This window comes from Vulpes vulpes, chromosome X, assembly GCF_048418805.1.
Source record: "Vulpes vulpes isolate BD-2025 chromosome X, VulVul3, whole genome shotgun sequence".
NCBI classification, from domain to species: domain Eukaryota; kingdom Metazoa; phylum Chordata; class Mammalia; order Carnivora; family Canidae; genus Vulpes; species Vulpes vulpes.
The window spans coordinates 29,626,885-29,698,973 of NC_132796.1; the positions used below are offsets into that span (position 1 = coordinate 29,626,885).

The window sequence follows — 72,089 nt, forward strand, 5'->3', positions numbered from 1 at the left end:
CCAGAGAAAGTTCCACCATATCCCTGAAGTCTTCTATCACTTACGACCTAAGGGATACTTTTCTCAGCAGTACCTTTTGTCAGAACCACTCCTTTGTTTCATGCTGTGTGTGCATGTGGCTTCTCTGGACAATTTGACAATATTGTTCACAGAAAGAAGGGATCATGTATTATATCACTGGTGATGAATCAGTTTGTCTTAAGGGCATGAGGCCATCTGCTGTCATCCAGAGTCACAGAAAAATGTCCATCAAAGCTGAAATTCACATCAAACAATAGAACTTTATTTTGAAATTAAATAGAAAAAAAAACACCAAAAAACTTCTTCAAGTGGATGACTTAGCCCCTGGATGAAAGCTGTGGAGATGACGGATAATTTAACTGCCTGTAATAGTTTGCACCAAGAACTAAAAAATTCATCCTAGTAGGTCTTGTGAAGACCTAAATATTTTTGGTCTCATTGCAAGAAAGATCAATCCTCCTCTTGAAGTTGTTATTATATATATCATAGTGCATCTAATATTGAAATACATATTTTATCAGTGGATTTTCATGAACAAGTAATGTTCTTTTTAAAAATATTTTGTTTATTTATTTGAGAGAGAATAAGCAGGGCAGAGGGAGAGGGAGAAGCAGACTCCCTGCTGAGCTGGGAACCTGATGTGGGGCTCGATCCAAGGCCCCCCGAGATCATGATCTGAGCTGAAGGCAGATGCTTAACCGACTGAGCCACCCAGGCACTCTAGTAACATTCTTTTCTTAAAACACACACACACACACACACACACACACACACACACACGTGTTTAGGAGGACACAATAGCAAGAATGGGGGAGGTTGTACTTCCCATTCCTTGTTTAATCCTTGGTTGAGTTAGGAAAACAAGTTCTGGGGAGATTAAGCTTTTGGCCTTGGGTTTAGTTGTCTTTGTTTGTATATCAATACTTTTTCATGTGTTGGAGCCGCTGTGTAGCCAAAGGATGATCTTTTGAATAACTGTAACCATTTGGTTGACCTGCGAAGGCAGCCATGCAGATCAGATCTCCAGAGAAATTGAATGAGTAGACTCTTTTACCACATGCAGTTAATGGGTTTGTTCCAACATGCTTGATTATACTTGAGCTTGATTTACCTGAGTCCAAAGCAGCACTAGAGTGAACATAATGGAAACTTTGGTTGATAGTATTGTGTATGTGAAGGGCGCCTGGGTGGCTCAGTTGGATAAGTGTCTGCTTTGGCTCAGATCATAATCTCTGGGTCTTGGAAGTCTTGGGATGGAGCCCTACTTCGGGCTCCCCACTCAGCAGAGAGTTTGCTTCTCTCTCTCTCTCTCTCTCTCTCTCTCTCTCTCTCTCTGTGTGTGTGTCTGTCTGTCTCTCTGTCTCTCTCTCTCTCTCCCTCTGCCCTTCCACCCTGCTTGTTCTCTCTCTCTCAAGTAGATAAACAAAATCTTCTTTAAAAAATATTGTGTATGTGATATATTGCTCTGATATCCTCAAAATAAGCCATAAATTCAAAGAATAAGTGAAATCAGCAAGACTGGCACTCTTAGAGAACACATATGTATGGTGTTCTCTGGAGTTGTGCACAGTACAACAGCTCTTATGGGCTAATGTAGATTGCCAGCGCATTCTAGATGTAAGATGGGGGAGAAATGACTGTGAGTGGCTTCAGAGATTCCCGGGCAGCTTTTGTGCCATCTGATAATTACTGATCTCTCACCTTTAGAATATGACTTGTATCCTGGAAAAAATATACTCAGAGAAGGGAGAGTTTACATTAAAATATTTTTGCTGAGCTACATTGTACTGTGAATGAGGCATTGTAATATGAATGAGACAAGTGGGACAAATTTTGACAGGGAAGTGGAATGTTGGGCAACTTGGGTTGGGATGGGAAATGTGTCAAGAAATTTTCATGTACTTCCCAATTCTTTTTTTGGACATTTAGCACAACCTGAATATTGAACTCTCAAATGAAGAGTGCTTTGTCTAACAAAAGGTTCCCTTGGTTCCAACTAAAACTGGTTTAATCAAAACAGGAAATTATTGGAAGGACATGGGAGTATTTCATGGAACACAAGCAGCTTGACCTTATACTAGGAACTGGTACTCTTTCACACTCTCTGGGTCTTACATGATCTTTCTTAACTGCTTCTCTCTGCATATCTATTTCATTCCTGTATTCTCTGCAGTTTTTCTTTGCATCCCTGCACACACCCCCAAAACCCCATGGTTTATGCATTTTATTACTAGCTACATGCAGAGACCAATTCCAAATTAATGGGCAAGAGAAACAGAGAGGCTAGCTTAAGGCAGGAACCATCTCTGCTGTAATTACCTCTGACCAGGGGTGCAGGGTCATGTGGTGCAAATATGGCTGCCTGCCAAGTCCTCTACTGTTTTCAGAAAAATCATGGTGGGTGGAGCATAGACTCCAAAGCTAATTAATTACACCAGCCTGTCAAGTTTCTACTCTTATACCTACACAGTCTTATACCACACAGTTATGGCTAGATGGTAAAACTTGGAAGGTCCAACTGTCTGATTTCCTTTTCAGGAGATATTTTTCAGTAGATATTTTTCCCCAATCCTTACTCTGACTGTAATTTTGTATTTCCGTTAAATTGGAAATCTAAAAATGCTCCAGTTCCAAAATAGATAATATGCAAACCATTCTAAGCATATAAATGCATGAAATTTGTATATATTTATACTAATAAATCAAAAGCAGCCTTAGTTTCAGAAAATAGCATGTTACATGTGTCTTCCCTGTCCAAACAGTGCAAAAGTCAAAGAAACCTAACTGAAGCCAAACAGTGCTTTTGGTTTGAACAGGCAGGAGTAGCCTTAGTTCTTGCCTCAACTTCTAGAGCATTTCTATTTCAAAATGCTATCCAGTCATTGGCACGGGGAGGTTGGATTCTGGTGTATAGGATCATACTGGAACTTGCTAAAGTTCAATTGCCTGGCTAAATATAAAAGTTTATTTACTTTTGATACAGATAGGGAAAAAGTAATTTTATACATGCCTGAAGAAATGGGAGAGAGTAACTCAAAGTAATCCTTGTCTTGAAAATTGGATAGAAAGATGTGCTGAATATTGAGGCTTTCACAGAAATATCCCAAGAATAGATTTTTACAAAATTCTGCTTCATTAAGCAGCGTTTAAAAATATGAAGGACTTCAGAAAGTATAGCTGGAAATTTTATATGAAACATTATACCCCCATAAGGTTTTCTATATTATGTCAAATTTATGCCAACTTTTTTCCAAGAGTGAACAGCACTCAGAGGTTGGAGATGAATGAAAAATATAATTTTCATTATCATAAATGTTAAATGTTTTATTATTTTGGGGAGCAAAATTTGCCACCCCAAAATGTGTCTTTTGGCATGTGTATTACTTTAGGATGATTTTTTAAAAATTTTATTTATTTATTCATGAGAGACAGAGAGAGAGAGGCAAGAGACACAGGCAGAGGGAGAAGCAGGCTCCATGCAGGGAGCCCAATGTGGGACTTGATCCCGGGCTTCCAGGATCAGGCCCTGGACGGAAGGCAGACACTTAACCACAGAGCCACGCAGACATGCCAGGATGATTGTTTTTAAGAAACAGAAGACTCAGGGGTTTTTCTTTTTTGCCTCCTCCATAACTGCCTGAAAGTATTTAGATACAGGATCTACTCCAGGAGAGAGCTATCACCATAGATAACTATAGTATAATATGAACTAGGCATGGTAGACAGAGAGGAACCTAGCAAGTGCTGTTTGATTCAGGTCCTCTCTGTGTCCCATTGTTTCTGGATGGATCAGCAAATATTTGTTTACCAAATATTGACTTTTTCAAACCCATACCCCCTTCTCCTTAGCTACCAATGTCATATAAGCCTCAATTGCCTGACTGCCTATGGGCCTCATAATCTTACAGAGTCCCCATATGTATGTAATTAAATTGGATTTTCTCCTGTTTATCTGTCTCATGTTAATTTAATTCTTAAGACTAGAGAAAAAAAAAAAAAGCTTGAATGGTAGAGGAAAATGTTTCCTTCCTAACAATTACAATTTCTGATTTTGCTTCTTTCAGACACATCACTATGCAAATAATTAGCACAACCATAACAGCTAGATAATGTTTAAGAAGAATCACCAAAATGTTAATAATTGGAAAATTGTTCTTGTTGTAAGGAGTTGCCACGGAGCAATGATAGGGCCACTAAGGACGACTAACTCTCCAAAAACACTTTGATAGAGAAGTTGGTGTGGGAGAGGTTCCCAAGCATGAGAGCATATGTCTTTTCAGCTAACACATGGCATCAAAGACCAGCAAGGTAGTGTTTCTCCTGCATGTATCCCTGAACAATTTAATCCCTCAGTCATAATGATCTCGTCTGTTCAGACTTAAAACAATTTCTTTGAACTCTTCCTGTGAACCAAATTTTTATTTTTAAAAATAGCCTTTTATTTCTTATTTTACCTTCATAATGATAAATCAAAATCACCCAAGGAGGGTCTTCGGTACCATCATCACATATACGTCATGTGTAATTATATATAATTAGTATATATATGTTTATTAGTATATAGATGTTTAGATACTGTTTCTTCATTAATTCTTGTCACATGCAAAAATGGAAGTATTCAAGGTTTTTCTGGTTTGACGACATGATTTTCCAGTACTTGTTCCAAGTTTCTTTTATAATCATTATTCCTATGAAGTCATTCAACTTGGAAATAATTGCTTGCCAAAACTGAGTTTCTCTGGTGAACCACTCAACACAGCTTTAGTTTTATAAAGAACACCATTCTTTGTGTGCTGTTAATCTTGGCTTAGAAACACCACATATTATTCTTCCCACTTGAACAGTTCAGCTCCTGTTCTCTTAGTTATACTTTGGAACCATTAGACTTACTGCTGGAATATAAATGTATGAGTCACTCAGCTGGTGACTCTTTGAAAACAGATTTTCCAAGTATAGATATATGGACTCTTTGCTCATAGCAACATGTGGTTGTTAAAAATCTGAGGACTTCCCGAACAGTCTGAAGATCTGCCTCATATAAGAAAAATTGTTTGCATTTTAGTAGATGGCGTTTTGTTAGTCTGATTTTAACTTTGGCATTAAGAAGCTATGATACCACGTTCCAGTAGTTGACATAGAAGTTAAGTTATTCAAATAAATTAGTGCTTCCTGTGCAAATACTAAGCACATAATTGTAATTTTTTTTTGCTCTTTTAATCCCATTTAGTCCCATTTAAAGTAGTGCTTCTGAAAAGCTATTAACAGAAGGTCATGAGAATTTGATAAATCAGAAATTCAGGTATTTGGTGGATTATTCTACAGAATAGGAAATAATTTCACTACCAATTTATTTTCTAACCCAAATGATTTGAAAACCTTCAAAATGGGACACTGTGTTGATATAGGATGGACCTGACTTAATAAAAGAAACAGCTACCAGGGTATATGGCCCTTATGGCAAAGCAAATTGAAAATGCCTTTCTGTTTCATGTTCACAATGAAATCTCTGAAGGCAAAGGATTTTCCCTTGTCAAATCAGAATGAAGTTATGTCTCCATGTCTTCCAAATTCTGAGAAAGTGGGTCATGGATAATTACCAGGCAGGACATGTTTGTAAAAGTGTTTTGCTCATGAGAATTCTGTATACAAATGCAAGTACTTTATACTGAAAATGTAATACATCAAATGAATGATGCTACTCCATCAAATTAGAATAAGGCTGTTGAAAGGGAAATCCCCCAAAATGATAGAATTTATAGCTGTCAAATATACATACTTTTGGAAGTTTCATATTAAATATAGCATAGGATTGTAGATGATTTACAGTATCTTTTGGCAGAAAAAAATTGTGAACCTTTCAACATTTAAGAGTTCATATGAGACATTAAAGGATATTCTAACAAAAATATGTGCTTCGTGTTCAAACTGATTTTATCAACCCAAGAAAGTTTATTCAATTATGTGTGGTTCTATTTATACCTTCAAGAAAAATTTCTGGCAATCATAGAAGTGGATTTTATTGCTTTATTTAAATTTCTTTCTAAGTACACTCACCATCTATAGACACAAAGGTGATGAGAAATTTTGACTTTTAATTTTATGGATTTCTTCACACGCACATGTGCATGTGTACTGAAAATGTAGACTGCTTCTCTAAGAATTAGAAATAATGCAGGAAGGGCAATTTTAACATACCTTGCAAAGGCCGTAAACTAAACAAAACCCAAAATAGAGTATCAACCTTTTGCCACTCCTGTTTCTAATTGTGTCATTAGAGTAGAAAACCGATAGCCTACATTGTATCTCCCTCCTGTGCATTTCAAAACAAAGTTTAGACATTTAACATTCTTTCTTTCTTTTATTGCTTATATAACTCAACTGCAGGGGACAGAAAGAATCTTGGGAAAGAATATGAAACAAAACTAGTATTAAAAAGTTTTACATAAAATGAGCATGTCACAGTAGGTTCTGTTTACTAAGTGATATATATATCATAAAGGAGAACGGGAATTGAAGACATGTAATTTAGGAATCTGTTAATGGGTCTACACAGAAGAGAAGACACAAGTCAAACCACATCAGTGAAACCACTTTTATTTTTATTTTATCCACATAGATAACTTCATGTCAGCTACAAAAATCATGAAATGAAGAACTGATTGTGAAACTGCAAACTCAAAACCACTGGAGTGAGAAACAGGTTCCCCCCAGAGGACTGTTAAAAAAAATAACCAGAATACCATGGATTCATATTTAAGTAGTAAACATGTCATATATTTAAAAATAATAAATATAGAACAGCAGTAGAGAAACCATAGCATAAACAGCATGAAGTATAATTTTATTTCTTAAGACAGATGAAATTTCTAGGCACAGTTTTAGGCATTAAAGAGGACACAGAGGCATAGGTTAGTGTGCGCTGCTCTGTACAAAAATACAGTCTGAATAAATTACATTGCTAGCCATACAATTAGACATCACTTACCAGTCAGTTCATTGCATGTTTAATAATATACAGGTACATGCTAATCCATATATATCATTTATATTTCAAACACATAGGTCTCTCTATATTTGTCTTTAAAATTTACATGTTGAACTTACAAAAAGCTAAATAGTTGTGCAAGAAATCCAAATAACTAGCCCTGCTGAGTATTTTATGCTCTATGTGTGTACATGTATATATCTAAGATAAACAATGGATTTATAGTTAACAGTTTTGCTTGTAAGAAAACATCAAACAAACCTAAAGTGGCAAAGACATAATGTAGGTGAAAATTCACGTGTTTATTCTGATAGACGATACCGTATTTCGGATGAGCAACAACTTTCATGTTGTACTGAGCTCCTTAGTCATGAAATACTTTCAAATATTAGTGATGGTAGAAATATAACATAGGGCTCTTCACTGGGGAGGGGGAAAAAGTTATAGAAGAAATCTACTTTTCAGTGTACTGCAAATATGTTTGCCTTAGCCTATAACATATTGTCATTTTCCAGCCTGTCATATTGACAGAGAATGAAAACTTGAAAAGACTCGAGATGTGGTACTGGTCTAACAGCACACTGCATCCTCTACTAGGACTAAGAAAAGTGCCTCATTGATGTCAGCACCAAAGTACTGTTCTTCCATTATTCAGGAATAAAGAGACTCTCTCACAATAGAGAGTGGTTAGTAGCCGAAATCCCTATCCAACAAATATCGTATTTCTCATGCTGCTCTGACAATACGCAATTAACTGCAAGACAGTCTGGCCCAGATTTTACTATTTCTCAAGAAAATTGCTTCAAAAGATTCTATAATACTAATATTTTTTCTGGAAAACTTCCACCCATAGTTTCTTATGATTCTAGAGAGAATCATATACTTTCATAAAGGTTTCTCTCTAGGATGCATTTAATTACTTTTGTCTGTCATTGCTAAAATAAGATTCAGCCTGGTTCTTCATATTTACTTTGTGATCCTACAGAAAAGTCACAAGATAGGAGGGTTTTTTTTTTTCCTAAGCATTTGAATAATAAAATAGACTTTTTTTTCTGTTGTTCTGGCAAACAGTTCATAAGACATGCTGAAAGCAGAACTCTGTTCTGGGAGGTAAACCAAATTATTAAATACTATTGATGTAGTCCTGCTCTTAACGGATTTTGCAATACAACAGAACATAAGTACGTTTTAAATGATTTTTCCAATGCTTCTTTCCGCAAAAGGGCCAAAACCAGGAATACTGTTTTAGTGTCTTTGTTAACAAAAATAATTATTTATAACTTTTATATTAGAACTGTATATTTGATATAAAAATATGTTTACAACTATCCAAATTTGTATAGTAAACAGGATTAACACAAGTTTGCAGTCTGAGATTAGTGGCAAACTTATTCCCTATCATTGATATTTCCTTCCATTTGAACAGCCAACAAATGATTCCTGTAACATAAATCCATCATAATTGTGTGCACAAATCAGTTAGCCCATTAGTTCACTTCAGAGGACCAGGTGATCACCAATGAATTCTACTCCTCTACTGAGACATTAAGACATTTCTATAAATCTATCACTATTCTTTTATTTTTTTAATAAAGACATTTAAGGTACTTGAAAAAAAGCAGCCTTCTATTTTACTGAATTTTTAACAAACTGATCATTCTAATTGCTACTCTTCTTTGAACTATAGTGCTTACAGAAGAATCATGAATTTTCAGGTTAACACCATTGCAATTTTTCTTCTTTACAATTCTATTAAAACTTTCCAGTGAAACAGTAGAGAACAGAGAGCAAAAGCTTTAAAATATATGTACTTTTGTACAGTAAGTAAGTGTGAATACCAATCTAAGCCTCTTAACGTGTACAAGGTTAGTGTTCAAATCACTTCACTAGAGCAAATGTTACTTTTATGTGTAATAGGCAAATGCATGTATAGGGCTACGGAATAGTTTACTACCATGTATACTAATGGTTCACCTTCTATAAAAATATTTAAGCTTGTTACATACGCACAATTATTTGCGGTAATGTTTGGTAAATGATTTAAAGGGTACTTAGGACAAAAGCAACTCATGCATAGTTCTTTCTAGTTGCCCCAGGGAAAGTAGAGACTCTCAATTGTCCTCATTCTAGATATGGCTGAGGCACAATTTCTAACCACATAATGAAAAGCACATGTCTCCAAGTCTTGACTCCTTTCCCAGGGAGATGCTGACTGCCAAAGCATTGCCTCCCATTCAAAAAGACTATTCTTGAAGGTAGAATATATATACCTTTAACCCATTACACTCAGAACTCCCATTAGGTGCTGAAGGGCAGTTCACCTTTCACAAGCTCACTCAAGCAAATAACCAATGGCCAATTAGTCACTGAGTGGGATAAGCAGGTGATAAGGACTCTATAGCAGTGGAATCCTTGTCAGAGCAAAGGAACTTCTAAATGTTTCTTATGCCAGCTGCTCCCCTGCAGGCAATAGGAGATTCAGGCATTTCTCATTCCAACTAGTTTCTCACAATGGTTGCTGTCATACAGACCCTTTCACTTGTCAAGAAAAATGACATGAACATATTGGAAGTTTGCAGCATTTGCCTATGTCTAATCAGCTCTCTTAATTTGTGCAGGTCCCTAAAATGGATGTAAAAGCTGGTTATGATATTGACAGCCAAAAGGCAAAAGATATTAAATCAACTGAGCAAACTGCTTGATACTCCACAAGTGTTTTAGAAAACAGTGAGTTAGAAAAGATACAGACGTAATCCTTTTGTTGGATGGTTGGTTGTTTTTAAAATCTGAGACTGTTGGTTCTAGTAGTAGTCTTCGTAGTTCTTAGGGTTCAGGCAATAAAGGATGGCACCCCCAAACGAAAATATAGTTGCACCCCAGGCCAGGCCATAACCCCAGTTGAACTCATGGTAAATTTTCAAGCTCACAGTTTCAATGAACTTGATTGGGTAAAGGACCAGGCTGCAAACCTGTAAAACAACTGAAAGAAAAGTAAGTAGAAATTAGAAACATGTTATTTGCAGGAAATAAAATGATACAACATACAAATATATATGAGAATTACTTTTTAATCAAACATAACAGCCAAAAAATTTGAAGCACTGCTTATTCTAGGCGGTATACCTTAAAACATTAATAATTTTTTAACAGTTTCACAACAGAGTAAGAATTAGTCTACTAATAACTAGTAACTCACTATAACAGTATTCGATGAAATAATTAGTACAATATAATAATTTACATGAGCATACAAAGTAGTGATTCTCACTTTACAGACATGCATATGTAACCATCACTATTATGCAAGTAGCACTATAAGCTAAACTGTTCCACTGTACAAAACCTGTAAATAATTCCCCGAGAACAGTGGCCCCAAACACCCCAAACCCTTGCTATTTATGCTCTTGAGGAAGTGAGGAATTCAAATTCATTTGTACTGATGAAACTGGTCAAGCTGTGATTTAAGACAGGCTTTTCTTCCCACTGCTTCTCAAAACCACATAACTTAGCTGACTATTCCAGCAACTCCTACCATGATATCTTCGCTTAAATTCTTCTGATCAAAAACAATTTGATTCCTTTCCTCTCATCCTTAAGAAGGGGCTCAAAAGTCATCTTTGTCAAGAAGCCACATCCAACTCTACTTTTGTAATAGATATAACAGATGATGTTGATATATTTGTTCTTCACCTACTTTCAAAAATGAATTAAATCAATGAAGGCATGGGAGATAATGGTACTGAAAACATAAGCTAATGATGACTCCAACAATTGAGCACAAAACTCAGCTCTTCATTGTTAGCTAAATCTTAGTTCTTCAGTCAGTTGTCAGGGCTAACAGGAAACTGTGATGAGTCATGCCTAATGAAATAAAACAAGCCAATTAATAAGGAAAGGGTTTTTTTTTTTTTAGTATCTAAAATTAAAGTGGTATTTATCCTGTGGATATTTCTATATAGAAGACACTAGATTACATGAGATGATGTCTTCCATCCAAAATCGTAACTTCATATTGCATCAACTATTATATAATTTCTACTTTATTTAAATCAACTTAACTAGAATTTATGGGATGGATCTGCCTCATTCTCTACTATATGACAGCTTCTACCCTCAAGAAACAATCTTTAAAAATCTGGGGTACTATGTAATATGGGACAGGGACTGGCAAGCTACCAAATCTGGTCTGTTTGTTTTTGAAAAAAAGTTTTATTGGAACACGGCCAGGCTCATTTATTTATGTACTGTCTGCACTACAATAGCAAAGCTGAGTAGCTGCAATGGAAAAACCATGTGGCTCATAAAGCCAGAAGTGCTTACTATCTGGCCCTTTATATAAAAAATTTGGCCAACCCCTGGTACATAAATGTTTAGTCAAAATGATTATCATTTAACTTCTCTTTAAAATACTGTGAATTCCAAAAGTACAACAAAAAATGTAACAAGAGACAAGAATAAAATCTGATATAGTAAAAAAGATAACAGTTTATTACATTTTTAAAAAAGATTAGTAGGATGGATAGTGTGTTTAATTAAACTAGAGTTTTGTGCTTTAAAGTCTATGCTCATGTATTCTCAGTACCTATAAAAGATCCTTATTACCAATATGATTAATGTTCCTAGAAAGTCTACGTTAATGGTCCTCTCTCTAGCATAAAACTGATGAACTCCAGAAAATTCATGAGGGTGTGATTCTGCAAAATCATTATTTTCTATAAGGTTCTGACTAAGTGTCAGGTGACCTTTCTGGAGCCAGATAGAAGAATTTGAAATACCTCTGCTGTGCAGTTCAACACTGCTCCAGGCCAGCACTGGCCTACCACAGTTCCATGCTATAGAGTGGATGAATAGGTCCATATGAAAGGAGAATCTCTTGGCATCTAAAATCAACATCACACCTTGTTTGTAGTTTAAAAATCTCAGAAAAGGTTTTAAGTCATTGTTAGGATTAATACCTCATTATATAACCCACACTTCCTCTACTTCCAGCCAGTAAATGCTAAATGTGTATCAATTTTTAAAAAAATTCAGCTGGCTCTGTGACTTTGTGAGGGGAAGGGTGCTTTCATGTATTAAATGTCTTAAAACTTACAAGAAGTCAATTACTATCAACCATGAACTACAGAAAAAAATTGCAAAGTTAGTATGTATGTTTAAAAAACAACAGCATTTCTCCTCAGGTTTTTATACTTGAAGCATGACGATCCTGCTGGTATATGACTGAAATATAAATGTGAATTAGGAATAGTAATTCATTTACTCCTTCAAATTCAAATTCATTCATTCAATAAATGTTTGATACAGTTTAAGATACTGGTAATAAAAGTTGCCACTCTCCTGAGAAGGCAGGCCATTAGTGAACAAATGCAGATTGTGGCAGGAACTGCAAAGAAACATGAAAACACAAGAACCTAAGATAGAGGGATGTAGGCTACTCTTTCAGATCAAAAGCTGAGGAGGAGGAGTCATTTGAGCACAGACCTGAACAAAGTGAAGGATGCAGGTCAGTATAGTGGGGAGAGAGCCGTCTGGGTGAAGGGCACAGGCAGTGCAAAACTCTCAATTCAGGAGCATGCTAGTGTGGCAGGACTTCAGGAAGGCAGCACAGAGAACAAGGCAAGAAGCAGCATGAGATGAGGTGGCTTGAGATGAGACAGCAAAAAGAACCAGGGGGCCCATCCAGGGATGGCCCTGTGAGCCACAGGCGGGGCTCTGCATTTTATTCCAGGGGTGATGAACAGCTGTTAAAGGAGCTTGAGCAGAGAAGTAGTAACTGATCCGAATTCTATTCTAGAAGGATTATATGGGTTCTTTTGTGAAACAGCCAGTCCCTAGGGTGAGTTGTTTACCTAGACTGCTTTTAATATTCATTTCAATGTGTTTTATTTAGTAAATATTTGGCCTCCATGGTATAATACAATGACATAATTTCCCTCTAGTGGAAAAGTGGAAATACAACTCCATTAGGCTCCACTGGCATATTCTCCTGAGCAGCTTTCTTAGAGATAAAGCTTTATTGTGTTGTAGCCAGATGAAAATTACCCTAAAACGCTTTATGCCTCTGAATTATTTTACTCTCTTTAGAATCACTGAGAGAAATGCACGTAATAGCAAAACTGAGAAAAAAAGATATATAAGCCTGCATTTATAAATAACTTTTTCTATTTAATAAAAATACACAGAAGCAGGTAAAAATGCCTCCTTGCCTTGTTTAGATGCTGTGAAGGGAAAAAAACAAACAAACCTGAAGAGTCCAGAACTCAAGAAAACATTATCACACTTATATTTCTACTTTACCACCGATCAATGAAACATAATAGACATTGGCTGCAGAGGCAACATAAGTAAAGTCGTGTAGCCTTTTAGAATTTGAAGGGAATTTGAAGTTCATTTTATACCTCTCTCCACTTTTTTGAAAAGAGGCAACAAAACTACTAACCATGAAATTGCATGGATAGAGGCATGACAAGAACTTAGAGGTACTAATTTTTGTCTTATGTGTAGTTTTCTTTAGGAGGATATTTTTCAGTGCTTTCAATGTTGAAACATTGAAAACATTCAATATTGAAATATTCAATATTTTCTTTGTAGGGGATAGTTCAACATTTATTGGACGTTGACTCTGTGGTAGGTGGAAGGGATGAGACAGAACATAGCCCTTGACCTGTCATATTTCATACTCTATGGTGAAAACTGACTCGTAGATAATTACAAATGAATGTGTTCAACAGTAATAGCAGAAGCATGTTCACTGATCCATTCATTACATGTTTACTGAACTCCAATATTCCAAACACCATTTCTGCCTGGAGAAAGAAGGGAGGGCTTCAGAGAGGAAGCACCACTTGAACTGGTTCTTGAAGGATAGAAGGACTTGGTCAGAAGACAAAAATGAAAAGACCTCTGGGAAAAAGCAGCAGCTTGTAGAGAGCTTAGCAGTATTAAGAGGGTGTAACCCATAGAAAATTCACATGGTTGGAATAAAGGGTACATTCACAAGGAAATGTTTGGCTCACACTCTAAAAGGCGTAGTGTGCCATAAAAATGAGACTGGTTTCTACAGGGAGACATCTCAGAGCTTACTTTAATTGTAGATCCTGTTGGTGCCCTATCCATTTGCTTTCATCTTCATCACTCCGATATATGTCAGCCTGACTTCCAGCTGTCAGCAGCGCCTGCACTTCTTCACCTGACTTTTCCTCTGGCCACTAAAGCTACTTTGCCTGACTGTGGGGCAGGACTGGTGCTCTGGAACATTAACACTGTTGTCTCCCCAGCATTCCCTCAGCCCTCAACGATGACTCTCAGAACTCGGTTTCCAAATACCCAGTTCCCTAGTCCTTCCATTGAAATAACTTTGAGGTGTGTGTTGTAAGCTGGTTTCCAGAATTTTTCCAGGAAGTTTAAGGTCTTTATTGCCTACCTTCCCTTCTCTCACTTTCTGTATCCCTTCTTTTGACTCCCAGATTAAGTACTTGTACTGACTTCCTTGTCTTAATCTGCCTCTGGGAAAACCAAAGGGATGAGTGGCAAGACCCAATGTGTATTTGAGAGCTACACCTCATGTGTTTGTGCACAAGACAGACTATAAACAGGAAGGAGACGAGAGAAGGGAGGCCCCTAGGACACCAGTCAATGCAATGGCTACCTGTGTGCAGTGAGGACTAAGGTGACACCAGCAGGAAAGACACTGCACAGAGGATGAAAAGAGGATGCACTTCACTCAGTAGCTGAATTCTAGGAAAGGGAAAGGAAGGAGTCATGTAGATATTTTAAGTCAGATATTACCATTGAAAGAAAGTAGGGGAAGTTCAAATCTGGGAACAGAGATGTTCCACTTACAGAAGAGTTATGCCCTTGACTAAGGCAGTAATGGGGGCTCGTGAAAAGCTACAGACTGAGAAGATAATTTAGAGATAGAATTGATAGGACTTGCCAGTCAAGTCTCTAAATATGGAATTTACAAAAAGAAAATGGTAATTTGGAAAAAAAACATTTGCCCATGAAGGATTTAATGAAGCGATCTTCTTTTCCTTTTTCTTTTTGAAGATTTTATTTGAGAGAGTGAGAGAGCGAGAAAGAGCGAGAGAGAGCGAGCCCACGGGCAGGAGGAGGGGCAGAGGGAGAGGGAGAAGCAGACTCCCCACTGAATGCCAGAGCCCTGTGTGACGTGAGGCTCATGACCTGAGCGAGAGGCAGATGCTTAACCGACTCAGGCACCCAGGTGCCTCCTTTTCCTTTTTAAATTTAATCTGTAACTACCAAGAGTTATAGTACATATGAAATTATCAGTATTGATACCATAAATTGTTCTAGCCAAAGGGTAGTTCGATACTGATAAAAATCTGTGAATAGAACTCCTTTTCAAGGGACACCTGAGCAGCTCAGTGGTTGAGCGTCTGCCTTCGGCTCAGGGCATGATCCCGGGGTCCTGGAATCAAGTCCCGCATCGGGCTCCCAGAGGGGAGGCTGCTTCTCTCTCTGCCTAGGTCTCTGCCTCTCTGTGTCTCTCATGAATAAATAAAATCTTTATTAAAAAAAAAACCTCCTTTTCAGTATGAAATCTAAGTTGGACACTGGTTTTTCTGCAAAATCTAGACTCAAAATACTTCCAGCCACCTCACTGTACAACAGGATGGTGAGGAGGGCTGCAAAACGCAAGCCTCTAATCAAAGATAGCTCAGAGGTGGAGTTGCAGGATCCTGGGGAGAAAAAAAAAATCACCATTCTATGCAAACATTCATTTACAGAAAGATTTTTGCAGATAGAACACAAAGGAAATATCATTAATAAAATTAGGGGGATTCTGTTATTTAAAATCTGAATTATAAGACTGAGAATCTTCTGCAATTTTTATTAAAGGCATTTAAAAAATGGAAACAATCATCCTAAGTCCCAGTGCGGCATAAAAAAGATCTGCAAAACCAGATGATAAAAGAGGACCCAGAGAGAGGCAGCCCTTTTAATTTCATCAAGTTTTTAGGGAGAACTAGATGCCAGTTATAATCCCATCATCTATTACCTATCATTGTCAGTTACACAATAAGAAATATGCTATAGTCATGTGTATTGGAAACATGCACACTTTCATGATAGGCAATGATTCAGTCATGCTGTACTGATCAATGTGTGGTCTTCATGACATCTCAAATTGCTTACTACCTTCAAGTGTTGCCCTCAAGAGGTGGAATAACGAGCTACAGGATGGACTCCCAACCGCAGTACACAGTTGGCAGCTGAATTCAAAATTCAAGGCTGATTCTGGTCTTGTTTTTTCCGGTGTTATACACACCCAAGTAAAGAGGAGTTGAAACCCTGGCTCTGCAACTTATTAGTTGGATAACCCTAGAAAATCACTTAACCTTCCTGAACCTATTTCTTCATTGATAATATGGGGAAAATAAATACCCAATCTTAAAATTGCTATATTAGAGATAGTATATGTGAAGTGTCTAGCAGTGTTACACATGGTAGGTGCTCAACTGATTATTGTCCACATTATTACAGATAATATGTTATTCTGAAGTCCAAACTTCTATAATCAGTGAGTGAGAGAGTTGTGAGACAGTGTTTTAGATGGGCTGCAGTGATGACTCGCTCTTAACAACTAATCAGGCAGGTGACAAGCCCACACTAAATTAGGGACTTCAGAGAAAAAGGGAAGATGAAAAACCTTTAAGATACATTTGGCTGTCTTTATGACAGCCGGTTAGTCATCAGCTTTTAGTAAATACCCTTGGAGTATATAATCTAACACCAAGGCAATATAGCTACATACTAGAGGTACCCTACATGTATTCATTAAATAAGTGAAGGAAAACATGAATAAATGAAAAAAATCATTTTTGTAACTATTACTTTTATGAGCTGTTTTGGTTTGAGCTTTGTGTTCACATAAAACTTGCTGTTTTGTAAACTGCAAAAAGATAAATGATCTACGAAAAATTGAATTATAGTTATTTACATGCCTGCTTTTCCCTGTCAAATTATAAGCCATACACCTTAGTTATTTTTCCATCATTCATTCAACTATCTACTGAGCACCTCATTGTACCAGGCATAGCACATGGTACTGAATTAATTATGTAGTCCTGTGTAGAGATGTTTCCAAGTGGTAGTGCTGTGTTTGTTTTGATTTTATGTACCGTATATTTCAGCAGAAGAAAGTATTATTTATTTGCTGAGATAGATAACATTCTCTGTGTGAGCACCAAGATAAGGCTTGGTATTATTTGAAAAAAACATTTTGAGAAAAGAGGAGAAACACAGACCATTTTCAAGCAGACCGAGATGAGCAAGAAGGGGAAATGGCCCAAATACATATTTACAAAGAATCACTAAACTGAATTACAAGTGAGACAAGCCAACCAAGAGAATAAGTATGTTTACTATGAAGCAAAACAAAATAAACAGCCATGATTTTCACTAGCATTGTATCAAGTGGGCAGATTTTCCAAATTTGTTAATCTTACGCTCAAATCAATAATGGATTATTATGTGTAATGAGTATCTTTTCTAGAAATCAGCTTCAGGTAACTCTTTAATCGTTTTTCAGATGGGAGAGAGAAACCTTTTCATGACACATTTCAAATAACCAGTAAGTTTTACCTTGCTTATATGCAGTGTGAACACTAAACTAATGGTTATTTCAAAAAAAGCTTCCATAAGCACAGTGTCAAAGAGAATGAGTAAAATTAAATCACAGCACATGTACATTTTTAAAATTCAACAGTATAATGCTTGCTTTAGGTCTCAGTAGGTAAAATATGAATATATGAATATTGCTGTAGGGATTCTTTTCATTATTTTAGAATTTACTAATACTTGTAGTAGCTAGAGCTAAATCAAAATCTTTATTTTGACCAAATCCATTACCTTTAACTTATGTTCATTTACGATATGTTTTCTGTTACAACCAGTACTTATTTTCACATTTTCATAAATTTTGCTATACTTGGGAAAACATACAGAGCTTTTTAGGAAAGAACTAGAAACTCCTATCTTTCTAAGCATGTTTATAATAGCTGCAATAGAAAATGAATTTCTTTATAGATTCTGCATATGCTATTATGTGGTAAGTTAAAGTCTAAATGAGATAGTAACTAGGTAGCACAATAATATTGGATATTTATAAGAGAATGTCTTAGAGTACCTCTAACTCTCCTAAAATCAGGAATATCTGAGTCTTCTAAAATTTTTCAGAACATAATTCCAGTTTTAAAGAATGGTATGCCATTCCAAAATAATTTATCAAGAAATTCTACCACAATTATCTAATCACTATGTTAATAAATCCTAGCTGCAAAGACAAATGTATATTAAAATTAAAATATCTAAGTTATTTCATCCTAAGGATAGAAAGATACGTGATAAATCCATGAACCAAGATATAAACTAGAAAACTGTGATGGAATCTTTAGGAGAATCTTCATATTGTACTAAATGATTCACAATAGAGGTCTTTATTATACAGAAGATCAACAAAAAAATGATAGTGTGGCCACTGCTCAAGACTTCAAAATATTTTTTGTAATACGGTTCTCTACTCTATTAGAAAGTAACTGTGGTGCTATTTAGCTAGTCTTCTGGGTCTCTTAATGCAATGTTCTGTCTGTAAGAGGTACCTAATAAACAGCTGAATGAATGAATGAATGAATGAGTCAGTAGTGAATGAGCCACTAGTTCAAAAGTCAGTAGCCTCCTGGCCCCGGCTCTGCTGGTAACTACTATGCAATCTTGAGCAAGTCACTTAAGAGATCTGAATTAGATGTACTTCTAGATTCCTTCAGCCCTCTGGACCTTTGTTTTTATGACACCTACATTCTGATCAGTCTTTGTGGATATAAAAAATGAATACAAACAGCAGGGGGCAGCAGAATACTTCTGATCTTCTATTTTTAGATCAAACTATCCTTCAAACCCTGAGAAACTTCATCTGTTCCCATCTTTAAACAGCTTTAGAAAAAAATCCGTCTAACAGCCGAGATGGTTCTGTCAGTGTCTCCATTATTGACAGTCACAGGGGCTTATTTTGCAGTCTTCAAATCAGATGTAACTGACGGGAAATTGAAGGCACTACAAGAATATTTCAGTTTGAATAAAAAAGAACAATATATTCAAGGCTATTCTTATAAATGAAAATTAAAACACATAAAGTAATGTGCTGAGTTTTTAGTCTTGTAAACCCTCTTTCTAAATACTTCCCCGATTTTAGCAAAAGCTCCACCTTACCTTGCTTGATATTTTCATCCAGGCTGTGCCTTATAGAATAATGGTTGTTAAATTACTAACTATGCCGCTGACCACATGCAACTGAATTGTCTGATGCTTCGAGTTCTAGATGATCATTTTTCATTATAAGCATGTTTGTTTCCACACAGATTTACCCCTTTAAGGCTGTGTATACTGGAATTTTTTCCAGTTTCAGGTCAGAAAAAAATAACGTTGCCTTAAGAGCACCACAGGGGCAGTAAAAGGGCTGGGGGGAAGCTAAATGTAAAGAAAGACTGTTGGTAAATATACCTGCAGCAATTTGTAAGGCAATAGCCCTGTCAAGAACTATTACTTATCTATGTTTTAGTTAGAAGTTTAAAAACTGCCACTGTGCAGGGCGCCTAGGTGGCTTAGTCAGTTATGCATCTGCCTTCAGCTCGGGTCAGGGTCTCAGGTCCTGGTCTCCAGGTCCTGGAATCAAGTCCCGTATCAGGCTCCCTGCTCAGCGGGAGTGGGAGGGCTTGCTTCTCCCTCTCCCTCTGCCAGCAGCTCTGCCTACTTGTGCTCTGTCAAAAAAGTAAATAAAATCTTAAAAAAAAAAAAAAAAACTGCCACTGTGCTCCATGAAATACTTAACACACTGAAAACTAGTAATATGACAAACCCTTAGTCAATTTACCTTAAGATATAACAAAAGCCTCTCCATTTGTATATAATGCAGCAACCACATGCTGCTTTTGCATGAGAACGGAGGGATGGTAGAAAGGTTCCTGAAACTTGAATACCAGTGTGAAAATAATAAGTATATATTTACCTGCTGCAAAAAGCATGACAGCAACAGGTCTGTAGAAGCGCCTTCGAGATCCCACGCAGATAGAAATCAAACCCACCAGGAATGCAATAAGAATGATGGCAGCACCGCCCAAGAGTAAAGCCAGAGTAGCAATCTGCCAATCTGGAAGGAAAAAAAAAAAAGTATTGCTTTTAAGCAGGCAGTCTTCAAAGAATCAACAGAATGATGTTCAGCAGCCTGTGTCTAGCTGCAGCTAAATACATGTGATCTTACTGCATGCTAAGCACCGAAATTTTTTTGCAACAAAAATTTGTATAAATGTCCTTATTCAGGGAAGTCTCTTATGCTAAGCTCAGCAGCGTTTTTAGACCAGGGATTTGCCATGCTTTCCGAAGACTCTTATTAAGCCCATATGGTAAATGTGGTGTCCTTTCCATAACCTATTTTCATTATTATTTATTGCTTTTTCTATTGAGCTATGAAGTTTACAAATCTTAAATATGAAAGTCAAAAACATGATGAAATGTTATATATATTCGTACCCCCATATAATAACCACCATCCAGATTAAGATCTAGAACATTCTCTCCACCAGAGTTCCCTCATGCCCCTCCCCAGCCAATTATCATCCTCCCACCCAGGCTAGTAATGGTCAGCTATCAACATGGATTCATTTTTGCATGTTCTTAAACTTTATGTAAACGGCATGAACTCTTTTGTGTCCAGCTTTTAAGTCTGTGATATGGATTTTGTGTCTGGCTTTTAGGTCTCTGATATCCACCCATGTTGTTGTGTGGCAGTAACACATTCTTTCATCCCCACCCCCCCCACCCCCGTCCTTTCTTGTAAAGCCTTCTTTCTCCATACCAAAACAAAAAGAAAGAAAAGAAAAACCAAGTTTTTATTTGCCTGTCTCTTCCTCTCTCTTCCTCCCCTTCTCTAGAACAATTCCCCCAGCAAAGTGGCATCAGGAGAATCTGCTGCTGTTTGTCTTTCCCTCCTTTCATTTCATTCTAATCTCACTGTTGTATTTACCACAGAGATGGTTTGTGAAAGTATTCCCAGGGAGCCAGAATGTACTCTAAATAGCCACTGGGCCCCTTTCTTCATTCATACATGGAACAGCAAGCATATACTGACCACATGCTATGTACAGGTCTCTGTATGTGGATATTTTGAGTCTCCCATGTACTTAAACATAAACCTCACTGAAGTGCATGTCATTTCTTATAAAAATGTAGAAATAGGGTGACAGAAACTTGGCCCATTTCCCATTCCATAAGAAGAGTAGAATGTTCTCTAAGAAGCAGCAAAGTGAATTTATGAAAGCACTATCCAGGTTAGGAAGCATCACACACACAAAAAAATGATGCTGTGCAGAACACTCTCCTGTGGGGGTCCTTTGGAAGTCCCAGGCTGCCTCTTCTGACCTTCACTTTAATGTATGTGTAGAAAATGAAAACAGACCTTAATTCATAGTTAAATTGCAATGTAGTCTATCCAAAGTCAAGAACTCATGGTATTTTGATGCTGCACTCTGAAATTATCCCTCCAGAAAGATTCCATAGTGCACTCTTTACCACTGTAGGATAAGGGATGAATGGAAGAACCTACAAAACCCTAGGATTTTCTTCTTTTATTTATATTATGTCTCCGCCTCAAGTGTCCTCTTCCACATTCTTGCTTTCTAATAAATTCTGGATTCAGAATTTAGTTCAGACTGGTTCAGACTGAACCAGAACTCACACTGCATTCAGGAAACAAACAAGGGGAAAACAGAAAAAATCCACACTTTTTAAAATATAAAGGTGAATTGCAAGGAAATGGAGAGTATTTTTATGCCATCTACTTGTAACAAAGCCATATAACTTCAAACAAAAGTATATCTGGCTTTCAACTAGAGTTTAAAAGGATAGCCATAGTATGGGTTTTTTTTTTTTATTCCATAACAGCATGTAGCTTTGAATTAAAAAAAAAAAAACCAAAAGAATAATCCTTACATTTGGAAGTCTCTAAATTTCTTTGAAAAAGTTTATACAAAGCACAATTATTTTTCACTTTAACATAACAGAAATCCTTCTGAAAACGTTTAAGTTTGAAATTTCTGAATAAGTAAAATTTTCATTGTATCAAAGCGTTTGAGGTACAAAAAAAATACCATCCATTCATCCGTCAAATTCTTTAAGAGAGCCTATGCTGAATACTTTTTAGTTGGACCATTATTTTTATAAAATGATTACTACTTTTAGCAACTCTCTCCAAATTATTTCAATAAGAATTTTTAAAAAATCAATTTTAAGTCTAGACACAAGTAAATATTGACTTATTTAAAAAAATAACTTAAAAGATAGCTTTATTTTCTAATAAGCTCTTTCACACAGCCCAATATAAATGCATAAAATGCCACACACTTTGACTATTTCCACTAAATCCAAAATAAAAAAAGGATTTTTGATTGCTTTTCTCCATTTAAATATCCTCAAAGAATAGCTAAAATACATGTGTTTGTTTGCATTTTGTAAAAACAAACTAAGGCAGACAAACTGGGCAAAATTTCCCTATAAAGGGCCAAAGGGTATTTTCAGTTTTATGGGTCATGGTCATGGGTGCTGCAACTACTCAACCTCTGCTGTGTGGTGTGAAAACAGCCATAGACAACATGTAAATGAATGAGCATGTCTATGTCCCAAACTTTATCTACAAAAACAGGTGATGGACTGGTTTTAACCCTCCAGCTAAAATTTACTGACCCATGGTCTGTACTTTATGTACCACTTAGAAATGTTGAACTTTTTTCTAGGTAAAGGTGTCTCAGGAAATAATTATTTCATAATAAAGTCAAGTTGATAAATGAGTTATATAGGAGTACAAAGTGATGCTTATCCAGTTTGGCAATCAAAAAGTACAAAAAAAACGGGATGCCTGGGTGGCTCAGTGGTTGAGCGTCTGCCTTTGGATCAGGGCGTGATCCTGAGTCCAGGGAGCGAGGAACCTGCTTCTCCCTCTGTCTATGTCTCCGCCTCTCTCTCTCTGTCTCTCATGAATAAATAAAACCTTTTAAAAAAAAAAAAAAAGGACAAAAAACCCCAAATCTCACAAAATGTTGAACTTCCTTAAAATACTCTCTTTCATATGGAAGACCAATAAAGTGCAGTAAGAGCCACCAGAATAATACTTACTAAAAGGGACTAAAAGCTAATTAGGAAGGGAATGTCTTATGGCACAGTAAGTGGTTCTAAAAAGTAAGTGGATACAACTGATTCTGATCCCCACCCTCCCTACCCCCCCACTTTTTAAAATATTTATTTGAGAGGAGGCAAGGCAGAGGAAGAGACACTCTCAAGTGGACTCCACAATGGGCACAGAGCCTACCTTGGGGCTCCACCTCATGACCCTGAGATCACTACCTGAGCCAAAAGCAAGAGTCAGTCACTCAACCAACTGTGCCACCTGGGTGCCTCCTTATTTTCTTCTTAAGGTCCTGTATTTATTTTTAGTACTGAGGGTTGTGGCTAATGAGAAAGTCCTCCTAGACATAAAGTCAAAAAGGCATGTGACCAGTATCACACCATCCTATTGCTACCCTTCCCTTTGGTCCTGAACCATAGATAATGCCTGTTCATACACAGAAGCCATTTCATTTTACAGGAGCCTAGAACTGGGCCATGTCTGCCATTGTCCCGGCCAGAAGTTCAGGGCTTGGACTGAAGTTCGGAGCCCATATCTCCGGTAGACAGTGCCAAGTTTTGAGATTGTTGTCATTTCGTCTATTTGGAATGATTCACTCAGGCAGGTTACCCAGGACCAAAGCTTTAACATGCTGATCGGTTGATCATCAATCAGGAAGCGAGAAAAGTGGTTCGATAAGGCTACCATCGTCAGTGAGACGCAGGGCACTCTTCACAGTTCAGCACTAGGTACTCTGAAGCTGAGAACAGTCTTGTGGCATGGTGCCTCTTTCAGTTAACAAGCAGAATCCATTCCTGTCCGAATATTGGGGCCCGCCTGCCTTAGAGGTGAGCTAAAGTCAGTGACTATGTAGATTGGCCTGATACCATTTCCTCTTTCTTGCTGAACAAGACTAGAACAAGACTAGAATATGGAGAAATTTCAAAAAGTGAAAAATAGTTTTATTGATATCTAGTGATGGCCATTAAAATAATTTATGCTGGGCTTCACGTATACACACATACTTACTTACCTACCAAATGTAGATTTAACAAAATATACGTAGACAATGTTTTGTTATATACTGTAGAACTTGAACAATTTTACAGTAATATTATAATAAATGACCAAACAACTTGTCTGGCTTTTCCATCAGAAGGTTTGCATATCACAAATACTTGCTATCCCACATTCACTGTTTGCAAAACAAATTAAAATGTCATAAAATTCTCAATTTTCAGGCCCATTTCTTAAAAAAATCATCTATTTTAAGTTCCCATAATTGGTTAATTTCTACATCAATCTTAGTCCCACAATTTTATAGCCCTCACAGTATTTAGTCAGATGAAGTGTTAAGAGCCCTTAGAGATTTATTACTCTGCATTAGTTTTACACATTTCTATAAATGATAAACTGACACCGTAGTGGAGCAGTGAACATAAACCAGCTCTGCGGAACATCAAGGGCCACAGTGCTATTTTACAAATTGCAGTGCTCCGCACAATTAAAACTGGTCATTGTTCAATGTCAGGCCAGTTGATCTGAAATCTGAGTTTGGTTTCCAAGAGCTCAGAAAACAAGTGATAATCAGGTTTGATGAAAAAATGCACATCGTTGGTCCATGAACCAGTAAGGGCTCAAATGGGCAGAGAAGAATGTTTCAAATCTGGAACTCAAACCTGAAATGAGGCTGCCATAGTATCTGTCAAGTTCTGCTGAGGAGTCTAGCAGTCCTCACCTCATCTGCAGTTTCCCTTTCCATGCTTTCGCTGACCCACGGCCCAACGCAGTTCAGTCTGGAAGTAGAGGATACTCCTCCTGATGGATCATCAGAAGGTCAATAGTTGTAGCCAAAGGCTACATCCCAATGCCTGTATCATTCACCTCACTTCGTCTCATCGTACAAGCCTTTTATCTCACATCATCCCAAGAAGGATGAGTACAGCACAATACAATTTTCTGAGAGAGAGATCACATTTACCTAGCTTTTATTATAGTATATTGTTATAACTCTTCAATTTTATAATCTTAGTTATTATTGTTGCTCTCTTACTATGCCTAATTTAAAAATGAAACTTTATCACAGGTATGTGTGAATAAGAAAAAACAGTGTGTGTGTGTGTGTGTGTGTGTGTGTGTAGGGTTCAGTATTACCCACAGTTCCGGGGGTGTTGGAATGCATCCCTCACAGATAGTATGAGGGGGACAACTGTTTTGGGGCAAAACTGACACAATGACACACAGTTGGCACTGAACGTGCACCTGTGGAAGCCAAGGCTCAAGGTTTAAGTGTGTGCTTCTCTGCTAGTGCTTTCTCTAAAAAAAAAAAAAAAAAAAAAGGAAAAAGATAACAGGAATGAATATATATATAATGTTATACTTCCCCCTGCAGCTACAGAATCAAAATTGGGCAGTCCTTATGCCAGAACATCAAGTCCAGCATTAATATGCAACTCAGGAACTAAATTCAAGCCCTCTTTCAAGGTATCTTTATTAGCTGGCGCCAGAGTTTCCAATGTCTATAAATGCTTTAGTATTCTGCAGAATTGTGCTGACTGACTTTACAGTCTAATACATGAGACTGGTCTGAAATTGCCACTGCATTATGAAAATTCTATGAGCCACATTATAGTTGCCAAATTGGAGAATTCACATTCCTTTAGGGAATTCGTGGTCAAAATTTCCTTCCAATTTCCAGGAAAGGCAAAAATCTTAATGACAATACACTTTCCGCGCTTTTGAACCAAGGTGAAATGCACCACACCAGTGCCCAAAGCTTTCCTCCACCCATCTTATTTCAAAATCTTTAACTTGTCAAACACTGGGTAATTTATTTACCCCAGTAGGTATTGTTTATACTTTGAAATTAGTTCTACTGTATATAAATCCCTGAGCACACAATTGCCACTTCTAAGAAATTAGATAAAATTAAAAAGCAACAAAGAAACAGATTTTTAACCTTATAAATTCAACTATCACAGTTTGGGTAGGTAGGATTTTCCTAAACGTATTTTAATGTTTTAATACAGGAGTATCACTGTTCTAGAATTCTCATCACAAACTGAAATATTGATTTTTAAATAACTTTTATAATCACATTCAAATTTGCCACTTTTATTTTCATCTTTGAGTTCCCTAAAATACAGTTATGTTAACCAAAATGATATCTATAACTGTAATCAAAATCGTTTACTGTTCCACCTTGAAGAGATTTCCTATCATCTTGACATTACCTCACAGGTCATCCATAAATCCTCCCTAACTCACCCACGTAAGCTGGATCTTTTCACTCATCCCCAGCAAACTTTCAGTTCTTCTAAATACATTTATTCACTTGTAGGGCATATGTATACCAAAACACTTAAATTTGTTTTAATTATATTGGTGAGAACTCAGAAAGCGAACTCACTATTGCCAATTTCCTTTTATTATCAGAAATGGGAAATACTGGGGTAGTTTATATTTGTCGAGGGGAAAACGAGCTCCAGTTACAGAAAAACATTTCAAACCCAAATTCTCCAACACAGCCATCTCTTCACAAAAGACCATGTCTTTTTCCTGACTATCTCATCTTATTAGAAATTATGACATTTAATTATTTTCATCAATTGTAATTTAGATATTTGAGATGGATGCTATATACTTCCGAGTTTGGACAGTAAGTCCGTATCCTCATGTATGAAGAATGAATCAAAATAGCGTTATTTTTTTTAAAAACTGCAAAAAAAAAGTGTTATTTTTTGTAAAGGGATGGTAACTATAGACTTAACAGCCAAAATATTCCCAGAGGTATCAAATGATTCACTTCACTTTTTAAGTCTGCATGTGTCAAACGAAGTTGAAAACCTAAACCATTACTGAGGGAGTTTAAACTTTGTTTTCTTGACTAAGTTGCATTCCGACCTAAATCCGTCAGTGTTGCATTAATTTCCACTATTCCATGAGATACAGACACAAACAAAGTCAGGCAAGAGAAGAATTCCGATTCTTATTTCAATAATTAAAAGGATCATGTCTTTTCAAGCAACAAATATCAAATCTAACACTCTTCATGGGCAAAGAGTTAAGGCAAAAACTTATGTCTTTTACAAAATGACAATATAGACACTGTACGCTGTGTCGCACAAAGTGAAATGGAATATTAGAGAAGCACTTACCTTAGATATCCACGTTAGTCAAGTTGCAATGATACAACTTAGAGTCCTACTCTTCAGGCCAATTTATGGATAAAAAAAATGTGTTAAGAGTTTAGTGCCAATGTGATTTTAAGCAGATACAAGACCCTAGGTAACCATGCAAATTAGATGTGACAACTCTAATGACCAAAGTGCAGGTCAATTTTGCCAAAATTCTGGTTGTCCAAAAGTACTGGCCAGGTTGCTGATTTTTCAATCCATGACAATTTCATTTAAGACTTTTGAGTTCTTTTGTGTTGGTGTTAGGATACACATCTCTTTAACAAATCAAGGGTCATTTTAGCTGCTTCACAGAATTCTATCTCAGAAAATTTGGTGAAAATGCAATTTATCATCTAAATACCATAGCATCTGGTATCTTTCCCGCCAAATCAGACCATTATGTACAGTGCTTAGCAATGAGCCCTGCTATTAAAGCATGTTGCAGAACGTAGAGCACACACACAAAAAAGATATACCATCACTGCTAATGACTGCCGTTTCTTACCCTGTACTATGTGAGCAAGATTTCATTAGCATTTGATGGTAACTAATATTATATAACGGGTACAGGCATATCTCAGTAAGAATTTCTAATCATAGTATTTCCATAAAGTTGTAATGAGTTTGTTACACTGAACATCATCTCTTCCCTACTCTTAAGAAAAAACCTAAGGTTACAATTTAGAAAACTTGATTATCTGGAAAAGCAGGAAGAAGAAAACCTACACCAGGACTAGGAGTGGGTGACCTTCCTCTAAGCAACTAAAAATCTTCTGTGACAGGTTTACAGTTGCTAATAATAATCAAAAAGTAGATGGAATCCAGCCAGCCAGTCACCCACGATTCGTATTAAGATACCCTCTTAGTAAATATGGGAGGGATAAAACCGGTAGGACAGCAGTCCCGTTAGCAAACTTCTTTGGATATCTTTCATCCCCTGCAGAATTTAACCTTCTATTTCCTCCTTTACATTACTTTGTACATTTATATTATTTTGTTGTTTAAAAGCAGGTGTTTCATTCATCACCTTGCTGTCACCACCTAGCACAGTGCTGGCACACAAACTAACTGTCCCAAGATAAGGCCTACTCCTTGCTATGAAGTTAATGAATACGTTTTTAATGAAGTTAACTCTTTGGGTACATGTAAGAAGACAGGAAAAGGGAAAGATAATTTCTCTAAGTCACCTAGTGGTGCTAGAAATAGACACCGGGTTGCATTCAGAAAGCACTAGGGCAATATTTTGATGAACTTTTGGTTGAGGGACCTTAAAACATGAGAGCAATAAAACCCCCTTTGATGGAAATTTGAGTTCTTTTGTGGGTATGTCCTTTTACACATTGAGGATATGGCCCTCATGTGCCCCAAATTCTACGTTTTAACACCTTTTTGCTAATAAACATATATTTTGAAAAGAGAATCAATAGGTAACATTATGTGGAAACATGGCTCATTAAGCTATCATTTAAAATCTCCCAACAAGGTGCCTGGGTGGCTCAGTTGGTTAAGCATCTGCCTTCAGCTCAGGTCATGATCCCAGGGTCCTGGGATCAAGTCCGGAACTGGGCTCCCTGCTCAGCGGGGTGTCTGCTTATCCCTCTGCCCATCTCCTCCCTGCTCATGATCTCTCTCTCTCTCTCTTCCTCTCTCTCGCACGGGCTCATAGATAAAATCTTAAAAAGATTTTTTTTTAAATCTCCCAACAGTTAATATAAGCTGATAGAGACAAAAATGATCTAGGTATTTTTGTCTTTTTTTTTTTTTTTGTAGATTTGTTTTGTTTTTTAATGGGAGTCTTTGGTGGCAAAGGCAAGAAGACTACAATAGAATAGAAAATTGATGGTCTACTAGCGTCTCAAAATCCCACATAAATACATAAATAAAAAAGGGCAAGGAAAGATGTTCTTGTCTAATTTTTAAGGGAGATTATCCAATACTTTGAAAAGACTGGTAAGATTTAACTGTCAGTGTCTTTGACATAAAAGGATGAAATTCTGTTTAGGGAAAAATCAGTCTCTTTTGATAAATAAATGTATCTTTTTAAAAATAAAGCCAGGATGCAGTAATTACTCGATCTAGTGAAATTTATATTCATTTAATCAATTTAAGAAACTCACATGGCTGCCTTCCACATACTTTTGCAATTATGATTCAACCTAAAATTAAACAGATGTTTTAAAGCATCCTTTCATGGCAAAACTTGAAGAAATGTTGTTGATTTTTAAGGACTAGTCATGCCAACAATGTAAATTTGATGACAAGAAACATCTAAAATTTCACGGACTTACCGACAGAGGAGTCTATCTGAAGACCTTAAATTCTATGTGAAATCAAATTTTGGATGATTATAAAAACTAGACATCTATTTCATGTGTGGCGCTTTATCTCTGCATCCAAAGTTCCATACCTGAGAGTATTCAACAAACTTTCAAACACCAAAAGATAGTTAGTTACCTGCAATATGACAGGAAAGTCTGAAAATGCACCCTGCAAAAATACTACAGCGAAGTTCAATCCCTACTGAGTCACTACCATTGCATCTTCCTCATTCTTTCCTATCCATGTAAGAAATTGGATGGAGCACGAATACTTTTAAAATCTTTAAAATCTTTTCTACTTCAAATGCTATTATTCTGCAATTCAACACACAAATGTCAGGAAAAGAATTATGTTATTAGGGACCCCTGGGTGGCTCAGCGGTTGAGTGCCTGTCTTCTACTCAGGGCGTGATCCCGCAGTCCCGGGATCAAGTTCCACATCGGGCTCCCTGCATGGAGCCTGCTTCTCCCTCTGCCTGTGTCTCTGCCTCTCTCTGTATCTCTCACGAATAAATAAATAAAATCTTAAAAAAATAATTACGTTATTAAAACAAGGGAAAAACAAGCAAACAAGAAACAATTCTGCAACTCCAACACCTTTCTGTGCTATAAAACTTGGCTCCTGTCTGAAATTTTAACATTTTAGGGTTCGTATACAAAGCATCTATTGCATCAGACTCCTACAAAACTTTCTTTTAAAAAAAAAGACACTAAAATTTTATCAGCAACATGAAGTAGCAGATTATACTCCAGATTCTTAATCAGTTTGAGCCTTGGTCATTTGAGACTCTAAACCAAAATGGCTTAAGGTCACCTAGCTAAGAGAGAGGTAAAAGGTCTCTCTTTGTAGAGAGGTTAGTTTTTTGAGTTCATTTGATTCCAAATCCAAGGTAACCCCATACAAGTGACCAATCGTTAAAGCCATGTATCGAGGGCAGTTTTTGCCCTAGCCAAATTTTACTTTGATAATTGACTCAAAGTTTTTATTTTTTAAAAAGATTTTATGTATTTATTCATGAGATACACAGAGAAAGAAGCAGAGACACAGGCAGAGGAAGAAGCAGGCTCTTCACATGGAGTCCTGACAGGGATTCACACCCTGAGCCAACCACTGAGCCACCCAGGCATGCCTCACATTTTTTTTTTTTTTTTTATTCAAAGTTCTTAAGAAAGAAGCTGTGTGAGTTGTCTTTGTTCTTCAGAGGCAATAAAGTAAGAATGCAGATTGGCAGTTAGACTCCAGCATCAGACTATATGCCTCAAAAGTAGCCCAACAGCATCTCCCATCCTGCATGTTCTTTCCATAATGGGACCTTGCTGTTGTTCCATTAAGAGGTGGCTTCCAACTTTCCTCCCCTGGAATCTGGGCTGCCATATGGCTCCTCTGTGACTTTCCAGGCTAGTTACGACAGAGCTTGATTCTCTAAGGACCCTAATTCTGGGGAAAACCACTTATCCTGTAGTAAGTTTGACTATCCTGGAGCCACCGTGCTAGTAAGGCCAGCGGAGTCTGGTTTCCCAGCCATTTCCACCAAGGTGCCAAACCCATTGAAACTACTTGGAAGATCCTGCAGTTCCAGATGTTCCAGTCCTCAACCATTCCATTATGTCCCACCCTTAGCTGTGTCCCCAAACATCTTGGAGCATCAGATATACCATCCTCATTATGCCCTATCTGAATTCTTGACCCACAGAAGTCATGAGTATAATAACATGACTGTGGTTTTATAACAATAACTTTTGAGGTGGTCTGTTTCCCAGTATTAGTAACTGGTACTCTCTTGATTAAAATCTGTCTCTACCGCTGACTGAAAACTTGGTAAACTCACAAAAATGCCTGGTCTCTTCAATAACATATAGGGATAACGTTAGCTACCTTGCAAGTTTACTGTGACATTGGGAATAATTGAGATGTCTGCCCTGTAATAGTGCTGACAAAAAAGGTAGCTTTTGGTAATAGTTTTGTGATCATGATCTACCAAGGGCATTGTTAAATGCTTGGTGATGCATGGCAAAGTTTAAATTTGAAACCAAAAGCATATCTCATTACTCAATGCAAAGAGTTTACCTTTTAAGGAGGGTGGGGGGAGTCCTCAACTATCAAAAAACAAACCACCTCACTTTGGGCTTGTTTTTCTGAATATATAATAAGGAAGGAGCACAACCCTAAGGAGCAGATACTTTTTATATATTTAATCTTAATGCCAAACCATCTGAAGCCATTAAACTGTATGAGGTCACATGATTGGTAAGTGGCCAAGTTCAGGGCAGGTTGAATCTAAAGCCTTGTGTATTCTCCGCCACACTACTCTGCCCTCCTACAAGATTACATTACAATTTAGCATCGTCCATATAAAAAATTACTGTGGTATTTAGGTAATGTTTTCCAGGAACTTATTTTGAAGCATCTACAATCCTTTTCACTAAATATCTAGTTTTACTAGATTTACCTTTGGTTTCACTAAATGGTCTTACCATTAACAGAAACTTGAAAGAAATTCCTAAAATATATTCCTGACAGCAGGCAAAATCTATGCTTGAGATACACTTTTGTTTTGGTTTTATTGTGAAATGTTTTATGAAAGGCCAGGCTTCTCACACACCCATCAAATCCCTTTGCTGACAAAGACTGATCTAAATGGTTCCCTGGAGATTACAATCATTCTATAAATGTGAGCAAAAGAGGAATTATATCTGCCCACAAATTAAAACGTCCTTTGTAAAAGTCAATCTTGGGAGCTTGGAAATCTTAGGAGATGCTAAAAGAAAATGATCGTGAAGATTGTGAAATAAGTTATACTTGGCTTTCTCTGGTTTATTGAGAAAGTTTTGGTGCCGAGTGCTACGCTTTGTGTACTTTTTCCACCCACCTATGCTGTGTAGGTTAAATAAAACTGCATTTGTTCTACTTCTATTCTTTTTCAGGAAGCCAAAAGAGGGTCTGTCATGACCTCCAGGCTTGCAGAGCTATTTGTAAACACACATCAGTACCAACTCATTTCAAGCAACAAGCTGAACCTTCCCGGTGTAAATCACATTGTGAGGTTTCCCAGAGAAATTCTGTTTCTCAATGAAGGTATGGATTCAAAATATGCACAGAGGATATACATCTGAATTCAGAAGCACTAAACCTCAGATTTTCTAAGATTTGCAGTTGTCTTACCTAGACCAAACTACCTGTTTGGTTTATCCTAAACTAAGACCTAACGTGGGTTTTCTTATAATGCCTTTTAAAGTGGAATTTTTGGCTAGTTCTAGGAAAATAAGCTACATATAAAGCACTCTTAAGAGAACGTCTTGTCGACTGAAAATAATAATATTCACCTGTTATTAGCATACGGTGCGCACTGCCATTTCAAAACTGCCAGTGACTCATGTTACAAATGAAGCTATTTTTAGGACAGTGCACGAATGATGTTAACAAAATTCCTTGAAAAAGCCATTATTTGATCAAGTATTTCATGGATGGAAAAGATGGATAGATTTTGTGGAGGGCAAGATGGATAAATGCACTTTTTATATCCTAAAATGACTCTTAGTTAAACGTGTTCATTTGGCCATCTGCACGTCCTTGCTTTTCGCTTAGTCAATAAATCACATAGACATCAAAAAAAGGAATCTGCCTTACATGAAATAGCTACATATTGATAAACTGTAAAGAAGAAACATCAAACCACCCTAGAGGTTACACAGCATATTTGATGTCAAGTTTAGGGCATCAGCATTCTGTATCTGCTTGAGCAATCCTATTTGCACTAAGAGTTCTTTTGTAATGGCTATGAAATCCTAACAACTATATTCTAAACAAAAGTTATGAAAAGTAAGTGTGAGTAAGCAAAAGCCAAAAACATTACTACCATTAAAAAATATGATTAGAGATTTATTAAAAGGCTGCCAAAATCAGTAGTGGGGAAAACTATCCTTAGAAATTCTGTGGCCGGCAGCCATGAGTACTACCTATTCAAAACTTCCTAAGAAGCACACCTTATTATTATTTTTTGTTTCCACCGTGAATGGCAGTCTATTAGCTGTTTTGCCCATTTGTCCTTTTGGAAAACTTAGAGCTTTAGATGAATGCCTGGACAGTCCCCCTACACTGAATTGGGACACCAGAGAAAAGCATTACAGTTGACTGACACCCGGATTACTGGTTCGTACTAGAAGTGCTGACGCAACCTTCAATACACCAGGACACAAAAGGCATGGTTCTGCTTTTGCTTAAAACCACAGAACGGGCTATATGCCGCAAACGACGTATTTGATACCAAAATTAAAATGCAGCTTTAAAAATAATGGCTATGGGGAAAGTTTCCGTAGGAACTGGGCCTAAGTAGGACATATTGCCGTCAGTAGAAACATTCCTGAATTTCCCTTCTGTAAATACAAGCTTGCCTCTTCATAGCAGTTTTAATTCTAATTAAGACAAAGGTTTTTAATTAAGCCCCGAAGATCCTGGTGCAGGGCCTTCAGTAAAACTGTCCTTGGTGGTTCCTCCCAAGGTAATTCATTTCAAGAGACAAGCAAGTGGATCTCTTAAAATCTTCAGAGAAGACATTTCCCTCCCTGCTTTCTGCTCCTCCACACAGCAAACAGACTGAGAAAAGCTGCCTGCCCTCTGGAACAGGCAAGAAAAGCATTGCTCGTTTCAGTTTAAGCTTCCCTCTTCGTTTCAAAACATTTGTGGATAGAAGCTTCAAGTTCACAGAACATTTTAAGAAAGCACATTTTGTGGAGTGGGGGAGATAGAGCAATTTTCCATATTTTGTTTCCTTTCCTCCTGCACCCCCCCCCCACCCACCGCCTTGGAGAGGAAAAATGAACCACTACTACATAAAGAAAGTCAAGAACTTGTTCCAGTTAGCCTCAAACAAAACCATCTCTATGCCTCCCACATCATTTGCTCACCAACTACACTTTTTTTTTTTTTTCTGGGATGAAAACTATTTTAAGCAAAAGAAAACTGAAGCTGATTTTCAGGAACCCAAATAGAAATAAATGCTGTGGTATGAGTTCCAGCAGAAGGGTAAAACAACGGGCTGCGGTGGAGGGGGGGGGGGGGAGACAATCAGAAACCCATACCTGCCTCCAATTTCTACCTCATAGAGACCTCTTATCACTACATTTGCATTAAGCTTGAGTCTCTCTATTTCCTTGCCTGGAGAGGGGGGGGGGGGGTACTGAAATAAATGGGTATGCAGGCAATTAATGAAAGATTAGCAAACACTGCATACTGCTCAACAAACTGGGGCTGGCTTCTCCCCATTCCCCACATTCCTGGCCAAGAGAAAAGGATACGGTCTGAAAAGAAAAGAGGGGTAGAGGCTGGTTTCTCTAACCAATCTGAAAAGTCTTTATGCAATCAGGGGGCTATTATTTCAGGAGACAGGAGAAAGGGGCAAAAGATTCCCGTTGCTAAGGAGACATGCTGAAGCTGGCATTCCTACATAAATTTCCATTTCTATTGGAGAGGGGAAAGAAAAGATATTTTCTCCAAAGTTTATTTGGATCCCCTGGTTACTGAAGAAAGGCATTTTACCAATTTATTTTATCTTTAGTTGTAAACAACCAACCCTGAAAGAATTGAAAGACCTAAATGTTGACCTCCTGCTGCCAACCAGTCCTCTCCACAGTGAATTAAGCAACAAAGGCAAAGCCCCCGTCAATGGGAATTTTGAAGTAAAATCAAAGAAAAAGCCTTTTGTAAACAGAAAATCAAATTTATGGAAGAAACTTAACCAAGTGAACTAATCTTTCTTGAAACAAGAAACCAAACACAAAAGTAAATCAGATTTGTGTGGCATTTGTGCTATTTCAACTTTCTTGGAACTTGAAACGTCTCCAGTAAAGCTTCATAAATAGTCCCAGAGAAGACAAACTGTCACGAAGGAATTTAATCAGTTTCTTAGGGGGTAACGCGTGGGTAAGTGTAAAATCACGGGCAGGTCGTCTTCCTTTATTCCCCTTTCTCTGCACTGACACCAGCAGCTGAAGAATGAAGATTAGCAAGGAAAGGGGTTTTTACTGCAAGAAATCGGAAGTTGGCCGATTTCTGCTAACGGCGTTAAGTGGGGCGCAGGGCAAGGCAACTGGGGGTCAAGGAGAGAGTAAGCCCCCGGCCGGGGCTCGGCAGCCCCAGTGACTACCTTCTTCTCCACCCTCCACCCCGTCCATCTGCAGCTTCCAGTGCGAGCTGAATAAGCCACAACTTTCCCGGCGTCTGCGAGTAAGTAGCTGACGGAGGAGAGAGGAGATCTCGGGAGAGGGAGAGAAAGGGCAACTCACAACCAACGACGTGTCACCAAAAAAGGAAAGGAAATTACTCCTGTCTCTCTTCCAATTCTCCATACCCCTCAAAAATTTAAGGGCATAAAAGCCAAACCGAAACTCCCCAGGGAAACCCGAGACCAAGTGGAGTAGAGCTGCCAGAAACGTGGGCACTAAGAGGTAAAGTCAGGCAAATTGGTCCTTGAGCGAGGAGCGAGAAGAGAGCGGGGAAGCCGGAGCCAGAGAAGGCGCGCGCGGCGTCCTGGTCCTGGCGCAGCTGGGGCGGTTTCGCTTGTCCTTTTTAAGGAGAGAGAGCGTGGAAGGCGCTGCCTGTTCAACACAACCCCACGGCTCTCGCCTTAAAGGAGACCAATTACCCCAAACAGCATACGCGTTACTCCAGAGCCCACGGAACGGCCACGGGAGGACGGGGAGGGCGTGGGGCGCCCGTGGCACTGGCCGTGGCGGCCAGGGGCGGGGGGCCGGGGGGCCGGGGGGCCGGGGGGCTGGGGGGGGGGGGGCCGGGGAGCAGGGGTGCGGATCAGGGAGGCGGCCCTACGTAGCCCAGGGGCCCGCGAAGGGCCAGGACGCAGCGGGGCGGCCCCGGGCGGGTCGGGGACGCGGCAGGGGTGGGGGCGAGAGCGCGGGGCGGTCCCGGGCGGGAGGCAGGGGTCGCGCGGCGCGCCGGGCCCTCACCGCTGCTGAGCGTGGACTCGCAGTGCCAGATGTCCAAGCTGGCGGGTTTCCGGCAGGACTCCCACAGGGACAGGTAGTACTGGTGGTCGGCCGTGACCCAGGCCGGGCTCAGCACGGCCCCCAGGTCCAGGCACAGCGCCAGGAAGATGCACACCAGCCCCACCAGCTTCAGCGGCGTCAGCACCGACACGCGCACCTCCTCCATGCCGCTGCCCGCCGAAGCCATGCCCCGGGCGCCGCAGCCGCGCGCCCCGCCGCCGCCGCCGGAGGCGAGGTCGCCAGGCGGGTCCGCAGAGCCGGGAGCCCGACCTCCTCTGGAGGGGACCGCCGGGGCCGCCGCGCGCCGCGAACGTGGGTCTGCGGGAGCTCCCGGCCGCGCTGGGGGGTCTTGGGCAGCCGCAGCGACGCCGAGCCCGCCGCGGACCTTCGCCGCCAGCCCCGCGCCGCGCTCTGCCGGCGCCCGCTCCGCCCCGGCGCGGCTCAGCTAGCTCCGCCTCGGCCCCGCCCCGGGCTGCGGGAGGCGGTGCCGAGCGGGGAGGGGCGGCGGGTCCGCACCCGGGCGGCGTCGAGCTCCGGTCCCCGCTCCCAGCGCGAGAAGCTAGCGCGCGCCCCGCCCCGTGCCAGTGCGCGAAACGGGTCCCTCTTTTCTGATGGCCGTGCGCGGGGCGCTCCGACGACTTGTCTCCTCCACAGCGCCCGACAAGCGCCTCGCCCAGAGCGAGCCCTTCGCCCCGGACCGTCTGCGCGGGGCGGTTCCTTGTACCGCTTGGTCTCCGGCCCCGCCCCTGGCCCCTCGCGCTCCGGGGTCGCCTCACTTCCCACCCCCTCCCTCCGCGGTCACGTGGGCTTCCTTTTCTTAGCGAGCCTGGGTGGGTCCTTTTCTGGAAGGCGTCAGCTGTGGATTCGTAGGTTTCTTGGGCTGTGGCCGTTAAAGCCAAGAGCGGGACTCTCGCTGTGTCTCTCTGATGTAAGCCCCGCCCCCCGCCCCCCCAGCCGGTTTCTCCTCCCGGGGGATTTGGAGGAAGAAGAGTGACAAAAGGCATAGTCCCCTTTTCAAACCCAGCACACACTTCAGTCTTGGACCTTGGAACCCCGCGGTTTTTCCTATTTCCTAACTTTCCCCCAATCCTGCTATCGCTTCTGTTCTCTGGACTCGCCTCCTTTTGCGCCCCCTATAAAGGGCAATTGCTCAGGGAACGCAAGCGCTAAAATGGGTATGGGAGCTCCTGCAAAACGTGAAGGAATCCTTCCTTGGCTTCTCTCGGGCTCCGTTCTTGGATGCGGGTTGACTAAAACCTTTATTCATTCGGTTTTACGCTGTGCCAAGTGAGATCCGAATTCCTCCCAGGGCATTAACTTATTCTTTGCGCCCCACAAGACCTAGCCCAGAGCCTGACGTAGGAAAAGTGGCATATTTTTAAGTAATTAATCTACACACATTTATGGAGCACCTACTGTGCGCTCCAAGCTGAGGATTCAGCCCGATACAACCTAGCCTCTGTTCTGAAGGAGACTCGCTCTTTTGTTTGTTTGTTTATCTGTGAGGAATAAACGCCCCTCGAAATTGACTTTGTGGTTCTGTAATTGACTAGTGCAGCTTGGGCTTGGCGGGTTCTCTATTGTATCTCTTTGACTACTTTCCACTTTTCCTATAAAAGAAGCAATTTATTGAATAGATCATTGGGGATGGGGATGTTCCCAGATCTTTCACCATCTGGAAAATTTGGTAGAAACCCAAAATAGTGGTTCAGATCGGAAGAATAAAAGAAATGCTTTCGCTCTTCTATTGAAACATTGTCCTCGGCACTCTGGGATTTCATCCTTTTTGTTGATAACAATTTTTTTTTTTCCTGTAAGCACATCTTTCCATAGAGCGGACGGCATTTTGACCGAAGCAGTATTTTGAATGGAAGAAACCATCGAGTTAGCGTCAAAATGACTTGAGAATAAGAGTCAATCCAATGTGAAATAAAAACCCGTGGTTTTCTTACACTTGGAAATTAGGAAATTGGCAACTTCCCCTTACCTCTCAATTGTGATATGTACCGTCCTTACAAAGGAATGCTAGACCAGGCTGAGCTCCTTAACCTCTAACTTCCAGTAAGTTTCTTGGTCTTCGACCTTTCAAGCAGAAAGAAGTTTCAAGCTTCTCTATGAAAACAAATGAAACACTGAAAAAGTAAAAACGAGGATGATTAACAGGGATGTGATATTTTTCCCTTACCTGGACTTTTTTTAGAAAAGATTTTATTTATTTATTTGAGAGAGAGAAAGGAGCAGGGAGGAGGGAGAAGCAGGCTCCTCGCTGAGCAGAGAGCTCTGGCTGGGACTTGGTCCCAGAATCCGGGATCCTGACCTAAGTTGAAGGCAGACGCTTAACTGAGCCACCCAGGTGCCCTCTTTTACCTGGATTTATGCTCATGGGTTTATAATGTACATTTGAAAATAATATCTAAGAAAATTTCCTGACTTTGCCTCACAGTTATAAAGACATCTTTTTTCTCCAAATTCTATAACCTGCCCTTTAATAAGTTTTATTTCCAGTCAGCGAATTATTTTTCCTTATCTTTGTTTCCTGTGATTTGAGGTTCCTTCCTTCTCTCCCTCTACCCTAGCTGCTCCGCTCAGCCCCTCCAACACACACTCATTTTGCTTCGTTTTTCTGGCTTGTTTTCAACTGCTTACTCGAATGAACACATCTTAATTTGTCCTACCTACAAAATTGTCTCTGTACTGTCTCCAAAATTAGAAAAATAAGCCATTTTAACCACAAACACCCAAATTCTCTGGAAATATTCCATTCCTTTGTTAATCATTTTTAGAATTTGTACAACATAATACAGATCTACCATCCTTAGTCCTCGCTTTTAAAATATGAAAAGCTCTCAAGATAGAGTATTTTGTTGTTGTTTTCATAAGTTCGTAGCAAACTCATTTGGTGGAAAAAAACAATTCCAGACTGATGTGAGGCTATTTATGGTTTTGGTTTATTCCCACTTAGCATAAATAAATATGCAGCCACAGAACCTATTGGGTATTGTCTAAATTTACAGCATGTGCACCAGAGTATTCTTAAAAAATCTGAAGAAGTCTGAATTCCTCAACATTGATTATAATGTAATATATCAATAATCTGGTTAAAATCTTACCCTAACGGAAAAGAAAAATTCATAAGAACACTCCATTTAATGAATTATCTCCAGATATGACTTCTTTCAAAATTTTATTTAGGGGATGGTGAACTTACATTTACCCTAAAGATGGAAAAAGTTTCGTGGAGGATTCCAACAATCAGTAAACACTAAATGAAAACTACAAAAAAAATAAGTCAAATGACTGGAAGTAGGATAGGAGGTGACAACTAAGGAGTGTGTGTGTGTGTGTGTGTGTGTGTGTGTGTATGTGTAGGAGAGAGGTAGAAATGAAGATTGAAATGAACTTATATCTGAGAAATGATATGGACCAACACTGAACAGTGAAGAAAGAGTTCCTAGCTCAAAAGAATTTATTTGAAATCTCTTAGAAGAATGACTTTGTTGGCCCTGTATTATATAGTGTTACTCCAAGGCCGGAGGCCTGCTCTTTCACCTGAGCCTAGCCTGGAACACAATGGCACTGTAGTCACCCCTCGCCCTCAGCTTCAGGGGGGCCAAGGCTGGAGGCCCTAACTCTATCCCACGGTAGAAGAACTCCATGAAAATTGGAGTCACAGAACTGCAATGTGTGACTTTGTGTGAGACGTATAGCCAGGGAAAGGCAGGGAGGAGTCGTTCCCTAGACCCTGAAGAAAAAGAAAAGATGAACCCCTTGCTTGAATCAGGCCAGAAAAATGGGGCAGTGATGTGAGAGATGAGGTCAGATGGAAGAGATTGGGAAGTTCATCAGAAAAATAGAAAAGTGTCATGGTGGGAGGTAGAGGGTATGGAAGAGATGGGGAGGAGGAGCACATTCCAGACTTTGAATGTGTCTTAAGAGAATAAAGAGGAGTAAATGTCACATCATCTGCTCACAGTCTATCCGCAAAGGCACATCTCTGCATTTGCTTGGCATTTGAAATGTACAACTACTAAAGTGCAGCTACCAAGGCTCTTTCAGCACTGGGATCACATCCAGATGCCTACTGGTTAGACCTGTTTGCTCCTAGAGAAGAAGAAATAGAAAGGAGGGGGAAAGTGATGAAGCAATCATTACAAGATTAAAAATACACACCAACTGTTTTTCCAGTGTCACGGATGATAATGTTGGCAAAATATTTTAAAAATCAGAAACAAAGGGTGCATCTGTGGTTTATTCATTTTACTCTAAATCCATTCTTGACTTCCATGCCAGAAGGATTCTGTTGGGAGTGAAACTATGATATAATGAGGCCCTCCTGCTCTTTATGATAATTAATAAGGTCCAAGAGAGTTCCAGGTTATATGGTGTATTCTGTATTGCATGACTGAGATTTCTTCTTGCGTTGCGGCGAAGTTCTTGGCTTAGCGTTATCAGAAAAGATTGTTACTAATAATTGCTTATTTCTGCTTTCATAAAAAAGAACATTGATGAAGATAAGGAATTGCACATCCCAAAAACCTAAATACCATCATTTTCTAAGGTCTTTAACAATTTAAAAATGTGTGATATTGTTGAATCAGTTAGATTTAAGTCATTAATAGAACATTGGCTATTCACATTATGTGTTGATGTTTTGATTTCAAGTTAATTGTTGTTTCATAATGGTACCTGTGACCATAATAATTTACTCCTCCACAAATACAGGAAATAAATCTTGGAAGTGAAAACACAAGAGGCCACTGGAGTTGAAGGATGATTAGTTTTAAAATAAATGTTTGTTATAATGAAAGAAGCATGAGTCAGATGCCCAGGAGGTAGGAATACATGGAAAATTAGAATACTCCCGGTGGGACTAATTCTAAATGCCTTTTCCATCTTTTTCAAGCATTAATTTCCTTAATAGCAATCACCTATAGGCACAAAACTTCCTCTATATATTTTATTTGTATTGACTTTTAGCTTTGTGGATAAACGGACAGGTGTGCCTCATGACTGCATTTTTATACTTTTGTTTCTCTCTTTGTTCCTACAACTACAAGTTGAAACTTTTGGTGACCCTAAAGCAAGTGCATGCCTACCAACAAATTCCCATCCTGGTGGAATTTCACTTTTCCTTGGCCACTGCCAGCATGATACATTAATTCTACATCTCTCTTGGTGCGAAGTTGAGTAGAGATGGAATCATCAGCATCAGGAATCACCCTGAGAAATTGATCACCCTTTCCATTGTTCTCTGGAACTTGTTAGCTCATCTTCCTCTGTGATTTTAGATTTCAGGCTAAAGTCATCTTTGTGCACTTCTTTGTGAGTTTTCATAGAGGCCTTTTACCCTTAGACATTTGAATGAAGGCCGTTGAGACTAATGGGAAAATTCTAAGAAATGCCTGCTTAGGAATCCACCCGACCTCCACCTTCCTAAATTGGTCTGTAATAGCGTCAGTTTCTCATCTCACAAATAGTTTCATCCAGTGATGTGATGATTTGCACTGTTGCATTATTTATCTTGTGTTTATTTTTTTGTATTGACAGTCTCAAAATTGTAGCTGGGAGCCCTTCCCAAGTCTTCTCCTGATAGAGACTATATCTATAGTATAAGAAAGTTCCCTTTCATTAGAAAGTATGGATCCATCCTCTTCTCTGTGGCTGGAAGAACTCATATCTGCAATCGGGGGAGAAAAATTAACCCAACATTCGTAAATCTCTAGTGTTGGCTCAAAGTTAATTGAAGGTAAGGCTGAAATTTAAAAAAGATTAAGTAGAAAGGGTACCTGGAGCAATTTATACTCATACTTCCAAGAAGAAGAATGCAGCTGAGGTATTTCTCTCTGGAATTTCCCAAAGGTGGCCTTAAATGTCAGCAATGCTAGGGGATTGAGGCTAGTGGAAAACAGATTCTCTTAGGAATTTTATTTCAGTGTAGCTCTCACCTCTAGATTTCACCTTTCAAAATTTGTCTCTGAAGTGACTGAGTAGTACTGCGTGATTTTTCAGCAGTCTGTCAAAATTCAAAATGTCAGCTCATTCAGGTTCAGACAAATATAGATGGAAATATCAGAACAATATGAAGATCATTGCTTTTTTGTCATTCTCTGACTCATTTTTTTTTCAGCTTTTCCTTAGCCTACCTTTTTCAGCCTTCTCTCCCCTCCCCCCACACACTCCTTTTAAGCTTTTTGGTTCCCAGCAAACAAGAATGGGAATTGCTTTTGATTTAGGCAGACCAAGGTTAAGATACTACTGACTGTATGGATTTGGATATACCATTAACCTCAGTTCCCTCTTTTATAAGATGGAGTGATACCTATGTCATTGAGTTGCTGTAAGAATTAGTGAGGTGATTTATATAATGTAAAAGGTCTGCCATATGGTAAGCACTAATCATAATTATTATATTATTATAATCCAGATGTCAGCTAGCACCCTCTGGTCCCTGGGAGATTTAGACAAACTTTGTTTGAATCTCTAATTTTATGATATTTTAGACCCAAAACCCTTGCCTCAATCCTTGCTTCTGTTCTTCTCTGTATCTGGTTCTACACCTAACGAATCCTTAATTCTATCCCTAACCAAGCTAGGTGAAAATGCCAACTTATTCACCCATTTCCAGGAAGAATACATCAAATAGCACTGCTCTGTATAGTTTTGAATTATTACCCTTTTGGACTACTTGAGAAGTCAAAAGGAAGTGGTGTTCCACTATGGAGGGTAAAGCCTTCCATGTCTTGCTTGCCTCAGCAGATCCACATCTGTCCCATGTCTATGTGGGTTCCATCCCCCCCTCGTCTCCCTGTCTCCTTATTCAGTAGATTCCATCTCCAGTGCTCTTAATCCTTGCTACTTGAAGTGTGATCCAAGGATGCCACCAGGGCTGGAATCACCGGGGAGTTGACTAGAAGCACGGAACCCTGGCCTCTCCTCAGACCTACTGAATCGAAGGCTGTAGTTTAATGGCATCCATAGCGATTCATGTACAAGTTGAAGTTCAAGAAACATATGATCTACGTCTTCTCAGGCCTCTCAGGGCTCAACTTCTACAAACAGTGTTATCAAAGCAGCTGCTAGGCAGATGAAAATTCACCACTTTATGCCCTACCCTTCAATGCATTACCGGCTGCCCAGGTGAATGGTGTTTTATTCCTACCCACCTCTCAGCAGGCTCTAATCATCACTGAGTTTGGTGCCATTGGCGATGATTAGTCAGCATTGTCAACCTTAATTGGCATCAGTGTATTCTAGTCTCAGGAGTTCTAAGCCATGTTGTCTCACTTCTAGGAGCTGTAATTCTTGGTGTAGTCCCAAGATTCTGATGATGTGTTAATTGACTGATGAAGATAAATGTTGTTCCCTCTTCAAGTACATCTTAAAAGACAACTTCTAAGACAGAGAAACACTAAGAGTGTCCCCTGGCTTCTTGTGAATTCATTTTAAGAGATTTATGCAGCTGTACTATAGTAAATAAATTGCTAGGAACCTAGAAGTCAAAGGCAGAAGTCCAATTATCCTAGTCATCTGAAAGTACATCACGGAACAAAGTACAAAAGGGCAGCTAATCCCCACTGATAAAGACCATCAAATACAGAGAGTCATAGGCCTGGAAATGATATCTCTAGGTAAAGTAAGAGAGGATAAAGCTGCATTGTTGTGGTTTTAAACTCTGGCCACTTTTACATTTGTTCTCCAGATTCCTTTTAAATTCCTGATCTTTAGTTATTAGGTTTTAGAAACTCTTACATAGTCTTCTTAATTGACAAATTGACAAACAAACAAACAAAAAAATGGTGTGCCAGTGAACAGTGTTGAGAATAGAAACCCCCTGTGGAAGCAAAAGTAAGCTAAAGATGGCTTTTGTAAAACTTGATCCAGGACACGTGGTGTACAAACAGAGTGGGTACAGGATTTTCCATATAATTGAGAGAACTAAAATGACGGACAAGTACAATTTACTTAAGAAATTATAAAGGCTCAATTATATATGAATAGTTGGCAGTTCAGGAGAAAAAATAGAAAATAAATAAAAGTTATTGATTACTAGAGTTGCCAATTAAGGCTGAAAGACAGGCTAGTAACCCTTATAGGGACCAATTTTTCGTAGCTGGCATAGAATCAGGGTGATTGACACCACCATTCTATGTTTTGACATCATTACCCTACAGTGAACTAAGTGAAGCTGTGATTTCTGATAATCCCGTATTATTTCTTGACAAGGTATCACCAATTTTGATAAAGCAAGACAGATAAAGCAGATTGGTAGGCATATTCAAAAAAGTACATTTTTCCGATATATTTTTCTATTCAATGTCTATTGCAAGTTTTCTCAAAATGTTGGGAATCTTTTTACCGATTCACTATCCCCCAAGATTGCTGGAACTCATACAGCAATTCGGCAATGTGGCAGGATACAAAATCAATGCCCAAAAATCAGTAGCATTTCTATACACTAACAATGAGACTGAAGAAAGAGAAATTAAGGTATCAATCCCATTTACAATTGTACCCAAAAGCATAAGATACCTAGGAATAAACCTAACCAAAGAGGTAAAGTATCTATACCCTAAAAACTACAGAACACTTCTGAAAGAAATGGAGGAAGACACAAAGAGATGGAAAAATATTCCATGCTCTGGAAAAATATTCCATGCTATTCAATACTCCACTCTATGGAAGAATTAATATTGTGAAAATGTCAGTGCTACCATAGGGCAATTTACACATTCAGTGCAATCCCTATCAAAATACCATGGACTTTCTTCAGAGAGTTGGAACAAATCATCTTAAGATTTGTGTGGAATCAGAAAAGACCCCGAATAGCCAGGGGAATATTGAAAAAGAAAACCAGAGCTGAGGGCATCTCAATGCCAGATTTCAGGTTGTACTACAAAGCTGTGGTCATCAAGACAGTGTGGTACTGGCACAAAAACAGACACAGATCAATGGAACAGAATAGAGAACCCAGAAGTGGACCCTGAACTTTATGGTCAACTAATATTTGACAAAGCAGGAAAGACTATCCACTGGAAAAAGGACAGTCTCTTTGATAAATGGTGCTGGGAAAATTGGACAGCCACGTGCAGAAGAATGAAACTAGACCATTCTCTTTCACCATACACAAATATAAACTCAAAATGGATGAAGGATCTAAATGTGAGCCAAGAATCCATCAAAATCCTAGAGGAGAACACAGGCAACACCCTTTTTGAACTTGGCCACAGCAACTTCTTGCAAGATACATCTATGAAGGCAGGGGAAACAAAAGCAAAAATGAACTATTGGGACTTAACCGAGATAAAAACCTTCTGCACAGCAAAAGAAACAGTCTACCAATTCACTATCACTTTCACTTCAATCTCTGGACACTTCTTTGGTCATACGTTTTAATACTTTGTGTGTGCCCAGGAAGGAGAGCACATACTTCGTGTGTGTTGTGTGTGCTTTGGTGTTTTTGTTTCATTTATTTATTTATTTTGACATTGACTCAATTGATGTGTGTTGCTGTTGTTCATGACTTTTCTGGAGTACATTTCTTTCTTAGAGAAACAAGCTTCCTTTGAGAAGAAAAAGCCAATCTGGTTTTCATTCTTTGCTCAAGTTTCTGAGTGCAGGATTAAGTAATATAAAAAACTAAATATATTAAAGTTGTGCTTTGGAGTCAGCAAAACTAAAATAGAAATTATTTCAAAGGGTGTGGTTTTAATTATTGATAGGCCTGCTGCAAAATACTTTCAGCTATTCCATGCTTCTTCATTCTATTTTCATTTATCATATCCTTTTAAATTCATCATGTTTTCCTGATGATTTTCAATGTTTACTTCCATTCTCTAAATCCAGTGAAAGAAATAGATGGAAAAAGAGAGAAGTAAAAACAAACGACATTTCTAAAGTATATATACATGACTTGCTTTTTCCCATTTAAAAAACCTTACTCCTCTTTATTCCTTTTTCTGCTGTTGTCATATTTAGTCTCTCACATGATCCACATCCTGCCTTTTTTTTGGAATAAACAAGCAGTGAATCACATTGTCTGAACACACACACACACACACACACACACACACACAGCATGCATGGCTCATACTGTATTATTTGTGTGACATCCAATCCTTGTTAATATCCTTGTCTCTCCCCAGGAAATATGTAGAACCATCTTTCCCTGAAGTATAGTCAAATTTCACTTGGATATGAGCAATTTCACCAAACTGAAAACTCTGCATATTTGGGGATAATGTTCCTACTGCTGTTTTACTGAATATGGGGCTGTTTTTGCCATTACCAAGCCAGATTCATGCCAACCAACAAGTCATCAAACCCAAATTTAGGACACCAACTAACTGTTTTAAAGGAACAACTAGCCAGAATATTAAAAATCAGGAGTCCCCTGCAAAATCCAGACGTGGGATCGCTGAATCTGTAGTACAAAATGTTCACTCCGTCCTTGATCTCTGTTCTCATCCAGACTCTACTGTTTAAGCCAAGAATTTGAGTGGCTTTGTCGCTGCTCCATTTTTCTTTCACTCTTCCAAATGGTTTTCCAACCATGCCGGAGTTTCTCATTATATCCGCTAATGTTGCAAGGCTTAGTCTTGTAAGGTGTTTCTTGCCTTTCTATCATCCCTTCTGGTAGCTGTCAGAAGTATAAGACAGTAGATTACGTGCAGAAATGAGAATAGTTTTGGTGGCAATCATTAATAGTGCTTTAAACAAAAAGAGATCAGAAGTCTCTGATTTTGAAATTAGTCTAGATTGGGTTAGAGTTGACTGTGCTCTGAATAATTTTTTTGACAATGACTCCATAAGAAGAAAAAGTATTAGAGGGATGCCTGGGTAGCTCAGCAGTTGAGCTGTCTGCCTCTCTGCCTTCGGCTCAGGGTGTGATCCCAGAGTCCGGGGATCAAGTCCCACATCAGGCTCTTTGTGTGGAGCCTGCTTCTCCCTCTGCATGTGTCTCTGCCTCTCCCTCTCTCTCTCTGTCTGTCATGATTAAATAAATAAAATCTTAAAAAAGAAGAAGAAAAAGCATGGGAAATCATTCTATAGAAAATAAATGCAAAGCCTGCTTGGAAACAGCCAAGATATGTGGATACTAAAGATTGAGGAGTTGGAAATGATTCCACCATTTATGGGTAACAGGTCTGTTTGAAAAAACATGATTCAAAAGGCAATTTAGAGAAATTGGTTGCCAGGGGCTAGGAGAAAGGGAAGAATAGAAAGTTATTCTTTAATGGGTTTAGAGTTTTAGTTTTACATAATGAAAAGAGTTCTGGAGATCAATAGTAGTAATGGTAGTACAACATTATGAATGCACTTCATTCCACTGAAATATACACATAAAAATGGTTAAAACGGTACATTTTAGTTATGTGTATTTTACCACAACAAAAAACATCTGAAGAAAAAAGGCTACTTAATTTTTTTCTTCCTTCAGGATCTCTTTAAACATTTTTAGTGTGGGATAATCTTCCTCCACTCTTCATTGATATCTCTTACAGAGCTCATGGGTGTCTGTTCACTTTCAGAGTCCCACGGTCACTTTAGGTGGCAAATACAATCTTTTTTTTGTTGGAGGCAAATACAATCTTGATTCAGTGATTGTAATGTCCAGCTGCAATATAGTAACCCAAACTCCAAATTTTAGTTAGCAATAAAACAACTCTGTAGATCAGGCTTAATTCAGGTTGGACATATAAAGCCACTCTCTCTTTTTTTTTTTAAGGAAAACTGCTTCTATTATAGGTCTATTTTTATGCCATTGATCAGCTGAGGGGTTTAAGAGATATGGAACTGGTCCTACTTTATATTCTTTGTAAATTTAGTAATTGGAAGAGGGAGTCTGCCAGCCTCACTCTGGCATCCCAATACCCATTCTATTTGATGCCTTATTTAAATACACCTGCCCTATGACACAGCAATTGCACTGCTGGGGATTTACCCCAAAGATACAGATGCAATGAAACGCCGGGACACCTGCACTCCAATGTTTATAGCAGCAGTGTCCACTATAGCCAAACTGTGGAAGGAGCCTCGGTGTTCATCAAAAGATGAATGGATAAAGAAGATGTGGTCTATGTATACAATGGAATATTACTCAGCCATTAGAAATGACAAATACCCACCATTTGCTTCAATGTGGATGGAACTGGAGGGTATTATGTGGAGTGAAGTAAGTCAATCGGAGAAGGACAATCATTATATGGTTTCACTCATATGAGGAATATAAAAAATAGTGAAAGGGATCATAGAGGAAAGGAGAGTAAATAAGTGGGAAAAATCAGAGAGGGTGACAAAACATGAGAGACTCCTAACTCTGGGAAACGAACAAGGGGTAGTGGAAGGGGAGGTGGGCAGGGCAATGGGGTAACTGGGTGATGGGCACTGAGGGGGGCACTTGACGGGATGAGCACTGGGTGTTATACTATATGTTGGCAAATTGAACTCCAATAAAAAAAATATACAAAAAAAGAAAGAAAAAAAGAAAAAAACAAAAAAAAAAAATAAATTTGAGGCAAGTTCCATTATAAGACCCTGTTACAATGTACTGTCATGTTTGGCCTGAAGGTTGGGAAAGAGAAAGGATTCTGTGGCTATCATTCAGATTGCTGATCCAGGACTGTCAGAGAATAAAATGTTGTGACATACTTGTATCAATGACCCAGTGTATGAGAGATGTAAGTAGCTCCAAATCAGATTTCATTGCACATCATTTTGTTAATATTATTATCAGTTAGGATTTATTGAGCGCCTACCAACTACTAGCATTTTCGAAGTGTTTTGCACTTGTTTTTATTTTTTTATTTTTATTTTTTTAATTAAATGCAAATTTTATTAAGGATTTCAAATTACATATTTCAATTTCTAGAATGGAATAGAATCATTTTGGAACTGGAGAGATGGCATAGATAAACACTGGATTAGATAATTAGAGGACAGCCTGGAGTTCTTGCTCTTGATAAACTTACATTGTTTTTAGAAGTGATAGAGTTTCCTCTTTGAAAACTTAGTATTAAGATCTTGGAATGTGAACACATCTTGTTATTTGTATAATACTATTCATTCCTCTCCTGAGATTTTAATTAACTACTGGAAATCCTTAACCAGTTGTGATAGTTTGTAGGAAAAAAATGCCTTGCACATGTTTTTTAATTACTGAGTGAATACAACCACACAAAGAGATAGGTGCCAGCACAGCTTTTCAGGCAAGTTAACCAAGTTGCGTAAAGTTTGAGTTATTTACCTGAGGCCACACAATTAAGTAGTAAAGCTGAGGTTTCTATTTTATGTCTTCTGAAATTGATAGAACATCAAGATTGCTTCATTATTCCCAACTAATGTTTTGTTTTGTTTTGTTTTGTTGTGTTGTGTTTTGTTTTGTTTTACATAGAGGCCTAAATCTATGCTATGCCCAGAGAACAAGAGTTGAAAAGCACTACTAATTGCCTTTTGTTTCATTCCTGCTAGTAGAATTCAGCTCAGAACTGACCCTCCATTCACCCTTTTTCTTCCCCTGGCATTACTAATCGCCTTTCTTTCTACCTTGAGACTTAGTCTATCAGACTAAATAGTATTTATTTAAAAATAAAACACCCACGAAGTTCACTTTGTGTAAGCATGATCTGAATACTAACATAAACCCAAAAATTTTTTTATGATTACTATATTAACCAAAGATGAGTGAAGGCATCTTAAGTGAAAGATAATAAATGTAGGGAAACCTGAAACCTGTATCTCCTAGTTCAGATTTCTTTTGTCCTGTCATACTTTATATATCATTTAATGTACCATGTAAGAAATCTATTTCTACTCAACCAGCATTAGCTAACACTTTCTACTGTATCTGTAAAGCACGCCAACTGATGCCCGAGACATACTCAAGACTCAGGGCTAGTAGGCTACTCTATTGTTGCCCCACACACCTTGGAGATGAATGTTTACCAAGAACTATCTGTGTTTATTGTGATACCAGTTTACAGTGCTTGTGCATGTTCTGGTAATTGTCAAATTAACTGTTGGAGAAGCAATGATAAAAAATGGGAAATAATTAGACAAAAATCCAGATGCGGTGTAGATCCAGAATGACTCCTAAGTGTCTAAGTTCTCTTTGTACTTAAAAAAAAAAGCAAAACAGGGATACCTGAGTGGCTCAGTGGGTTTAGTGCCTGCCTTCAGCCCGGGGCATGATCCTGGAGTCCCAGGATCGAGTCCCACGTCAGGCTCCCTGCGTGGAGCCTGCGTCTCCCTCTGCCTGTCTCTCTCTCTCTCTCTTTCTCATGAATAAATAAATAAAATCTTTAAAAAAAAAGCAAAACAACAGGATAATCATTTATTCATGAAAGATATTAGGAGACTTTCATCAGTGCACTCTCATTCAGAGGAAGTATCTTGGGCCTATATCACAAAATTGGTAAATAGGTGCTCAGTCTCTGAAGAGGTCTCATTTTATGTTGAATAACAGGGACTGAGAATATGAATGTGACATTAAGAACCACTTCCTCCCACACACATATAAAGGTAAAGTTGGATCCCTAGACATTTATGGGACCCATAAATGATCCAAACCACCAAGTCTTTGCCTCAGCAGTAGACAAGCAACCATCCGAGAACCAGAGTCCAGGTGTGACACCATATGGCAACAACACAATGGTGTTAGAACCAGACTATGTAGTTCTCTATGTGGATAGATTTTGAGAGAATAATAGATTCTTTTGGCCAAGTAAACTCTATTTTTCTTAGTTAGTGCTAGCCAGCTAAAGCCCTCAAAAAGGAGAAATTGGCCATCCTGCTAATAAGGACATGTGAGGTTTTAAGCAATCAATTTGAAAAATAAGAGATATGACCTTGTTTGCATCCCAACCTATTGAAAAAGGACATAAACATTAAACCCCATCTTAGGAAATGTGGTTAGACTGAATATAAAATGATCTAGTTATGTTTCCAAGACAAGAAATAAATTTATGTAATATTCATTTATTTGCAAGTGTAAAAAGCTAGAGATTTAAAGAAATTATGAATTATATAACAAGGCATTATAACATCTGCTTTTGATTTAAGGTTATTTTCTTGCTTTTGGCTCATCGAATAATTTCACTTATAGGTACATATCCTAGAGAAATTCTTTATAGTTTTTTTATATTAACTTCACTGTTTTGATATTGCAGTTGGACCAATATTTGCACTCAGCTCTATCCAGGTTAGTTATTTTTTGCATCACAAAAATCATGTGAATTTGCATTTAAAAGAACTCTGCCAAAGCAGGTAGATATCCCCCCTTCCTCACTCATGAAAGTGTGGGGCAGGTTTTGGCCTTGGATGAGAGCATTACTTGTTCACAGGCAGTGCCATGATTACAGATAATGTAAGAATATTAGAAGCTGCCCCCTGAGGAGAAGCCAGGTAGACCATGTAAACAGATTTTAGACCCTAAGGTGCCAGACCAAGAAGTATAATTTAGGTATATGGCAGCCAGATGGAACTGAGGGAATGAGATGATGTTTAGGTGGTTTGCAACCAAGAGGGGAGAGCAGAATAGAGAAAAATTCTCTAAGAAGAAGCAGTAGTTGCCATAGATCTTTACAAAACATCTAAGGCCTTACACTGTTTAAGAGGGAGCTTTCACAGATTTTCCCATGGCCTGAAAAGCAGTGGGTAATTTATCGCTAAAGACATATTTTTCAGTTTTCACTGGGTTTGTGTACACTTTTCTAACTTCGTGAAATTACCACTGGCCATGAGTAAGGTGGGGATGGGTATTGTAGCGTGGTGTAATTAGATCCTCAGAGGGGATTATGTCTAAATCACCATAAATATTGTAAATCAGTTCCTCAACTCTAGAGAAGCAAGTCTAGAGAAGCATCTGACAGATTCTACCTCTGAGCAAATTGCCAACACTAAAAAACATTTTTCTTCATAGCTGTATTTTTTTCACATTCAACTATTGCTTTTATTATACTAACAAGCCAATAATGAATACATTAGAATATGGGAATACATATCCATGACACACTGCAGACTCTACCATGTATGAAATACATATAATCATTTCTTATGACTTACAATGTACAGAGAGGAAAAGAAACACAATGTTAATTTATTTTAGTGGTAATTTTTGGAAATCCAATGATAATGATAAAAAGATGCATTTGGATTTTAGGTTCTAATATAACAACAGTTTTTAAGAACTGCTTCTGTAAATATTTTATATTTAGCCCAATACTATGAGACCATCAAAACTTTTCATGCATTGTTCAGTTTTATATACAGCTCTGTTTAGTTTAATTTTTATTTGAAGTATAGCTGACATATGATATTATATTAGTTTCAGGTGTACAACATAGTGATTTGGCAAATTTATACATTACCACAATAAGTGTAGTAACCATCTGTCCCCATGCAACATTATTCAATATTATTGACTATATTCCCTATGCTATACTTTTCATCTCCATGATTTATTTATTTTATAACTAGAAGTTTATAGCTAGGATCACAGTTTTTATTATGCATATTTACAAAAAAGAGGTATATCACTTTAACCAATAACAGTTAAATGAGAGCTCATGTATCTAATACGAAATTTAGAATAGAGTATTAACACCTGAGAACCCCCTGCATGCTCCTCACAGATCTCCCTTTCCTTTCCTCGCTCTAGATGAACTCACAGTCCAAAAATTTATGTCATTTTCTCTTACTTTACATTTTTACCACATAATATCATATTTAGCTTTATCTCTTTTAGTGTAATACAAATAAAACCCTATAGTGTGTCTTTTTCTGTGACTTTTATCTGAATTTCACAAATGCTGATGCATGTGGTTGCTGGGTTTTTCATTTTTTTCCGCTGTATATTATTCCAGGGCTGATTGATACAATGGATGAATATCTGTTCATTGTCCTGTGGAAAGCCGTAATGGCTGATTCCATTTTTTGCCTTTAAGAGCAATGCTGTACAGAACATTCTGGTAAGCATGGCTTAGTGCATATGTGGGAGTGTTATGGACTGATGAGTGAAATTCTGGGTCATGTATTATGCTCCTGTTTACTTTTATTGGATGATACCAAACTGTTTTCCAATTTATACTTTCACCAGCAGTGCATGCATGTTGGAGAAGGTCATCCAGGGGACACGATGGCAGGTTGACCTGTGATTTGGATTCTGGCAATCAGAGACTCCTCATCACCCCCACCCTTGTTCTGCATCTTTGGAATGTATACTCCACCCACTGTTCCCATACTAGAAGCTGTTCTAAGGCTGTAGACTTGAAAGAGTAAGTAAGGTGTTGTTGAGACCTTCTGGATGATACACATGACCAAACCCTGTTAAAGCCTATATAAAAACCTTAATATTCTGGCAGGCAAGTGTGAACATCTACTTATCTTATGGCCACCCAAGACAAGCCTTACAAGTAAATTCCCTTGCTTATTAAACCCGCCCCCTAGCAATCTGGAATGGCCTACCTTTCTTTGCTATCTCCTTGCCATCCGTATGGGGGCCCATTTGTGAGCCAACAAATATAGTTCCTGTTGTTCCATCTCTTCCTGAACACTCGGAATTTCTGAAGAGCCTTGGGAAGAACATATCAGAACTGTGTGACTGCAGGAAGGAGGGAAACAGTGATGGATACATGGGCTCTTTTATCCTGTGGGCTGAGATGGACTCATGCAGTTTTAACTACATTGTATTTTTAGGTTTCACATGGGTGAGTTCAAAGAGATTCATGCAGGTAACTCTTGGCAGCATTGTTCCAGGAAGGGAGAGGTATAGGATTCAGCCCCAGGGGAGGGAGCTCCTGAAGGTAACTCTTGAGCAAACTCGTTAAAGGCAGTGTGGAAATGGTTGCTGCAGCAAATGAAATAGGAGTTGATGTACAAGCGTGGTACACAAGAAGTTTTATAGTTTTTGTAGCTTTTTGTTTTTGTAGGCGGCCTTTGTCAAATTAATAGTCTGTTTTTTTTGTCAGCTTTACTGAAGTAAAATGAACATAAAATAAACTGCCAATTTCAAGTGTGTAATTCAATGATTTTTGACTACTGTATGTAGTTGTATAATCTCTACCATCATCAGGAGATACATTTCCATCACCCCAGTAAGTTCCCTCATGTTCCTTTGCAGTCAATCCCTCCTCACCCCACCCCCACACCCATCCTGTCACCTGGGTTTGGCAACTGCTGATCTGCCTTCCATAGTTCACCATAGAGGTCAGTGCTTCCCTTTTATCTCTAGTTCTCTAAAAATTCTTAGTAGGAAAAAATGTTGAATTCTATCAAATGTGTCTTATTGATGTGTTTAATGATCATGTGTCTTTCCCTTCTATAGACTCTTAATGTAGTGAATTTTATTGATAGTTTTATTCATTTAAAAATAATTCCTGGGATAACACCAGTTTGGTAATGATGATTTTTTTTTCAACAGGATTATATTCAGGTTGTTGGTAATTTGTTTATGGGTAGTGCATCCGTATTCATGAAATGTTTCTATAACTTTCCAAACCATACTCTTTGAAAGGAAATCATTATATAGTCCACAAGTAAGGAGCGGAGACGTGTTCTCTCTCCTTGAGGTAGAAGAATTTACATAAATTATTTGGAATTCAAAAAAAATTATTTGGAATTCTGCATGGGAGACTTGTTTCTTCTTCCTTGATTATTTGTTTATTTAATCATTTATTTATATCACAATGGTCTCATGGATATTTATTTTATACTCTGGGTTACAATTCAATACTATGTTTTTTATTTTGTTCCTCAAATGTTGGCTCTCATGTTCCTTTGACATAACCAAATCATTGTGCTCTTTTGTTTTGTTTTGTTTTTTTCCGAACACTTCCTTTCTTTCTGTCATTGCAGGATGCTTCAAGCTCATTGTATTTTCAGCCCCAGTCCTAGAACCAATCAGCCATTTCTCCAACAAGCCCAGGCCTATAACTTTTTAGTACACTAATTAAAAAGGCTTTTTGCTACTAAGGTTATTGTGTCATCATCAAATGAATTGGAAGTTTTTTTTTTTTTTCTCTACTGGGAAGTTTGGTTTGTTATTGGAACTTTTTTATTATTTCATGTTTTCTGGAACTTCCTGTGAAGCCATTATGATTCTAATGTGTTTTTTGATGGGATAATTTAAACTATTGAATCTGTATTTTGGTAATTTTGTATTTTTTTCTAATTGAACCAATTTCAGTAGGTTGCAACTTTCTAGAAATTTTTCCTATTTTGTATCATATTTTTAATTTTTTAACAAAATTATTTATAACATTATTTATCTCTTTAATCACTAGTTATAGTAAATTAGTATTGTATTGTATTAGTATTACTATTTTTCCTATTTTCTATATTTTTAATTTATTAACAAAATTATTTATAGCATTATTTTATCTCTTTAATCACTATAGTAGCCTTTTCTATTTTATTTGTTAATATGATCAGATTTGTGCAAGTTGTTAGTTTCTTCAAATGTTTTTCTTGTGTGTGTGTGTTTATTTTATTTTTTATTTTAATTTTTTAATTTTTTATAATAAATTTATTTTTTATTGGTGTTCAATTTACCAACATACAGAATAACACCCAGTGCTCATCCCGTCAAGTGCCCCCATCAGTGTCCATCACCCATTCACCCCCACCCCCCACCCTCCTCCCCTTCCACCACCCCTAGTTCGTTTCCCAGAGTTAGGAGTCTTTATGTTCTGTCTCCCTTTCTGATATTTTACACACATTTCTTCTCCCTTCCCTTATATTCCCTTTCGCTATTATTTATATTCCCCAAATGAATGAGGACATACACTGTTTGTCCTTCTCCGATTGACTTACTTCACTCAGCATAATACCCTCCAGTTCCATCCACTTCGAAGCAAATGGTGGGCATTTTTCGTTTCTAATAGCTGAGTAATATTCCATTGTATACATAAACCACATCTTCTTTATCCATTCATCTTTCGATGGACACCGAGGCTCCTTCCACAGTTTGGCTATTGTGGACATTGCTGCTATAAACATCGGGGTGCAGGTGTCCCGGCGTTTCATTGCATCTGAGTCTTTGGGGTAAATCCCCAGCAGTGCAATTGCTGGGTCGTAGGGCAGGTCTATTTTTAACTCTTTGAGGAACCTCCACACAGTTTTCCAGAGTGGCTGCACCAGTTCACATTCCCACCAACAGTGTAAGAGGGTTCCCTTTTCTCCGCATCCTCTCCAACATTTGTGGCTTCCTGCCTTGTTAATTTTCCCCATTCTCACTGGTGTGAGGTGGTATCTCATTGTAGTTTTGATTTGTATTTCTCTGATGGCAAGTGATGCGGAGCATTTTCTCATGTGCTCTTCAAATGTTTTTTGAGGCTTTGTGGGCCTCCTGTATTTTATTCCTATTTTATTTATTCATGATCTTTATTATTTATTCCCTACTATTTGTGGGAAGTTCATTATATTGTTCTTATTTTATTCTTAGGTTGGATGTCTGGCTAATTATTTTTAAATGATTCTTATTTTTTAATATATATACTGAAGGCTATAAAAATTGCTCTAAGTACCACTTTAGCTAGATCCTATAGTTCTGATATATATGATTGTGGCCACTTAGTTTAAAATATTTTCTAATTTTATTATGTTTTTTTTCTCTGACTCAAAAGTTTATGCAAAAAAGTACTTCTAAATTTCCAAATTCATTCATCCTTTATTCAACCAGTATTTGTTACATAGAGATAAAATACCAGGAGCTTCTGTAGTCACTAGTGATACAATAAATAAATCAATAAAATAAAAAAAATAAATAAAGCAGAATAAAAACTTTAGGCTCCAGGAGGTTGCATTCTAATGAAGAGAAACAGACAATAAAATTAATACTTGAGATAGTGTGATGTGATTTAGAGAAAAAATAAGTAGTGAGGAGGGATAAAGAATGAGTTATGGATAGGGTATTAAAGTCCTCAGTAATAAAGTAGTATTTGTAAAATGACCTAAAAGAGATGAAGGAATGCATGTTCAGATATCTACAGGAAGGGTCCTGGCAGAAGAAATACCAAATGAAAAGTTCAGAGGTTGAGTATGGCTTAATGTGTTAATGGGACAATAGAGGCCAATGTAGCTGGAGCACAGAGTGAGGGAGAGAAGGAGATGAGATTGGAGAAACAAAACCAGCCGAAGGGGCAGGTGGGTTGCCCTTGTGGGCTATTTTAAGGACTATGTATTTAGGCTTTCACTATGTAGCATGATGTGAAGCCATTGAAGAAATCTGAAGATAGGTATAACTTATCCAGGTTAAATTTAGCCATGATCACTCTGGTTGTAGAGCTGAGAACAGAGTCAATATGGATAAAGGGGAAGCAAGAAGACATAAAAAAATGTATTGTCATTTACTTTGTAGATTAGAATATGGTCAATTTTTATAATGTTCCTCAAGTTCTTCCAGAAAACATATTCTTCATTCATTGTATGCAACATCTTGTATGCATTCATTGAGTCAAACATTTCACTGTGGTGTTCAAATCTTCTGTATTCTTGCTAAGTTTTTACCTGTTTGATACATTAGTTACCTCAGATATGTGTTCAACTCTCCCAGTGTGATAGGTTTTGTAATTTCCCATTTAATTTTGTCAGTTTGTGCTTTGTACCATTTGAGGATATATTATTAAGTCCATATGAGTTTAGAGTCATTATTATCTTCTGGAAAATTGAAACTTTTGATCACTATGCAGGACTCTTTTTATCTTCAATAATTCATTGGTCTTAAAATTTCCTTGGTTTGTTACAAATATATTGACACTACCTTTGTTTTGGATAGTGTTTTCCTGGTGTATCTTTCCATCATTCAACTTTCTATCTTTCTGTATTTTGGTAATTGAGGTAAGTCTCATGTAAACAACATATGGCTGGATTTTATTTTATTTTGTATATACTCTGGGGAAATCATTGCCTTTCAGATTGAGTTTAGTCCATTTACCTTGTTTTAGGATTACTGATATACTAGAATTAATTTTTTATATCTTCACTCATTCATTTTGTACTATTTATCCCATTTGTTAACATTGCTAGTTTTTCTTGTTTATTATATCTTTCCATTATATTTAGATATAACACTGTATGTCTGCCTCTTTGATATTTATCCTGGCTATTTATTTGTTTGCTTATTTATTTATATTTTTTAGAGTGAAAGAGAGAAAGAGAGAGAGAGAGAGAGCACTCTCGAGAGTGTTAGGAGTGGTGGTGGAGGGATGAGCATGGGGCAGAGGGAAAGGATAGAGAGAACCTTAGGCAGGCTCCATACCTAGTGCGGAACCCGACACAGGGCTCTACCTCAAGACACTGAGATCATGATCTGAGTGGAAATCAGTAGTCACAGGCTTAACCAACTGAGCCCCCAGGCACCATTCTAGCTGTTTATATATGTATACTGTATTTAGTCTCTTTCACATTTTCCAGCGCTCCCTTTTCCTGGACTTCTTTCTGGAGAGTTCTTTCGCATAAATCTTTCATTTATTTCTTCTCTCTTCAGCTAATTTGCTATTTAACCCACTCTCAAAAGAGTTTTAAGATTTTATTTATTTATTTATTTGACAGAGAGAGATCACAAGCAGGAGGAATGGCAGGCAGAGGAAGAGGGTGAAGCAGGCTCCCCATGGAGCAGGGAGCCTGATGCGGGCCTTCGTCCCAGGAACACAAGATCATGACCTGAGCCCAAGGCAGATGCTTAACCAACTGAGCCACCCAGGGGACCCAACTCTCAAAATTTTAACTTTAATTACTATGGTCTTCATTTCTACAAATTGTTTTGATTTTGTTTCAGAACTGCAGCATTTTTATTTTTTTATTGTTTCTTATTTCTTGTTTAAATTTTCAGACCTCTATGTCTTGTTTTGAAATGTATAATCATGGTTATTTTATATTCTGGTTCTGATGATTTCAACATTGGAATTCTTTGCATAACAGATTCTGCGTCTTAGTTATGGTAACTGGTTTCTTGTGGCTTTGGTATTTTGTTTCTGTGACCTCATGTTCCTTAGACTGTGAGCTGTGGGAATGATTTGAAGACTGGATTATAGTTGTTTCCCTCAAGAACGATTTGTTTAATTCTGCCAGTCATCTAGGGGTCCAGAGAACTTATGTTAAACACTCCTCTTGAGGTTTATGGGTATGTGAATTTGGGCTACAAATGTATGTGAGGACTGCTTGTGTTTAAATATTGTTAGGGGAGATTGTATTCCCCTGCATACAAGGTGAATGTCAAGACAGGCACATTTTCTTATTGCCCCCTTGATGTGCTAGGTTTATTTCCCATTTCCATTATATGGACAATCTATCCCTTCTGAATTCTAGCTTTAACCTGGGAGTTGCATTAGACTTGGGCAAGCCTTTTAGGCTCATGCTCCTGTTCTTGTTGTGCCTTTCATAGCAGCAAAGAATGTTCTCCTCTAGGTCACCAAGGTTTATAGATGCCCTGAGGATAAAACCTATCTTTATTCCTCTTTTAAATTCTGGGATTTTTGTTTGCATTTTATTATTATTTTTTTTTTTTGTAATTTGTCCATTCTTTATTTCTTGCTAGGTCAGCAGTAACATTTAAAAACAAGTTTATGGGACGCCTGGGTGGCTTAGTGATTGGGCGTCTGCCTTTGACTCATGGCATGATCCTGGGTCCCCAGGATAGAGTCCCACATCGGCCTCCCTGTGGGGAGCCTACTTCTCCCCCTGCCTATGTCTCTGCCTCTCTCCGTGTGTCTCTCATAATAAAATAAATAAAATCTTTATTTAAAAATAATATAAAATAAAAATAAAAACAAGTTTATATTTTATGCAACGTTTTATTATTTTCCTTAAAAGGGATGTTCAGTGTCTCGAGTCTCTGCTATACTGCTTGAAATAAAAGCCACTTCACACACTCTTGCCTTCCCTTCGTATATATTATTTTCCTCTTTTATGTGTTTGACCTATGTGAATATGAAGTATATTGTTTCACTTTGACCCTTTCCCAAAAGATTCTGTGCTGTGAAGAAAGAGGTAACTGTGATAATGAGTTAATCCTGATAATTTGATAATTATTGGTAAAAATTGGAGACAGTAGTTTAGAATGTCACAGGAAAATATCCAATTATATTATCACCCAAGTCTACTAGAAATTAGCAAAATGTAAACCATAGTTATCAGTGTAAAATGTGGACAACCATTTTCCAAATTGGTAGTCCAAAAGCTGGAGGTAAAAACTGCTCGATTTAATCTCTATTTTAATGATGTGTTTCTTCACACATTCTTCAGCAATACTCGGAAATTGGACAGGTGCTATGACAGAGATTGATAAAACACAATCTCTGAACTTCTCTCTGATTTCTCCCTAGTCATTGATTTCCCTTTTGGCAGCCATGGAATGTATACCTAAAAGCTTATGGAGTTTGATCATTGGCAATCAGAATCTTTTATAAAATATTGATAATGTTAGCTCCTCCATGAGAAAAAATTGTATTTGCTATTAAGTGCTTGGATCAAAAATAAAAAAGCAAGACATTATCTCTATATTCAAGGAGCTCACTGGGTGGTATTATAGCCTGACCAACAAAAACATAAATTTTATTGGTGCAATTAATAGAGATTTAGAGAAAGAATTATGAGATCACACAGGAAGACCTCTGATCCAGTATCATAGAGCTGAGGTGTTGAGCCATAATGGACTTTGTTGTAAAATGGGAGATTAGGGTAGTGGAGAAACAGCTGATGTTCACCAATGAGCCCATCTATATTTTACAACTTGCTTTGCAGTTAGGTTAGGCCAGGTGATGAATTCTGGCCAAAGGACAACAAGCGGAAGTAGCGTAAGTCACTTAGCTAAGGCAGTTGAGAGTGAGAGTACATTATAGATTCTGCTCTGCCTGGTGACATGACCTAGGAAACTATGTGTTCTAGATGGTACAGCAACAACATGGAGAACTGACCAGTCTTCATTAGACTTCACAAAAGTGAGAAAACACATTGATTGTGTCTAGGTATGAGATGTTCCTACTATAGCTTTAGCTAATGTTAATTACCTAAATTAATATAGTAAAGTCTTTGTTTGAGATCCCCCAAAACAGACCCCAACAGTGGGATTTGGAAACAAATTGGGAGATGACACCAGTACACACCAGTGAGGAAGTAAGATGGTAAAGAGATAATAGTGAATAAAAATATTTTTTTTCAAGCAGTTGCTGTGGGGAACTTGAGCTTGATCATGCTGGGGAATTCTGAGGGACAGTGTAGAATATATATATATATATATATGTATGTGTATATATATATATATATATATATATATATATATATATATATATTTCAGAGTTATTCCTAAGTGATCCCTAAAGGATGAGGAAGTGGGAGTTTTTATACACCAGCTCCTGTTGGCCATTCGTGGAGGTTACTCCTGGGAAGTGTTGATTCATCAGCCCTTTTTGCTTGCCATACAGGTGAGAAAATGGGCCTTTGTGGTCAGAGAATGCTATCAATCCAAGAAATGCAGGTGGGCACAGCATGGTTTCACTTGTAAAAAAGGCACAATACAATATGGCACACCCTGGAACTATAAATAGTTGATGGCGTTGAAATGTGATGTGAAAGGCTGGATGGCATAAGATAGGGCTGAGGAGATAATATAACATCTAGTTATAAAGGCTCTTGTTGGCCATATTAGTACCTTTTATCTTTTGTATTGTCAGTGGCAGGAAGCTCTGGATGGATTATAAGTGCAGAAGTGATGTGTGAGATTTGTACTCTAGGCTGGTCACTCTAGAGGTTATTTGAAAGATGGAATTGAAGTGGACCAATTCAGTGATTGCTATAGCTCTCCAGTGATGAGACCACAGGACTTGAAAGTATGACAGTGATAATAGAGACAGTCCTGAATAAAGCTAATATTTGGCAGTCAGTATATGGTACATATACATTATTATACATTATTTTCTTTAAGTTTATTTATTTATTTATTTGAGAGAGAGAGAGAGAGTACAAGAGGGTGGATGGGCAGAGGGAGAAGCAGAAGCAGACTCCCAGCTGAGCAGAGAGCCTGATGGGGCTAGATCCGGGGAACCTGGGATCATGATCTGAGCTGAAGGCAGACACTTAAGTGACTGAGCCAACCTGGTACTCCTAGTTTTTTATATAATAAGCCTTTTAATACAACAACCATATCAATAGGAATTATTATTATTATTATTATTATTATTATTATTATTATATCAATTTTTAGGAAACTGTGGCTGAGAAAGTTTGAGAATATATTTTGCTGAATATCAGAGTTAAGAGGTAGATGAGCTTGGACACAAACCCAGGATATGTTGTTTCAGAGTCTGCACTCTTAACAAGTCCCAACACCAGCTGTTGGTCAAAAAGAATGAATTTGCTAACAGTATTTGGTAAAATGAGCAAACTGCGGTGATTTCTAAGGAAGAGGAAAGTGTGAAGAATGACTACATTTTTTTACCATGGCTTAAAGATAAGATGCACATTTATAAACAATTTTTTAAAAGAAGAGATAATTCTTTATTGCATAAAATGCTACTAAGAGGCATTTAACAGCAAAAAAAAGTGTTTGAAGTTTATTTTATCTCTACAGTTATAATAAAATAAATGAACCCTGAATTGCACTAATTTCTTCCAAGAAACTGGCAAACAAATTTGTGGCCAAAGAGGTAAAATATGAAACAGCTCAATGGCAGAGAGTATAGTATTTTGTTTACTGGCAATTTGGCAGTCTTCTGGCCTAGGAATAAATGGCCCTTTTGGCAGGAGGGGCTTATTTTTGTCATGATGTGAAAAGCAAACCAAACCATGGATAAATAGTTGCCTTATTTATGGTGGTCATTTTACATAGATTTAAATTTTTATATATTTCTCTTAGAGACAAAGATGTGCTATGCTTCAAGAATTCTTTCTCTAATGATGGCTGAAATTATGTAGAAAATGAGCTCGAATGTTACTTTTGGTGGTACTGATAGCCAAATGATCACCATGAGTGTTGCTGTAGTTCTGTTGTATACACTGAGGGTGACAGTCATTAACTCTTCATTTGGAAGTACATTTCCTGGGATCAATGCTTTAGAAATATATTTCACAGACTAGGTGAGTGCCATAGGTGAAACTTGTGAAATCTTGTTAGGAGCTGTATTTTCTTATAAGAGATGGTTAGAATTGACAATATTATTGTTGAGCTGATTGAGGCATAATGATTCTTTAAAACTGTGATTAAAAAACATATAACATGAACTTTACCATCTTAACCACGTTTTGAGTAGAGTTTAGTGGTGTTAAGTATATTCATGTTGCTGTGAAACAGATCTCCAGAACTTTTTCATCTTGCAAATCTGAAAGTCTGTATCCATTAAACAGTAATTCCCCTTGCCCACCTTCCTCCAGTCACCTGGTGACCACCCTTTTACTTTCTGTTTCCATGAATTTGACTGCTTTAGATACTTCATTTAAGTGAAAGCACACAGTATGTATGTTTTTGTAACTGGATTAATTCCCTTAGCATTCTGTCCTCAAAGTTCATCCATGTTGTAGCATGTGACAAGATCGTCTTCCCTTTTAAGACTGAATAATATTTCATTATATGTATATACCGCATTTTATTTAATTTTTTAGTTGTCCATGGACACTTAGGTTGCTTCCACCTCTCAGCTATTGTGAATAATGCTGCAATGAGCATGCAGGTGCAAACTTTTTTTTTTTATATCCTGCTATCAATATTTTGGATATGGGATTGCTGGATTGTGGGGCAGTTCTACTTTTAATTTTTTGAGGAACCTCCATACTGTGTTCCATAGCAGTTGTACCATTTTACAATCCCACAGCAATGCATAAGAGTTCCAATTTCTCCACATCCTTAGCCACACTTGTTATTTTCCATTTTTTTGATAGTGGCCATGCTAATGGATGTGAGGTGATAGCTCATTGTGATTTCAAATTGCATTTCTCTGATGATTAGTGATGCTTAGCATCTTTTCATATGCTTGTTGGCCATTTATATATTATCTTTGGAAAAATGTCTATTAAAGACTTTGGCCTATTTATTAATTGGGTTGTTTTATTTTTTTGTTGTTGAGTTGTAATTTTTAATATATATATATATATATATATATATATATATATATATATATTCTAGATGTCAATTCCTTATCAGATATATGGTTTGTAATTATTTTCTCCTTTTTGGTAGGTTGCCTACTTACTCAGTTGAGTATTCCTTTTGATGTACAAAAGCTTTCAAGTTTGATGTAGTCCCATTTGTCTATTTTTTTTTTGTTTTTGTTTATTCTTTTGGTGTCATATCCAAGAAATCCTTGCAAGTCTAATGTCATGAAGCTTTTCTTCTAGGAGTTTTACAGTTTATAGGTCTTATATTTAGGACTTTAATCCGTTTTTTTAAAAAATATTTATTTATTTGATAGAGAGAGAGAGAGAGCAAGCAGGGGTGGGGCAGAGGGAGAGGTAGGGGTAAAGAATCCCAAGCAGACTCCCTGCTGACTCTATCTCACTACCCTGAGATCATGACCTGAGCTGAAATCAAAGTTAGACACTTAACCGACTGAGCTACCAAAGTGCCCCTTTTTAATCCATTTTGATTCATTTTTATATATGGTATAAGATAAGGGTTCATTTTCCCTTTTTTTTTTTTTTTGTGGATATCCAGTTTTTCCAGCACTATTTTTGAAGAGAGTATCTTTTCCCTATTGTGTGGTCTTGGCACTCTTGCTGAAGATCAAATGACCATATATGTGAGAGTGTCTTTTTGGAATCTCTGTTCTACTCCATTCATATATTTGTCTGCCTTTTTTGCCAGCACCACACTGTTTTTTATTACTGTAGCTTTGTAATATGTTTTCAAATCAGGAAGTGTATTGCTTCTTGTTTCTTCTTCCTTAAGATTGTTTTGACTGTCTAGGGTCCTTTGAGATCCCATATGAATTTTAGAATTTTTTTTACCATATCTGCAAAAAGTGCTGTTGAGATTTTGATAGATATTGCATTGAATCTGTAAGTCCTTTTGGATAATATGGACATCCTCACAAAATTAAATCCCCTAGTCTATGAACATAGGATGTCTTTCCATTTATTCATGTCTTCTTTAATTCTTTTTAGCTGTGTTTCACCGTTTTTAGTGTATAAGCCTTTCTTTTTAAAAGATTTTATTTATTTATTAGAGGCAGAGAAAGGCAGAAACATAGGCAGAGGGAGAAGCAGGCTCTATGCAGGAAGCCTGATGTGGGACTCGATCTCAGGCCTCCGGGACCACGCCCCAAGCCAAAGGCAGACGCTCAACCGCTGAGCCACCCAGTTGGCCTTTTGTGTAGGCCTTTCATCTCCTTGGTTAGGTTTATTCCTAAGTGTTTTATTCTATTACATGCTATTGTAAATTAAATTGTTTTCTTAATTTCCTTTTCAAATTGTTTTTTGTTAATGTATAGAAATGTGACTCATCTCTATGCTGATTTTGTATCCTGCAACCTTGCTGAATTCATTTATCAGTTCTAACAGGTTTTTTTTTTTTTTTTGGTAGAATCTTTAGTGTTTTCATAGAATCATAGGATTTTCTTATCATCTGCAAAAAATATATATAATGGCTTTGAAATGCCTGTCAGGTGGCCTGGCACCACAGCTTTGGCTGTAAAATTATATCTTAATCAATTGACAATGAATTTTTTCTATTGCTCTATCCAGGGAAAGAAGTACATTGAGCTTTAATTTCAGTGAGTCAAAATAACTGACATCAGACTGTATCCAAATATAAATGATGTGTCATTTAAAAAAAATTAAGGATTTTATTTGTTTATTCATGAGAAACACAGAGAGAGGCAGAGAGAAGCAGGCTCCCTGTGGCGAGCCCGATGCAGGACTCAGTTTCAGGACTCTGAGATCACAACCCCGGCAGAAGGCAGACGCTCAACTACTGAGCCACCCAGGTGCCCCTGATGTTTCATTTTTATGCACCAATACTAATTATCGACATTTCTACTTACTGATGCTTTTTTTTCTTACTGATTCTTTTGCATCGATAAATAGAAGTGAAATTTAAATTCTATATCCCCCAAAGATTATTTTTACAGCACTGTACATAGACAAGTGTGTAGTATGGAGGTAAATTTCATCACAACCTCAGAAAGGTATTTCTTTTAAAGACTTAACAAATGAGATTAATAGTCAACCAAGAGCAATAGCATCTCACAGTTGGAAAAAAGTTTTGTCAACACGATTCCTTTCATCCCCACAATACTGTCATAGAAATAGCTATGGTCATTTCCTTTTCCCAAGTTAATTTAAAATATTTATTAAATTTTAATTATTCATTTAAGATTATTTTATATCTCCTGGTCTTTTCTACTTATAAAACAATTAAAAATACTCCTAGCCTGTGAATCTTTGAAACCTTCACCAATAGGGGGCACCTGGGTGGCTCAGTGGTTGATTGTCTCCCTTTGGCTTGGTGGGTGGTTTGTGATCCTGGGGTCCTGGGATCGGCTGGCATTGGGCTCCCCACGGGGAGCCTGCTTCTCCCTCTGCCTATGTATCTGCCTCTCTCTCTCTGTGTCTCTCATGAATAGATTAATAAAATCTTAAAAAAAAAAAAACTCACCAATAGGAATTTGAGTCACTGGTTTCATGTAAGTCTTAAGAAACTGTGATAATGTATCCAGAAAACAATCTACTGAGGATAGGAATAAGTGCATAAGTAACAATTTGCAGATTATGAGCCAACCATCCATTGAATTCCACAGGCACCCCACAAAGATACACCTGCTTGAAAAGCAGAGCAGAGAAACAGGCAGCAGGTGCCACGCTCTTGGCATTTGATTGGAGAACAATCTCTGGTTCCATCGAGGCAGAAAGAGTGTGTTCATTTTTATAGTTGCTGTTGTTCCGTTCCCTAAAAATGCAGGGTTACACTTATAGTTTCTTTATAAATGGATAGAAAATATCTCCACATTTCCAAACTGACACATTTTCAGTACCTATCAGTCTTTCAAACTTGCTAAAATTGTTGTTTATTTACTTACTGGCTGACTGATCCCTTGTGAAACTTTATTTTTCAGTCATCAAAACTAGCTTATTTGGCAATGCATAATAAAAATAAGGTAATATTCACTGAATTATATGATTTCGATTCAAAACGACCATTTCAAGCTATGACTCTTCCACTAACTACCTATAAGATCTTGAATTAGGGAGTTAACTAACCTCACAGTTTTGTTTCTTATCTGCAGAGTAGTGTTGCTCTGATTACTAAATGCACATGTTCCAAGGTATAATTGCTGAATGTATGTTAGTTGCTATTTTATGCTAAAATACTTTAGAAATAGGATTGCCTGGGTGGCTCACTCAGCTAAGTCTCTGCCTTCTGTTCAGGTCAGGATCTTGAGCTCCCTGCTCCGCAGGAATCCTGCTTCTCCCTCTGCCTCTCCACCCACCGTTGGTGCCCTCTCTCTCTCTCTTTCTCTCTCTTACGCGCTCTTGCTTGCTTGCTTGCTCTCCCTATCTCTCACAAATAAATACATAAAATCTTTCTTAAAAATAAAATAAAATACCTTACAAATACCAAGATATAATAAATGAATTTGAAGGGTTTCTTAATGATCACCTATCCCAATCCTACATTTAACTGGTGAGGAAATTGAGTGAATTGCTCGTGATTACAAAATTAGTTAGTGGCAGAATTAAGGTTTGGATCTAGATTTCTTAACTGATACTCTAATTTTCATGAATGTTTCTTAATTCTAGGTCTTAAATAGAACATGTCTTAGTTTTTTAAAAAAGGAAAAGAAACAGTTAAAAGCAGTTGCTGACTATCCATGGCAATTTCTAGTTGTAATAGCACTTTCATGAATAAAGAATCCAATAAATAAATATTATAGTAACTCCGGATGTTAGATGTAGAATGAGATAAAGTGGCCAGATGGTTCATTTCAATGTAAAAATATTTTTCTTGCCTATTTCAAGACTCTTCAAAATCTAAAAGAAAGCATGTTCTTCTCTGATTTAGGAGGAGAAAAACCAGAACAGTAAAAGTGCAACTGTTGAGAGAGGAAAGGGTTGGGTTGGGGTAAGTTTGAAATTATCACCTCACAAAATTTTGTCTTGCAATAAAGAGGGGGTGGATCCTTCTTGATTTTTCTGTGGAGAGGGTAAACTCCAGCAGAATGAAAAGAGAAAATTTCAAATTATTTTGAAAAGTAATGCTTTCTGTATTGTCATAACAAGTGTAAACTTGCTATGTTGATTAAAATTTCAATATTGAGCTAATTGTCACACACAATACTGAGCATCTTACACATGCTGAGTTAATTCACCTTTAGAGTTATCCTGTGAGGTTGTACCATCTCCACTTTTGGTTAAAGAAATCGAGGCTTGATGTAGTTGTTTATTGAAATTACAGAATCAAAGTTTTATTCTGGTTTTCTTTAAAAAAGATATTGGGTTATAATTCTGTGAGGTCGCTATGCCACAGGATAGTCCAGTAGAAGCCTCACACTCACTTCCACTGGCTGCCCCATGGATTAGAGCAGAACTAGAATTGACATTCAGCCTGTAAGAACTGATTCAGCTAAAATGATTGTTAACGTTTGGCAATACTACTGCACCACTTGGTGACTGCTGCCGCCACAAACTTCCACATGGATCTCCGCTCCCCTGCTTTGTACTGGCTTTCCTGACACCTCCTTACCTGGGAATTTTTAGATTTCCCCATAGTCTAATAGGGATCAAGCATAGCTGGCATGGCAGAAGGTTACTATACCCTTCCCAGGGCTTTGCCAGCAGCAAAGTGAGGGAGAGTGAACCTACCTGCCTCCTGCTTTTTTCTCATTCCATTGGCCAAAACCCACCTGAAAGCCAGAGAACAAGGGAGTCTAGGATATGTAGTCTGTAGAAGCCAGCCTCCTAGAGGCACAGAATCAAGCCGGGTACAGGTAAGAAAGGATCTGGTGGGGCAGATGGAATATAAGCAGCATGGCAGTGGAATGGGAGATCATTACAGAAATTAAAATGAGCTCTAGAGCAATAAATAAATCTGCAGTTCTGGCACAGCTGAGTTTATGGCCCTATGTTCATATCTGATATAGGAACCCTAAAAAAAGAAGGAAAGCAGAGGATTTGGGTTTCAACTCTTTCAAGGTCTAGTAGGTTTATGCTGCTGTTTTTTCCTCTTCTGATCTAGAGGTTTTTGAAATAACCCTGGAGGGGTCATAGCAGTTATAGATTCCAGAGAAATTTATGAAGACACAGGGCCCTGAATTTGTCCATCATCCTCCAGCTGTTGGAAAATGTCAACTTTTACCTCAAATTTACTAATAGTCACCTTGTTGAAGTGGGAATATGTGCTTAAGAGATGCACTCAGGATAATAATCCTTGGAGTTATTAGACTGTGGGGCTACTGGCTTTTCAGAACCCTGGAAGGCTGAGGCATGGATCTTTTTTTAGGAAGACCTATTTAGGAAGACCTTACTTTCTCTCAACAAATAAGTAATGTGAATATGCTTCTTTCAGCTTTGTTCAAGAGATAATATATATACATCTGTTAAACAGAAACATACAGATTCTTATGTTAAGCCTTCTAGGAGGATGATGTAAGCGTGATTACAGAAGAGCAATGATATAAAAGTCTGAGTATAAAAGAGCAGGAATTTGAATTTTTTGCAATTCTGACTGAAATTTACTCACATTACAGTATCACAGGAAGCTGCGTATGATGGAGGAACCCAGAGTCTAGAGAAAAGGCATGTAAAGGTGTGATGCCTCTGAACGAACTGTGTTGTCACCGTACTTCCATCACGTTTTATACAGTTGGTTAATGAATCTGGAAATTACATTACTTCCATGTATTAGTTTTCTGGGGCTGCTATAACAAAATTCTACAAACCAGATGGCTGAAACAACAGAACTATATATTTTCACAGTTCTGGAGGGTAGAACTGTTTAAGGTGTAAGTGGGTTTAGTTTCTACTGAGGCCTCTATCCTTGGTTTGCAGATGGCCACCATCTTCCTCTGCCCTCATATGGTCATCCTTCTGTCCATGTTGTTTGTGTCCTAATTTTTTTTAGTGACATCAATTATATTGGATTATGGCCCACCTAACAACCACACTTTAACTTAATTCTTTTTTATTTTTTTAAAGATTTTATTTATTTATGCATGAGAGAGAGAGAGAGAGAGAGAGAGAGAGAGAGAGAGAGAGAGAGGCAGAGACACAGGCAGAGGGAGAAGCAGGCTCCATGCCGGAAGCCCGACACAGGACTCGATCCCAGGACTCCAGGATCGCGCCCTGGGCCAAAGGCAGGTGCTAAACCACTGAGCCACCCAGGGATCCCCACTTAATTCTTTTTTGAAGACCCTGTCTCCAAATATAGTCATGTTCTGAGCTGCTGGGGGTTAAGGCCTCAATATATGAATTTGAGAGGGACACAACTCAGCCCTCAACACTCTGTGAGGTCTCTTATCACTGATCCATAACCCTTGACACGCTGTACTTTAACATGTACTGTGTGCAATATGTATTGACATATTTTAGTTGAATGTCTATTCAATATCCATTATCTCTTCCTCTTCTTCAGACTTCCAAGATATTCCCTTAGGTAGCCATCAGTTTATGGTGGTCATTCAGCATATTCCGTTTTATTTTTTAAAGATTTTACTTATTTATTTGAGAGAGAGAGAGAGAGAGAGAGAGAGAGAGAGAATGAGCTATGGGGGGGGGGGAGCAGAGGAGATGGACAAGTAGACTCTGTGCTCAGTACGGAGCCCAACATGGGGCTCAATCCCAAGACCCTGAGATCATGACCTGAGCTGAAATCAAGAGACAGATACTTAACTAACCGAGCCACCCAGGTGCCCCCCGATCTCTTTAGATCAGTCAGCATATTCCTTTTTCTTTGGCCAGTCACTGGTGCAGTGCTGAGCATATGCTTTATGTCATCTCAGTTACTATAAACTGTAGGTTTCCTTTTACAGTGGCAGGTATTTTTTTCTCTGAATATGGACAAGAAAACATATAAGCTTTGGAGTTGTTGGCAGCCATCTTGTGACCATGGAGGGGAGCCAGATCTAAAATGATGCTGTAGAAGGAGACAGATTAAAAGGGTCAAGACTTTTGCAGATCCCACTGATCTATTTAATCAAACCATCCTTGAAATTCATCCCATATCTGGATTTTCTCACTATGTAAACCAGTAAGTTACCTTTATTTTGTGGGGCATATTCAGCCTGTCTTTTTTTTTGCAGCTGACAACATTCTGATACAAGGCAGTGATATTTTGTGTTTTTGGTCTTTCAGAGATAACCTTCCATCAAATCAATGAATATTTTTGGTTCATCTTTTTAAAAAGATTTTATTTATTTATTCATGAGACACACACACACACACACACACAGAGAGAGAGAGAGAGAGAGAGAGAGAGAGAGAGAGAGGGAAGGCAGAGA

At 38.1% G+C, this 72,089-nt stretch overlaps 1 protein-coding gene across 1 annotated transcript; it reads right to left on the minus strand.

The window, feature by feature from the left end:
- Window positions 1-6,599: 6,599 nt before the first annotated feature.
- On the minus strand, window positions 6,600-37,089 carry TMEM47 (transmembrane protein 47). Its single transcript, XM_072744645.1, has 3 exons — window positions 36,637-37,089; window positions 20,034-20,174; window positions 6,600-9,986 (listed from the first exon to the last, which is right to left on the minus strand). Exons 1-3 carry the CDS (start codon window positions 36,860-36,862, stop codon window positions 9,808-9,810), a joined length of 546 nt encoding a protein of 181 aa, XP_072600746.1. The 5' UTR covers window positions 36,863-37,089; the 3' UTR covers window positions 6,600-9,807.
- Window positions 37,090-72,089: the final 35,000 nt, after the last annotated feature.

What these genes read in the sequence shown, in the direction of transcription:
- TMEM47 (XM_072744645.1), bottom strand. Translation starts at nt 36,862, where the DNA reads ATGGCTTCGGCGGGCAGCGGCATGGAGGAGGTGCGCGTGTCGGTGCTG. An exon ending in CGAGTCCACGCTCAGCAGCG is followed by an intron (nt 20,175 to 36,636) that starts GTGAGGGCCCGG and finishes TTTTCCTTCCAG; the next exon opens with ATTGGCAGATTGCTACTCTG. An exon ending in TGTCATGCTTTTTGCAGCAG is followed by an intron (nt 9,987 to 20,033) that starts GTAAATATATAC and finishes CTTTTCTTTCAG; the next exon opens with TTGTTTTACAGGTTTGCAGC.